We start from the raw sequence: 70,845 nt of genomic DNA, 5'->3' as shown, positions 1-70,845 counted from the left end.
TTGAACACAAAGACAAGGGGAACAATATTCAATTACTAATTTAAATATAATTTCATAAAATAAAAGTAGTAAATTAAAGTCTAGTTTGCAGGTCGTACTCAAGTTACGAGTCGCGACAATGTTTTGGGCTCAATGCCCAAGAGAGTTGGTTGAAAACTAACAAGTAAAAGACTTAAAATGGTGGTTTTGAAACAATATTGGAAAGGTCTAGGTAATACGGATTACTATCAGGATTAACAAATCTACTTAGTTATCAATTGCATTCATATTAGTGTAATTGTGGTTTCTAGCATTAGTATTGAGTCAAGAGGTTTCACATTTAGCTTATCACCAATTAACTACATGTCTTAACCTAACTGGACTTCATGTTTAATTTATCGTCACAAGTTGATCAAGATATTGATTTGACTAGTCAAGCCATTCTTAATTACCGACGCTTCGTGTTTAACTTATAGTGACCGGTACCAATAATGGCTTGATAAACCTAATTATTAACGTAGACTTCACTTTTAGTTTTTCATCATAAACCATAAATCATTGTACTTGTGGTCCGATTTGGTTTAGAACTTGGATAGAACTAACGTCAAATCCTAAGAGTACTTCTTGCTATTAAATTTGGTATGAAGTACTAATATATCTCATTTCAACTAAAATCAGATAGTCTCATGCACACAAACATACATTCACAAGAATAAATAAGACAAGCACAAAAACATTTAATCTTGCTATGGACCTGGTTCACATATATATACATAGAGAGGTAGGCTAATAAACAATTGATTGTTCCTAGCCTCCCGTGCAACCAAGTCATTTTCCGATTTTTAAAGTCCAAATGATCGATCCAAACCGTTAGATGTGATCTCCATATTAAAATGTGCTAGGAGACCAAATTTTACATTTTTTTGAATTTTTTTACTATTTATTAAGCCACTTTGAAAATCGCTAATCCAACGATGGCTTAACCAAACAGTAAAATCAGAAGTTACCGTTGGATCAGCGATTTTCAAAGTGACTTGATAAATAGTAAAAAAATTCCAAAAAATGTAAAATTTGGTCTTCTAGCACATTTTAATATGGAGATCACATCTAACGGTTTGGATCGATCATTTGGACTTTAAAAATTAAAAAAAGACTTAGTTGCACGGGAGGCTAAGAACAATCGATTGTTTATTAGCCTACCTCTATATATATATATATATATATATATATATAGGTTGTGGCTAATTTGCTGCCGGCAGCATTTCTGCCGGCGGTGCTGCCACTGTTTTTTCTATTTTTTGATGTTCAAACGACAAATCTAAACCGTTAGATGTTTAATCTATATTATAATCTACTTGGAGACCAAATTTTACATTTTTTGGAATTTTTTTACTATATATTAAGCTGGTTTGAAAACCGCTGATTTCAGTAAATTTCTGCAGCATTGAAATCAGCGATTTTCAAACCAGCTTAATATATAGTAAAAAAATTCCAAAAAATGTAAAATTTGGTCTCCAAGTAGATTATAATATAGATTAAACATCTAACGGTTTGGATTTGTTGTTTGGAGATCACACGGCTAAATATAGTCCCGGCAGCACCTCTGCCGAAATGCTGCCAGCAGCAATTTAGACAGACCCATATATATATATATATATGTTAAAGACAAACAATGAAATGACAATGTGTTAAAGCATGTTTATTTGATTACTCGTACATGTGATTATGTTTGTACACGTGATAAGACTAGCAGTTAGATCTTGCTATGGACTTGGTTCACAGCTCCAAAAAACAGAGATGCATGTCTACTCAGAAGAACCAAGCCAGAGAATCAACTCTTCCTTGGCTAATTTAAATCTCTCCTCGTCTGGCCTTGAATCATCCGACCTCGAGACCTGTATTCAACAAATATTATGGCATTAGCTCCTTACACTGTTACACACCATCAGTTCTTCATTTATTTGTTTATTTTTCAATTAATCCACCTCTATTATGCCTAGCACTTTTTTTTAGGGTAAGGTGGCAACGTGCAATCTTACAGATTTTCATTGATAAAAAATTATTTACAAGGCCTAGCACTTCATTTATTTTGACCCGGTACCGGTATGGTGAAATCACAGTAACATGAGACTTGTGTTCAGGATAACGAGTTGCCAGATGGTGATACAATGTGGTGATGAACTCAGCCTCCTATTCATTAATCCAGGATCTGTTCCCTGATGGTTGCAACTCACCTTCTACTAAGTCAAGAAAACAAAATGGCCCAAAGCATCGGTAAGCGTGCCAGGGGCGTTTACGGTTTACTGATTCATCATCTTGTAAGAATCCACCATAGAATTCCTTGGATGGGAATAGACTTATCTGTATAGGAAAGGTCAAAGCACTCCGTTATCAACATGGATATACAATTGGTTGTGAGGCAATATTCTAAGCAAAAATCCTATAAACAAGCTTGTTAAAATAGAAGATAGTGAGACCAGGCCTGCAACAATTGCCTGACAAGTTTAGAAATCTTACCCTCAACTGACCCACTTGTCCATCAGGCCAGCCATACATGGATTGGATATATTGGGTTCAATAACCTGCCCCTAATTTCATACGTAACTGATAAACTTAAATCTCACCTCAGGGTGCATGCGGTACTGAACGTTTAGCATCTGCACTGGAAAGCCTGCCTCTTGAAATCATTTAAATATACTCTTTCCATACCTAAAGCAAACAATTTTCCATCTGATAAGTAAATAGTAGTAATAGAAAAGCAACCCACTGATGTATGATGAGAATATGTGAATTAAACTAACCCGAGTTTCTCAACTGACTGGAGAAATGACAGTCGCTGGTAACTGGACAGGATCACCAACCTATCAGATAAACAAATTATTCGAAAGGTGTTAGATCAAGCATTGTAGAAGTAATTAATAAAGTATTACCTATCCTTCCTTCCTAGGAATGGTCCATCTTTTATTTAAGATCACTTAACAACCAATACTTATCTCAGACGTACTAGAAAAACTTGTCGGCAGCCGTGGGTTAACGGAACAAAAATTGCAGCCTCGACCTGTTTTCCAAAATATATGCACAAATGTTAGTTTAATAAAATTATGTTAGTTTTGCTTTTGAATAAATACAAAAGGTACACTTGCAGCTTGCGCGGCTTCATCAATTATAATAACATCAAAAGGACGACCCATCCTGCTAAAAGCTGACAAGCCACTGAAACTCAGAGTTGAAAATACCTGTGCATTTTTTTAAAACTTTGAGACTAGATTCTTGATATTTGCATTTAAAACTCTTGAAATTATTAGAATTCTTGAAAACGATGAACATACAATGGAAACCTCAACCAGAATAGAGGCACAAATTCTATCACGGTCAGATTTTTTGATTAAAAAGGCCAAAGCCCATCTTCCTTGAAGAAAATAGTTAACTTACAACCTTCTCCATGAGTTCATGAACCTAGTTCCACAACATTAGTCCCTTACAAAACACAAAAGATAGCAACACAGTTTCAGGATAATCACAACCAGTATAGAGAACTAAACAGACAGCAGCTGTTTAGTAACTATGCTAGGTTGTGAAACAAAAGAACTCAAAACAAGGATATATCTAAGCCACACCAAGGGGCTGAGGAAGGAATTTTTAACTACAAAATTTGGATGAGAAGAACTGAGGGGTCTTGAACTTGAAGTTGTCCAAGGAAAAAAATCATCACATTTAGCCTTTTGAGGGTAACTTGGAATGAACATAACAGACCAAGTTTTCAAGGGGATTCATGCAAAAGTGTAAGAGCAATTGCTTCCCTTATAATCTCTTTGTTGCATTTTTTGACAAAGAAATTAGGAGACACAGAGAAACTCATAGAATTGATGATTGATGCACATCAAAGAACCACTGATACATAAGTCAGGGAGGTGCATGGGAGTTACAGAAATAGGGGTCTCTTAGTCGCGAGAGAGCTTTGACAAGGAAATTAGGAGACACAGAGAAACTCATAGAATTGATGATTGATGCACATCAAAGAACCACTGATACATAAGTCAGGGAGGTGCATGGGAGTTACAGAAACAGGGGTCTCTTAGTCGCGAGAGAGCTTGAGAGATTATAACATAATAATTGGTGTACAAAAGTGAGCTTGCATGATTTGTAGTTTGTATTATATAGCAGTCACTGTAGCTCTGGATTTGGTACTAGACTAAAATTCATTCCTATATTTGGAGTTTTGTTTGGGTGGCTCAGACTACTGTCGGGGCCACCATTTTGGGGGTTTCTTAGTTGGCCGATGACGGTTCCTGAAACCAGCTTATGTTTTTTAATTTTTAATTATATTTATCTTAGTAAAAAGTTGGTGTCTAGTTTAAAGGGACAGGCAGCAATAGTTGCTCTTTTCAATAATAGAAAATAGCCTCCCCATTTACTTCAACTCTGCTTCACCTAAACCATTTAATTATGCTTTTATTTATTTTTTATTTTATTTTTTTGGAGGAAATAGAAAAGTCATTACAAACAACATATGGCACTTACAAAAGGGTTCCTTTGTTGATCCTGCGCCATGCATATTCATGCCAACCATTTCGAAGAGCATCAATATACTCCATCAGTATGGTTGTACTATTTCTAACCTACAATAAATAAATCCCTTAGCCTTATCTTTAAATTCTAATATGTCATATTTTTTGAAAACCAAAGGAGTTCCTCTAAAACTAGAAAATAGAACATAAACCTTTGGAAAATTGTCTTTTGTGCAACTAAAACCCAAAATATCTAACAAAGACAACCCAAACAAAACGCAACCAAGAACTGGCAACTTTTTTTCTTATTTGAAAACTGTTTAACTGACATTCAACCCTCCGAAAATTATCATTACATTAGGTATTTAAATGATAAGGTGAGCGAAACATGGAAAAGGTAATGCTCTTATTTTTTACAATAAGGAAAGACATATTTCCTACCTGTTCCCATGTGGCAACAGCTTCACAGAGATTAAAATCAAATGATAAGCGCTCTACGTCTCCTGTTTTTGCAACCCTCTGTAATTTGAAAGAAGAGATAGTTGAATAGAAGTAGTTTAAATATACAAAAACAGTAAAGTACAATAAATAAATTCAAGTGTTGACCCCCAAATATTAAATCTTAAAGTGTACTCCAATAAAATAAAAATAGTAGTTAAAATATAAGAGAACAGTAGAGTACAATAAATAAATGCAAGTATTGACCACCAAATAAAATCTTAAAGTCTACTCCAATAAAATAAAAGGAGGGATTCATGTGCATCTTTCCCTTCCAAATCATGAATGTGCTCTGGACCCCTTACGTCCAGAGTAACCCTTATCTTCTACAATGGTTTTTGTATATCAGAATAAATGATCAAAGGATCTTGAGGTACTTTCGAAGAAACTCGGTATAGAATAGAGTACTCCCATGTTATAGGAGAACATGAGGCATTTCTTCTTTTTCAGGGTATACGACATTTAAGGGGTCATTTGCAAAAAAAAAAAAGACTGCACAATAAGCAATATTAGATCTATATATTCAAACTCACCCACGAAGAGAGTGTCACTAGGATACTTCAATGTTACTCGGCAAAAATCCTTCGCTGTCACAGCTTCTAACCCCAGTCCATTATGATTCTGCATTTTTTTTTTGGCAGATTAAAAGTCAAACTATAAGAAGTTGCCACTAGCAATGTTAAACTTTTAATAAAAATGAATATCAAAAGAAACAGTTAAATATGATTTATATCATTTTCTCTAAGCAAGCATACACAAATCACAACATTTTGATTTTGTTTTGATTGGCATCAAATGCTTGCAAAAATGCAACGTAGTGGATAGTTTCTGGATGTTGAATTTCCAAGTTATTGATACATTTCAAAACAAAGTTGAAAAGTGATAATTTTCTATACACTTGTAGAGAAAGTAATATAGATCACACCTGATTATTTTATTTTGTTGTTTGAGTTTTAAAAGTATAACTTGGAGACATGGAAAATAGAGTCATTTGAACCCTCCACTTTAACATTAACAACACCAAAAGATATTTACTATTTTGGTAGCTAAGATCAGCAACTAAATCTGTTTTGTCATGTCTGGTACCAACATATTCCAGCTGGTACTGGTACAGAAATTTTTTGCTCCACATATGACCACACCATATATAAAAGTGATACAAGTGCAAAAGGATAACTAAGGTTGAAAAGACACAAGAATCATTTTCAGAAAACGTGTACAAACGTACATACTAAAGAGGATTTAAATAAAGACTCAACAAATAAAATTGGAAGAAAACTCACCACACACTTACTAAAACCAATTTGTAACGCCGCCAAGGCTCCTTTATCCGTTCTTGAAAGCTCATATAAATCATCTAAAGGAAATAGGATATGATCAGAAAAATGATAGTTCTCAATAACATAAAAAATATGTATTAGAATAAGATAAGGTTTACGGTAAAGGGTTAAAACTAATGGAAGGTACACATTGGAAGGTGACTGATGAACTGCACTGTCAGCTACAAATGACCCTAAATTCTTTTACTACATCGCAATTAGGCTTGAATTGTACAAAATTTAAACGAGACCCACCATTTACCCTAAAATCATACAATTAAACACCAAAACAGCGCAACATGAAAGAAAAGTTTGAAAGAAGCTAACACTACAATAATAAGCGAGATGCACTGCAAGTGTGAGCAACTAGCACCAGAATAATGATGCCCTGGTAGAAGACCTTACTACACCAAAGTCGTCTCAAACACAAACCAATACCTCCCTCATTCCAAAATGCCCCTCCCCATTTTAATCAAGCAAATATGATATTCAGTTGATGGATTTTGTCAGGTCAACCAGATGGGTCTGCAGTGTCAATTTTGGTTGGTTTTGGACAGCATAGTCAAAGTTTATATTTTTAGAATCATGATTTTGCACAACAAATATGATAGTTCAAAATAACATAATATGCATGCTGAAATTGTCAATTGCATATTTTGCCATAATAAAGTATGTATGTTTGTAATCAATCTCTACGAATTTCAATTCAGATTGAATGGTTTTGGAACTGAAATCAAATTAAATTTTTATCTGATGTCTATCAAACTCCTATTCGGCTATTCCCAACCAAAATGTGCCATATAATTAGTCGAGGAAATATAACAATTAATTATGAAGCAACTAAATATACTAGTCAAAATAGCCAAGTTAAATTTAGCTCTCTAAAACTAGAAAGAAACCAAATCTAAGACATTCTCACATGATTATGCATATTCCCTTTCATTGAAACCCAATAGAGATAACCACAGAACAAACTTCCTAAGAAGACCCTCTCTAATCTGAAAATTGCAAGATTACACACTCTACGCATAATTCTAACACATCCAAAAATGAAGACAAAATTATGAATATAACTCTAATTAAGAAACCAGTCTAAGATACATATCGCCTTTTCCTTCAGAGTTCAGTACAAAAAAAAATGTCAATTTCCTTAAGAAGTCCCGTTAAATATTTGCGGCACTCTGGCCATACTGTTAGCATATTTAAAGATTCTATCGCCGCGCCAGTCTTCATTTAGAGTTACCAGACCTTTCTCTTCAACCCGTCCCGTCTCAGCTTCCCAACTAAGCAACCTCTTAGTGTTATCTTTGTCCTTCAGTGGCACCACGATGTAAACAAACCGCCCATCAAACCCTACCGGGCGTATGAAGCTAGATCCATCCACCATGCCGGTCCAACGCGCTGCATGTAGCCTATCCCAGCGGGACCCTCCAGTTAGTCTCCACACCATGATCTTGCCACTCCAAACACAAAAAAACATGATTTCACCAGCATAGACTCCTATATCACGCAAAAAATCTAGCATAGTTACTTCTACCGATGGCAATGTGAGGGACCCAGCTAAATCCTTCTTTGCATCATACCACAGAAGGAACTTTCCAAAAAGCCAATATATCACCCCCTTTGCGCACACTGCTTTAATTGGTTCAAAAATCGTGCGAATATTTACCTTCTGTCTCGAACGGGTCCATTTGCCGGTCTCTGAATGAAAGACATCAAATTGGTACAGGATACCATCTCTATGGTGGTTCGCTAGAGGGTCAACAATGGTGTACCGATCAGGCAACTCGCAAGGATCATAAGCAAGACCCATTTCACAGGAAAAAATTTCCTCCCGGGCAACGTATGGTACAAATACCATCTCTTTGATAGCAGGATTACACACACAGAGGGATTTCGTGCCACTAAATTCACCATAAAGTAGAAGGAGACCATTTGTTGAGGTGACTAGCTTGATCTTAATCGGAGAGGTTGGGTTGAGGAAATTGAGGGACGGATCAGGGACACCTATCAATGCCGGGTCGGGAAAGAATGCTAGGCCGCTATGTGTCATGTACACAAAGCCGCAGCAGCTTGATGAAGTGTCCGCTGAGCGAGATTGATCGGCGGCAAATTTGGCATCAACGCTGATTAGTTCATACATATTCTTTGAAATACATTTAAATCTGTTGAGGCATTTGAAAGAAAGACGAGGTAGGATGATATGGTGAAGTAGGTGCTCAGGAAGATCTTTATCTTTGTTAGGGGTGTTCATCGGTAACTCAACCAAACAAACCGAAGAAAACGCTTAGTTGAATCCAAGAGATTTAGAATTGAGGTTGGTTTAGTTGCCAAGGCGAAATCAGCGCTTCAGAGAGAGCGCCCCTGCGCCTCCTCTTGAGGTAAAGATCAAAGATAAATGAGTATTAATAAAAACAGGAGAAGGGAGAAGAGAAGATAAATAGGAAGAAGAAATTGTTAAATGGATAGAACCTGAGAAATGTCGATCGATAGAGAGGAAGTAAAGACAAGGCGTCGGCTAAACTGAGAAGCGTAAAACCCTAGTCCGATTAAAGCCCTGGAGCAAGTTCAACCCCTTCGCTTGAGGTTGAAGGTATTAAGAAATGAACCGAACCAAAGCTGGTTCAAGCGAGTTTAATAAAGACTGGTTCGGTCAGTTCGTTTAATCGGTTCTTAATTTTTTTAAACCGAACCGAATCAAAGTATGAATTTGATTTTAAGAAATAAACCGAACTGTATTAAGTATAAATTCGGTTTTAAGTATGAATCAGTTCTTAAATAAATAAATAAAAAGGATGATATGGTTCGTTTATATATTATGCGCTCGAATTAATATATTTGCAGCAAAAAACAAGGACTAATTATTTTTGTTAATATATCACACTAAAATTAGATAGGTTAAAATCTACTTCTAGACGATCTAAGCGTCTTTTGTTATTATTCATATTTGTAGTAAAATTTAGGGGTGCTATTTTGAGAGCTCGAAATAAATTTTTTTAATAGCAATATTGCTCCTAATTAAGATTCTTTATATATATGTGTGTGTGTGTGTGTGTGTGTGTGTGGATACTAATGCATTGCTAGTCAAGAAATTTAAAAATATTGTAATATTTTCTATAAAAGATATTCTTCTTTTCATTTTAAGTTTATTCGTTATCTTTATAACAAGGAACTTTAAATCCATTTGTCCTATTTAAATCTTTATGTAAGATGAATATTTCATTTGATATGTTTTAAAAAAGATAAAATTCAATTAAATTTCTATACGTATAATTAAAATTTTAAAATCATAGGGGTGGCTTAGCCACTTTTAACTTAGCCTTAGATCTGCCCTGAGTTGAGATCGAGCATGCAATTCAGATGTGTATTGTACTCATCAGGTACAGTATAGGGTGAGCATAGGTACAATAAGAGTCAGCAAGTATAGTGCCTCGTACAGTTGTATGTACATTATTCATATTTACATATAACATGATCTCTCTAATTTTTGAAGGCTAATTTTGATTTTGAAATGGTTACCAGACTAATTTTGATTGTTGAAATGATTCCTTCAGTCTTCTGGGCCAATCTTTATTCTTATATTATGCACGTAGTTGTCATAATCTGTTAACAGCTAAGATTGAAATATTAATTTTTGAATTGAATATCAACTCTCCAATCACATAATATGTCTTGTTTTTATTAAATACATCTATTTTATATGTAGAAGTCTAAATTTAGTTAAAAACATATTCGCCAATCGCCACACAAACTACTACATGATATATCACATTAAAATTGAATAAATCCCTAGGGATCTCTTTTCTTATTTCTCCTTACAGCTTATCTTCAATTCTTGCAATTAAATTATTTTCTTATTTTTTCATTTCCTCCATTTCATTTATGCTCTTTCTCTAAAGTTTCGACAATGAAAATGGAAACAATCGTATCTTTTCGGATTTTGTTTAAGGTTATTGTAACTTTGTGAATAGATGAATAACAATTCTTGTGCTGATGGAAATAATCATATAGAGAAATGAAGAATATCGTGTAGAGAAATGATATACAAAGAATTTTTCATTGTTAAAATAATTTTCATCAAGAATATATATGTAGAATTTTTTTTATTTGAATTATTTAATTGTATCTTTTTCAATTTTATTTACATATCATTTCTCCTCTAAATCGTTTAATGACTTGTCTTGCTTATGGAGAAAATTAGATATTAAATCGCAATAATACTTAAAAAAAATTATGTTATATTTGATCTCTTTTTTTCAAGGTTCTAAATAGCGATTATAGCGGCATAGCGGGGAGACCAAAAAAAAAAGCTATTGCGAATAGCGTAGCTATAGCGGAAGCTATCACATATAGCGATTTTCCCTTTTCAAACTTTATATTCTATATTTCTACTAATTATCAACATAATCAATATTAGAGAATGGATGTAACAACTAAATGACAACTAATCTAAGTCTATACTTTTTATCAATTACGCAAATAAGAAGGAAAAAAAATCTAAAAAGTAACATTATTTAATAGTTTATACTTCATGGTATTACATATTATAATAGACAAAGAGCAATTAATTTTATAAGGTAAATGAAGTCAATATACATATTTAAACATTTTATAATTATAATAATAATCAAAATCAGCTTTCAATTGAAACGAACGATAATAATTTTACAAATGAATACTATAAAAAGAGTAATCAAAATGAAGAATTAGTATTTGAATATTTCTCGATATAGAATGATACAATAAATCACAAATAAAAATAGAAGCATATAGTTTGGTTTAGTATACTTATCGTAGAAAACCATGTAGCATTAGAAATAAGAATAGAAGTACAGAAGTCCATATAAATTGCAAAAAAAAATCATGTAGCATAGCGGTAGCTATAGCGGGTCTCATATAGCGGTAATAGCGGTCAGCTATTATAGCTATAGCGGTCGTAGCTGAGTTAGCGCAATTTTATCTCATAGCTTAGCGTTTATGGTCTGGAAAAGCTATAGCGTAGCTATAGCGCGGCTATAGCTAGCTATTTAGAAGCCTGCTTTTTTTTCATTTGTCGTTGTTTCTTTTATTGTTATTTATTATTTGAATTTTTTATTTATTTGTCTTTTATTTTCATTTAAATATATTTTTTATTTTGTGTGAATGTCAAATAAAAAAATATTTTCAAATTTTATTCAATCTTGTAATATGTCCCTTTTGCAACGCACGGGCAAGATACTAGTAGTTACTTGTGCATTTAGTCTTTGATACTATGTATTTATTGTCAAATTTTGCAAAAATAAATGCTGATTTTGCTGGACCATGAATTTAATGACCTTGTCAAATGATTTCATCATATCTTTTTTTCTTTATTTTTACTAAGCTATCCTGGTGTTAAAATGGTAAAAAAAAAATCCTTTTTTTTAATGACCCAAATGCATCCTATCTTTCAAATCTTTTTTCTCCGTTTTCAAAGTCCAAATAGTCAATCCGAACCGTTAGATGCGATCTATATATTAAGATGTGCTTGGAGACCAAATTTTACATTTTTTGGAATTTTTTTACTATTTATTAAGCCACTTTGAAAATCGCTGATTTTACATTTTCTGGACCATTGGATCAGCAATTTTTCAAAGTGGCTTAATAAATAGTAAACAAATTCCAAAAAATATAAAATTTGGTCTCCAAGCACATCTTAATATATAAATCACATCTAACGGTTCGGATTGACTATTTGGACTTTGAAAACAAAGAAAAAAGATAGGATGGATTTGGGTGCACAAAAATTTGGGTGCATTTGAACCCTCCTCCTTAGGCAATTAGTGTGCCTTCTGGTACGCAGTTAAATCCATACCAGGAAGATTTGTGTATATAATTGCTTGGAATTTTGTCCTAATTAAAACTAATGTGTCATCCATTGTCGCAAGATTTTAGAAAGCAAGCAATTTAAATCCAACATGTCAATTACATGATACTGTTTATCATATTTGATCGTTTCAAAATTGGTTGTTATTTTTTTTAAGTCAGTTGGCGACTAGGCGATTACCAACCAATAATTTTCATTAAATAGAATAAATGATAAAAGGTTTTACAAGCAAATACAAAACAAAAAAAGTTCTCAAATTTTTCTCCCTACTTCCCACGCGAAAAGTATCCTCTAGAATACTGTATTCACTCTATACAGCCTTAGATGAGTGAGTATCTCCATTTCTCCATTCTATTATTAAGCACGTTGGGTGTTCGATCCGCCAACGGCTACGATTGAAAGATGAAACTTCGGATTTGATCTCAGCCCTCCAATTACATAATTTGTCTTCTTTTAATTAAATGTATCTATTTTATGTATAAAAATCTAAATTTAGTTAAAATCATACTCATCACATGTGCTGCTACACGATATGTTACAATTAAAATTGAACAAATTCTGAAATTTAGCTATATATTTATTCATTTCCTTATTTCTTTGTTTCTATATTTCCCCTCTTCAATTGAGAAGACTCCACCTTTTATTTTCTTATTTCTTTGTTTCCTTACTTTTTTTTCGTTTCTACATGGATCATAATGGAAATCAATTTTTTTTATTTCCTTATTTTTCTTTCTTTGTTTCTATACATATTGGTGTGGGCAATTTAAAATATATTTTCAATATATAATATATCAATGTGTGTGTGTGAATTCTAAATTAGAAACAAAGAAGAAGACGACAAAATTGGAACGTGTGTGTAAGTATATATTTCTCTTATAATATATGTGTATATATATATCCTATACATACACATGATAACACTTTTTATTTATGGTTTTTATATCATATTATATGTCGATATTGAATTGTTGTATGATATTTGATATTAGATTCGAATTGAGCTATTATTTGATATTATTGGTACTTAAAAATAAAGAATAATCACATCATCAAATTGTTATTAGAGATCACGATTAAAGTTGATTAAAAATACAAAATCATATAAATTTTCTATTAACATGTATCTTAATTTTTAGATAATTATTATTTTCATTGATATATTTGTTTCTTATAATATATCTCGTTGCAACGCACGGGTATGATACTAGTATGGTACTATGCATATTACAATTTGGTTCGTAATACGGATGAATATTTTTATTTTTAAAATCTTATTGGTCGATCCGAACCGTTCAACATAATTTTCATATGAATATGTACTTGCAAATTAAATTTGGTCTGCGAGTACATATTCATATGGAGATCATGTTGAACAGTTCGGATTGATCGTTAAAATTTTGAAAATAAAAATATTGATCCGTATTATGAACCAACTCGTGATATGTATAGTACAATAGACCCACCATTTACCCTCAAATTATACAATTAAACACCAAAACAGCGCAACATGAAAGAAAAGTTTGAAAGAAGGCTAAGAAGCTAACACTACAATAATAAGCGAGATGCACTGCAAGTGTGAGCAACTAGCACCAGAATAATGATGCCCTGGTAGAAGCCCCTACTACACCAAAGTCGTCTCAAACATAACCAATACCTCCCTCATTCCAAAATTCCCAAAATGCCCCTCCCCATTTTAATCAAGCAAATATGATTTTCAGTTGATGGCTTTTGTCAGGTCAACCAGATGGGTCTGCATTGTCAATTTTGGTTGGTTTTGGACAGCATAGTCAAAGTTTATATTTTTAGAATCATGATTTTGCACAACAAATATGATAGTTCAAAATAACATCATATTCATGCTGAAATTGTCAATTGTATATTTTGCCATAATAAAGTATGTATGTTTGTAATCAATCTCTACGGATTTCAATTCAGATTGAATGGTTTTGGACCTGAAATCAAATCAAATTTATATCTGATGTCTATCAAACACCTATTCCCAACCAAAATGTGCCATATAATTAGTCGAGGAAATATAACAATTAATTTATGAAGCAACTAAATATACTAGTCAAAATAGCCAAGTTAAATTGAGCTCTCTAAAACTAGAAAGAAACCAAATCTAAGACATTCTCACATGATTATGCATATTCCCTTTCATTGAAACCCAATAGAGATAACCACATAACAAACTTCCTAAGAAGACCCTCTCTAATCTGAAAATAGAGATAACCACATAACAAACTTCCTAAGAAGACCCTCTCTAATCTGAAAATTGCAAGATTACACACTCTATGCATAATTCTAACACATCCAAAAATGAAGAAACAATTATGAATATAACTCTAATTAACAAACCAGTCTAAGATACATATCGCCTTTTCCTGAAGAGCACAGTACAAAACAAAAATGTTGATTTCCTTAAGAAGTCCCGTGCAATATTTGTGGCACTCTGGCCATGATGTTAGCATATTTAAAGATTCTATCGCCGCGCCAGTCTTCATTTAGAGTTACCAGACCTTTCTCTTCAACCCGTCCCGTCTTAGCTTCCCAACTAAGCAACCTCTTAGTGTTATCTTTATCCTTCAGTGGCACCACGATGTAAACAAACCGCCCATCAAACCCTACCGGGCGTATGAAGCTAGATCCATCCACCATGCCAGTCCAACGCGCTGCATGTAGCCTATCCCAGCGGGACCCTCCAGTTAGTCTCCACACCATGATCTTGCCACTCCAAACACACAAAAACATGATTTCACCGGCATAGACTCCTACATAACGCACAAAATCTAGCATACTTACTTCTACAGCTGGCAATGCGAGGGACCCAGCTAAATCCTTCTTTGCATCATACCACAGAAGGAACTTTCCACAAAGCCAATATATCACCCCCTTCGCGCACACTGCTTTAATTGGTTCAAAAATCGTGCGAATATTTACCTTCTGGCTCGAACGGGTCCATTTGCCAGTCTCTGAAAGAAAAACATCAAATTGGTACAGGATATCATTTGTATGGTGGTTCGCTAGAGGGTCAACAATGGTGAACCGATGAGGCAACTCGCAAGGATCATAAACAAGACCCATTTCACAGGAGAATTTTTCCTCCCGGTCAACGTATGGTACAAATACCATCTCTTTGATAGCAGGATTACACACACAGAGGGATTTTGTGCCACTAAATTCACCATGAAGTAGAAGGAGGCCATTTGTTGAGGTGACCAGCTTGATCTTAGTCGGAGAGGTTGAGTTGAGGAAATTGAGGGACGGATCAGGGACACCTATCAATGCCGGGTCGGGAAAGAATGCTAGGCCGCTATGTGTCATGTACACAAAGCCACAGCCGCTTGATGAAGTGTCCGCTGAGCCTGAGCGAGATTGATCGGCGGCAAATTTGGTATCAGCGCTGATTAGTTCGTACATATTCTTTGAAATACATTTAAATCTGTTGAGGCATTTGAAAGAAAGACGAGGTAGGATGATATGGTGAAGTAGGTGCTCAGGAAGATCTTTATCTTTGTTAGGGGTGTTCATCGGTAACTCAAACAAACCGAAGAGAACGCTTAGTTGAATCCAAGAGATTTAGAATTGAGGTTGGTTTAGTTGCCAAGGCGAAATCAGCGCTTCAGAGAGAGCGCCCCTGCGCCTCCTCTTGAGGTAAAGATCAAAGATAAATGAGTATTAATAAAAACAGGAGAAGGGAGAAGAGAAGATAAATAGGAAGAAGAAATTGTTAAATGGATTGAACCTGAGAAATGTCGATCGTCGGAGAGGAAGTAAAGACAAGGCGTCGGCTAAACTGAGAAGCGTAAAACCCTAGTCCGATTAAAGCCCTGGAGCAAGTTCAACCCCTTCGGCCTTCGCTTGAGGTTGAAGGTATTAAGAAATGAACCGAACCAAAGCTGGTTCAAGCGAGTTTAATAAAGACTGGTTCGGTCAGTTCGTTTAATCGGTTCTTAAATTTTTTAAACCGAACCGAATCAAAGTATGAATTTGATTTTATGAAATAAACTGAACTGTATTAAGTATAAATTCGCTTTTAAGTATGAATCGGTTCTTAAATAAAAGGGGGAATTTCATGTACATCCCTTAAAAGTTTCAATATTATGTATTTATCCCTCTAAAATTTATAATTACATATTTATCCTTACAAATTATAGAAACTCACATATTTGTCCAATCCATTATATTTAACATTAATTTTCTATGTATTCCCATTTTACCCTTCTTTTATGTTCCCTTCTAAGACCAATGTTAGAAAACAATATTAAATCGTACCAGTACCAATACATAGCCGTACCAGTACCTTCTTTGCCTAACTAATTTATTCCTCAACAGGATTTTGTAGCCTGACTAAAGTATCTTTTATAGTTTCAGTTAATTAGTTAAGCTAATATATAATTTGTTCAGTTCAGCTTTTATGGCTCTGTGATTTACATAGCCGTACCAGTTAAAATTTTTGAGCAAAAGCATCCAAATCTTCTTTTGCTTTACTTTATTTTCTTTTTCTTTTTCTTTTCTATCCCAGTGAGCAAGAAGAAATAATATATTTTCTTCCTGCCAATCTTTTATAAATCCCCTTTATGGCACTGATGCCCTGCTATCTCATATTTTTCCAAAAGATTTCTTAGTTCCTATATCTTCACGTACATAAAAATTAAACTGCTCTGTAACTAATTATAAATAAAATTAATTAACTTTTTTTAAAGTATTTTCTCAGTATTTCACTGTCTTATGCTTTCCTCGTACCAGTACTGAACCGTACCGTACCAGTACCAATACTGAACCGTACCGTACCAGTACTGAATCGTACCGTACCAGTACTGCACCGTACCGTACCAGTACCAATACTGAACCGTACCGTACCAGTACTGCACCGTACCGTACCAGTACCAATCACTACAATATGTTTTCATTTTGTTGTATTAAACACCTTGGTTGCATAAAGAAAAAATAACAGTATATTCCAAAAATATAACATTATGAAACTTTTAGTGGCCATTAGTATAATAATTAAATTATGACACCATAATCATAATCAGCATTAGACAAAAACAAAAACTTTGTTTTTTTCCAAAAGAATCATTGCAATATTATATTGCACCAACAAGTTTTTAATAGTTGGTACAGTAAGTTCCAAAAAATACACTATTGCAGTATCTAATAAGATTATAAACATAGAAAATGCAAGCAACCATAATCAAAACAAAATATTAGACCACATCACAACTATTAGACAGTCAAATGCATGGCATCACACGGCATCGACTTCTTACTCCTATGTGCTTGTGAATTCTTTCCTCGTACCTTGATTTGAAAAAATATTATTGTCAGCAATTAAAAATCTATAAGGGCATTCATAAATATTGAGATTGAATTTCTAAAAAATTAACCAAATGAGAACATAAATAAGTTTGATAACCTTTTACCAGTCGTAGGTTGAGATACATTTTTAGAGGTACCAGATTCAGATATTTGAGATGTAGTCATGAGAGGTGCCGGGTTCTTGCAAGTCTTTTGATGATGTCCGTACATGCCACAACGCTGACACTTGTGTTTTCTCGTCGGTTCATCGGATGAAACATATCTGTTCTTTTTAGGTCGTCCAGGCGGACGTTTGATGATAGTGTTAGTTTGTAATAATCTAGAAGTCAATAATACGATAGTTTATCATAAAGCTTTGTTCATGAATTGAATGTTTATTTATATAGCATTTTGTTGCCTTGAGTATTATTGAATTTATGGATCATTTCGAGTTCATGACTGAAATTGTGAAACTCCATAATATAGATGATATATACTCTTAAAAGGTCACTGACCAAGGTAATTAGCAGGAACACTAATTACCGCGATAAGGTTAGTATGTGGATTAAAAGATGGTTAAGTTTTACAAACCACCTGACACGAGATGTCATTTTAATCACATAGATACATGTTTTAGAAACATGGTATTTGACAGACCCCGAATGAAACATTAAATAGAATTGTGTTCGTGTCATTTATGTTTTCATTCAGTGTCACGTTCTACAGTATGAGGTATTTATCGTTCCCACTGAGAAATATGTATGTGTGATTGTTATCCACCGCTGTCCGTAAAAAGCAGTCATAACGGTAGCTTTTCCATATGTATAGCTTAGCTGAGGAAGTGATAGTTTACCAAGAATACTATTTGTCCCTCGTATCTCTATACGAGCTATAGCATCACTGGGCCCCTTGATAGAGTTAGATTATCTGCTAGCGGTATAATTACAAGAGTAATTATATTTGATAATCTGCTCAAGATCAAGAAAAGATTCAGTTAGCAAGGATGACACACATCTATCTTGAAACTAATCTGATAGCTATGAGACAGAAGAACAGACACAAGTAAATTGTTTACTGGATCGTGATATTGTACAGTACAGCATCATCTGTGTAATTGGATGGTCATGATGTGTTGCCAGATGCCACCCATGACTAACAGAAGTTAAAACAGTTTTAACTCTGTTTACCAACATAACACAGATCCTATTGGGTCACACCATATAGGAGCTACTCGGAGAATCTTACTGATTAATTATAAATTGATTATAATTAATATTAAGATGGTTATAATTAATTATACGTGTTATAATTAAATTATAAATGTTATGTAAAAATAACAAGCAAAAACATTGGTTAATTTATAAACGTGTATGACACGTTGTATAAAAGTTAACCGGTTAATTTATAAATGTGTAGGACACATTGTATAAATTATCGAAACAACAAATAACCGCAAGAAAAATATATATAATTATTCAGAATAATTATACGAATATTATTTGTGTTCGGGCCGAGGGCATTCGAGTCTTTTCAGATTCGTCCTTATCCGCATGACACGTCATCGATCCTATCCAGATGACACGTCATCGATACCGAAACAAATAACCGAAAGAAAAATATATATAATTGTTCAGAATAATTATACGAATATTATTTGTGTTCGGGCCGAGGGCATTCGGGTCTTTTCAGATTCGTGCTTATCCGCATGACACGTCATTGATCCTATCCAGATGACATGTCATCAATCCTATCCACAAGGGCAAAATGGTCATTTCACACCTATGCCACCTTACATGTGTAGAAGCATGGAGAAGAATGTGGAAGGGTGTGGAAGGGGTATTTTGGTCATTTCACATATAAAAGGATGAGGTGTCAATGGCATATCTTGTAAATAGGCCGAACTTGGAGGGCATTTTGGTCTTTTGCAACCGAATCTAAACACTATAAATAGGGGTGGAGGGGTAGAGAGAAAAATATATATTCACATATATACATATGCACATTCACATGTATCTTTTCGTGCAGAAACGAATCGGTATTTTCTCTCTTTCTCGGTTTCTCTCCTAAATAGTGTTTCGGTTGAGAAAATAAAGTTATACGTACTTGACGTATAATCTTGCGGGTTGTTGTGGAGTATATTTACGGGATCGATGAATAGTGTTTTACCGAATTTAGCGGTATGTCAGTTTTGCATATTGATGAAACTGAGCAACCGAAAATTCGTGTTTACGGGTTTTCGTCTTTTCCCCGTGAATAGTGTTTTTGCAGAATTCCGCGGTTTACGGTATTTCTGGCAGAAGAAATAAACCGCTCTCCGGTTAGTCCTGGTGGATAACCGATAGAGGTATCACACGTGTGATACTCCGAGTCGATTCCTTCCCTGGTGAGGCTCTACTCGCTCGGTCTGCATTCCAACTGTGATTTGGAAACAAGGTATAAATATGTTATATTAATCTATTTAATTTGTAAGTAGATTAAAGTTTTAGAAATCAATCATGGAGTAGATCTGTAAAAGGATTAAATTGGGTTTTGATGCCAAAGGAATACTGAAGGTGGACCGCCTTGGAAAGTTTCCTGACATACCCCGTTTAATCCTGAGCTTAAGTTGGCCGTAGAAATTTTTGTTCTACGGTCATTCCGCAACTTAAGCCTAAACGGGTTTCCGGTTAGCACACCGCGCAAAACCCAACAGATAGGTGGATATATCTTCTCCTCTGTTGCTACATGCACCTATTGATCCTTTCCCGGCATTGGAGCAATGTCCATGGCATAGGCGGCTTTGCATTTTTCGATTGTCCGTGGCTGCTGCTAGTACACCATTGAACTTTCCTTTGAGATGACAAGCATCAAGGCCAAGGTAAGGCCGACAACCCAACAGAAATCCCTTGGAGCAAGCTGCTAGTGAAATAAAAAATCGTTGAAAATGCTTCTTGCCATCTTTTGTCTCAAATTCAATGTCCACAACACTTTCCGGATTTTTTCGTTGTAGTTCTTCTTTGAAATCATCCATCTTTATAAAAGAGTCAACCCATTTACCATACATATCGGTATAAGCTTGTTCTTTTCCTCTAAAAACTTTCATATAAGGCACGTCAACATTGTATTTCCTCATTAGCCACTTTTTAAGCACGGCAGCAGAGACATCTCCATCAGATTTTAACTTATCAACTACAACATCAGCAACCCATCCTTGAGTGGCACACTTATTACTGCATTTGTTGCTTTGTGTACACGAATGTTTAGGTATAAATCTTCTAACCTATGCAAATGAAAAAAAAAATCAAGAATTTGGAAAATAATATTAATCACCAAAAAAAATGTCAAAATATATCATTTTTGAACCCTTGATACAAAAAATACTTACTTCAAAAGTAACACCATCTTGTAGGACAGAAGCATGAATCCGCCATTCACAATCTCTACTTACACATCTTGCTGTGAATCGTGTCAAGTCACTTTTCTCAATGAAGTACTCAAACTCATTCATCAATGCATGATGATTTAGAGACCTTCTAAAATGAACTGCATTTAGAAACTTCGAGTTTACTTCTATAATTGAACTTTTCTTGCTATATTCATAAGTTTCATCTTCATAAATAGGCAACTCAATTTCACTATCAGTACTGTAACGACTTTGATAGCTTTCTTCAGTGGGGCAATAGTCTGAATCATCCTCTCCATGTGGTTCATTAAAAACTTCATCTTCCTCGCTGTACCAAAATTAGAAGTTAAACATTTCAGTGGTAAATACATAATGCATGATTTATATAGTAATTAGTTATCTCAAAATGCATATATACCTTTGTTGTAACACATTTGTATTAATATTTTTCTCAGTCGTCACATAGATGGTTACTTCTTTCTCCTTCTCATACATGTTAAGCATCACCATAAAGTTGTCATCGGAATCAAGTTCAATGAAAGATTGTTGTTTGGCATTCTTGTCAACAAAGAGTATGGAGAAAACTAGATCACCCCTTAATGGATAATGCTTCATCACCTCTTCAATTAGTTCATTCAAGTTGTACGAGCAACTATCCACATAGATGTTTTTTTGAGAGCCAAAACAATATTTTCTCCTGCAAGAGTTCTTGATTATTCGGAAGAAACCTCCATATTTCAATCTTAATTTGTACTTGGATGAATGCCTGAAAATAACAAAAGACAATGTTGAACTAGCAAAATAAATTATTTGCTGGAAATTTAATTTTTAGATGCTGTCCATTGTTCTGACAACCTGATTTCATAATTTTATTGTGACCAATTAACTTGGCCAAATTAGAAGTTCTTTATATGGAAATGACAAACAATACTTGAACTTTATGTCTAATTAATTTCAGAATTTTCATGGTTCAGGAACTATTATGAACCAGTGATTTTCTAACTGACAAATTCTAGGCTGATAGCAGTTTTTTTTTCTGAACCAGCCCCATTTTCAGGATATGGACTTCAAACACTCACCAAAAATCACAGAAAATTCCAAATCAAGAATTTTTTTTTAGTGTGTTCACATGAGTGTTCTCTATATGGAAGTACAACAGTTTTGTCAATTTCAATCTAGAACCAATGTTTTTTATTTTTTTTCATTTAGAGGCTGTTTTTGGGATGCACAGTACTCATAGGTTTTTTTTTTTTTATTAAAAGCCCGTAGGTTGTCTTCATTTATTCAGGAAAAGGCAGTATATAAAGTAAAATATCTAAAATCTAGTACTGTAAAAAAATTAAACTAAACCTAGGACAAAACATAGAAATAAACTAAACAATGCCCTATCAGCTTAAATGTAGAAATTAACCTAATTAAATTATCTCTAAACAACATGAAAATAAAAACCAGTAAAAAGCCTTCTCCTAGAAACTTGAAATTCTATGCTGCTATTTGTTGCGCCTATGTACCAGTTCCTATCAGAAATTTGCCTGGGTCTAGTTGGTACCATTCTTGCCTCCAATTAGTGTTTACCAGAACCACTACTCATGGGCCAATACCACTGGTACGGACTGGTACCATACCAGTAAAATTAGAATTAACTGGTATTATCGGTACCTCTAGTACCGACTCAAAATTGATCAGAACTTACTCATGTACTCTCCAAAGTGCTTAATCAAGAATTCTCAAATAAATTTCTAAGTCAAACAAAATTAACACAAAATCTAAGTTTCAAAACTTACTCGGTAGTGGGTGACTCAGCCATGTTCTCACATCTAGTCTCGATAGTGGGCGACTCAACCATGTTCTCCCATCTAGGTTTCGAGTAATCTTTGGCAGTCAAGTCTAGAGAGAGGGGCGATTCAACATCCGATGCCATATTGAATAGGGGAGAGATGAAGAGGGAAGAATTAACGCAGGGGTGAGAGAAATCAAGAGGGGAGGTGATAAGAAAAGAGGCGGGAAGAGAAATCAGAGAGAACAGGCGGGAGAATGTTAGCGTGTTTGGAGAGGAGGCGGGAGGTTTTGGCGCTGCCAAACTCAACAGATTAAAGAGAGAGAGGAAGAAGGGTACAATGGTCATTACAATATTAATTAATATTGTAAAATCTATTTTAATGTTTAAAAAATATTATTTAATTATATTTGGACATATTTGATATATAATAGAGTTAGATGGGACAAATATGTGAGTTTCTATAATTTTTAAGGATAAATATGTAATTATAGATTTTAGAGGGATAAATACGTAATATTGAAACTTTTGAGGGATATACATGAAATTCCCCCTAAATAAAAAGAAGGATGATATGGTTCATTTCTATATTTTGCGCTCGAATTAATATATCTGCAGCAAAAAACAAGGACTAATTATTTTTGTTAATATATCACACTAGAATTAGATAGGTTAAAATCTACTTCTAGACGATCTAAGCGTCTTTTGTTATTATTACATATTTGTAGTAAAATTTAGGGGTGCTATTTAAAGAATTATTTTTTAATAGAAATATTGCTCCCAATAAAGATTCTTTATATATATATATATGGAGAGTAATGCATTGCTAGTCAAGAAATTCAAAAATATTGTAATATTTTCTACAAAAGATATTCTTCTTTTCATTTTAAGTTTATTCTTTATCTTTATAATAAGGAACTTTTAAGGCCATTTGTCTCAAGGTAAATCTTTATGTAAGTTGAATATTCTATTTGTTATGTTTTACTCGTTTTAGAATTTTTCATTCACTTTCCAATGCATGCAAGTTTTCTTGATATTATTACATTTGTGATCTTTTATATTTAACGGCCCAAGTTATAAGTTTTGACTTAAAACTCTAATCTAATTATTCTTGGGGAAGACTTCCAATACCTCATTTTTTTGTGAGGAGGGATCCAATTACACTCTTTTTTTGTGACACCGGATTACACCTTATATTTACAAAGTTCAAAAAGTCGATCCAGACCGTTCAACTTGATGGATATGTTAAAATGTGCTTGCAGATCAAATTTTACATTTTTCTGAATTTTTTTACTATTTACTAAGATGGATACAAAATTCAACGGTCCGAATATAGCGATTTTGTTAAATACTTAATAAATAGTAAAAAAATTCCAAAAAATGTAAAATTAGGTCTGCAAGCACATTTGAACATATCCATTATGTTGAATGGTTTGGATCAATTGTTTGGAATTTGAAAACTTTGAAAATGGAGAGTGTAATTCGGTGTCATCAAAAAGGGGTGTAATTGGATCCCTCCTCATTTTTCATACCTCATATTTTATATCTTCGTTTTCAAAGTCCAAACTATTGATCTGAACCACTCAATATGATATTTATACTAAAATATGCCTAGGGATGAAATTTTATATTTTTTGGAATTTTTTTACTATCTCTTAAGATATAGGTACAAAATCATTGTTTTTGCACCGTTCAAAAAACAATGATTTTCTATCCATCTTAAAAAATAGTAAAAAAAAATTCAAAAATTATAAAATTTCATCCCCGACCATATTTTAGTATGGATATCATGTTGAACAATTCGGATCGACAATTTAGACTTTGAATATGAAGAAAATAAAGTTGTAAAATATGAGCTATAATGATATATAAAAAAAATGAGGCATTCAACCCTCCTCTTATTCTTGTATTGATTTGAAATATGCAATTTGCATTAGTTAGTGCTTTCATTGTTTTTGTGCATGTTAAAATTAATTATAATTTGAAGTTTACATACAATTTCTAACAACATTCGTAATATTTTGTAATAATATTCGCTCATTTTGTTTTTTTGTTTTTTGTTTTTTTTTATATGTTGTGTGGTAATTTTATAAAGAACTCGATATCTGACAAACACTTCAGTTAAATGACCAATGAAATAAATTTAGAAAATAACTTTGTATATTATAATAAATTATTTACATATTAAAAATGCTGGGATTAGATGCGAAAACGTTATAGGAGATTTAGTGGGCATACACCGATACTTCATCAAATGGAGAAATATGAAAATCACACAAGAAACTAACACAACAAGTAATCAAGTATAAGAAAATAAAATAGAGATGCAAGATTTTACGTGAAAACTTTTTCAGGAGAAAATCACAGAAGCACAACACAAGATCACTAAATCAATGAGTCTTCACAGTACAAGAAGATAATCAAGTCTTTAACACTCACTCTAACACTCTCTTACCATTTCATATACTAATTTATGAAATTTTCAAATATATTTTTTAAATGGATTGAATCAAGAGAACAAAATTCTAGAGTAGAGATGGCTTGGAGAAGAGGCGTTGGAAGACTTACGGCTCTGGAGAGGTCACGCTGCTCAGACTCGATGTCGCTCTCTGTCTTCGCTTTGTGTGCTCCAGTAATTATATGAGAGAGGAAGGGGAGGGGACGAGTTGGGAAGGAAGGGAAAGTTTTTAATGTAGTTACTTGCTCCATTGTTGTACACATAATAGGGGTGTAAACGAAGCGAATTCGTAGCGGATAATGCTGATATCAAATCCACATTCGTCTTTTAATGAACGGGTACGAATACAGATAGTAAACGGATATCAAAATTCAAAACTAAATCTACCCTAAATGAATACGGATACGAAATGGATAATCTGCCTTTAATTGCAATCGGACCCCTCAATTGGGTCTATTACAGATATCTATTTTTTTTTTTTCTAAAAGTTTCTCTAAAGGGTGTGTTTGGGTGCCAAGAAATAGCAGAGTTAGTTGGGTTAGCGACTATTCCACGTTTGGATGAAAACATAGCTATTCTCAACACTTGAGTTAGCTCGGGTTAGCTGTTTTTCCGCTAACCTATTGAAATGTTGAGTTAGCGGCTATTTTGAATTCGGGTTAACCGTACCCTAAACCCTAAACCATAAAGAATCAGCTATATTTTTTATGATGTATGGAGCTGGAAAGGTGAAAAATATGATTGATAAGTAGTGTATTAATTATATTTTTTTTTCTTCTACCCTTTTTTCGAGCTTTTATTCAAGACTAAGGATTAGAAGATAAGAATTTAGTTCAGATTTGAGTAGATGATTTGTATTCTACTATAATTAGGAATGTTGTTGCATTAGAACCTAAGCGGGCTCGACAGAAGCAAAAGGTAGCGGCTTTGGTGGAAAATGGGTTGAAGTATTTGGAAAACTAGATTGTTGGATTTTGTATAATCATTTTTATATTGTTTTAGTCAAGTTGATTATATATAGATAAATTACTTCTGTCCTGACTGTTGATGCTTGCTACTGTAATTAGTGATGGTTAAACACCTACTTTCTATTAGAATCAATCTAAACTCGTTCTAACATATAGCGAAGTAATTAAGATTATTTCACAAATAATTTTATTTCGGTCAGTTGCATTAATCGAAAACACCAATCAAAACACTGCATATCTGCGGGATACCATGAAGAGTAAGCTAGAAAAAAGTTGGAAATTATGATAAACTAAGAAGACCTGGCCTAAAATCACTAGTGTCGGTGCTCTAATCAAGCCACTGTTAGTGGTTAGCTTGAAACCTTGAGTTTACATCAGACAGAAATGCTCGTTTTTGGTTTTCTCCATTTTCCATCGTGCAATTTATTTTTGGCGTCTTTAGTTTTCAAGTTATGAAATAGTGTGATGCAAAAAATAGATCTGAACTGCAGTGCCTATTGACTAGTTTTTAATCCCGTCGAAAAGAAGGGAAAGTATAGAAAACTAATTGGCTTGTACTTCTCTATTATCAACACCGATAGCACGTGTATAAACACTGAACAGACAAGAATCAACTTTTTAAATTGCAAACAAAATTATAAAAAAAATATATATTAACTAAGCACTTTAACGGAGCAGATTCGGAGCGGATAATGCTAATACTATATCCGTATCCGTTTTTCAATGAGCGGATACGAATACGGATACAGATAGTAAACAGATATTAAAATTTAAAATCAAATCCGCTTTAACAGATACGGATACGGAGCGGATAATCTACAAAGATTCGAATATGTATACGAAACAAATAATTATCAGATAATTGAGTCATATGAAATTTGGAACAAAAAGTTGGAGACGAATTTGAAATGAAAGTTATTACTGTGTCCCAATAAATTGTTTGCAATTAAATAAAAATAGCGCACATGATTTTGTAAATAGTAGGTTCATTATGTTATAATTATGACTAATTAAATTAGAGTAAAACTAGGGTGTGCTTAAGCTCACCAATCTAAAACTCATCAAATCGATTTCAAATGACGAATCCGAACCGTTGAAATCCGCCTACCTTACGTGTGATGCATCTACATGTGAAATTTTTAAACATTCGAATTAATTTAGTATAAAGTTAAGCGGTCAAAAAACATTCAAAAAATGAATACACTAAAATTAATTTATTAACCTTCTAATTTTGCCTGCTTGACTTTATACTAAATTAATTCAAATGTTTAAAAATTTCACATGTAGATGCATCACACGTAAGGTAGGTGGGTTTCAACGGTTCGGATTCGTCATTTGAAATCGATTTGATGAATTTTAGAGTTAAGCTCACCAAAACTTTGATGAGTTTAAGAGCACCCTAGTTCTACTCATTAAATTATGTCATAAATTATATCAATATATACTGGACATTTGAACAAGAAAAGAATAAAATATAGCTTAAGCGGTAGAATGGTTCACAGAGTATCCCCTTCCCTCCCTTCCCTCTCTTATAAGATTTGTGGAGCACACTTACGTATCAGAAAAAATACGAAAATTCCTCTATCGCACACTCTCCCTCGGACTCATCTGGAGAAGCCAGGGTTTAGGAGATCCTCTTTTAAGCTGACGCATCTCTTCTAGGTAAGTTCCTCAAATCTGTTATGGAAGGTTTTGGATCGGATTACCTCGCATCTCCTCCAGATCTAAGTCGGTTGATGCTTATCTGGAGGAGATGCGCCAGCTTAAAGAGGATCTCAGCTTCGATCTCGGCTCCATGGTCGAACAAGATGAGTTTGTCAAATCTATTATGGAAGGTTTTGGATCGGATTACCTCTGCGTCGAGGATGCGTCGAGGATGAGGTGTTTTTTCATGACGCAACTCCTTTTGAGAATCAAAAATCCGCAAATATGTTCTTCGCCGCCAGTCTGTTCTCCAAGGTTAGGCTGTGGCTTTGGCCATTTGTGCACAAAATTGAAGTACTATTTCTACTGAGTTATAGCTTGTATATACTGCAAAATGGCCAGTTTATTAATTCTCTATGACTTGATTCACAATTAGTGTACAATTAGAGTACATTCTGCATAAAATGATGTTGCATCATAATAGAATTGATTTATTGAGACATAATTGTACACTTGTGCACAGTGGGGCTCAATTATGGTTTAATTAGGTTTAATAGATGCTACTCGCACATTAGCAAAGCTGGGTTGAGCACTACACATGTAAAAAATGACCATTTTTTTTTACAAATGTAAAGAGCATACCTCCCAGTCTGATTTGTTGGTCCCCAAATAGTTTGAAAAGGCCTTCTGATGCCAAGAACAATTTAGGGGTTCTCAATTGGAAATTTGAAGTAAAATAACAATATTAGAATAAAGTCAGAAGTACAGTAATAATATAATGCAATATGCACAGAAGCACAAAAACAAAATTGTTTCCTTAGTTTGGTGTAAGGTAAAGGGATATGACTAATGACTCTCTATTTAACTTAATCTTGTAATTCCCTGTGATATGATGGAATTGCCTCGACAAGCTCTATATCATACTGTCTAATGCTTTGCTTTGAGTAGCTCTTGTTTAGCTGGTAGATGTTTTCGACTATGTAGAACTGCTGTAGCTTGGTTTATTAAGGATGGTTTTGTAAACAATGGTTCTGGTACCATCTGTATGGTACCAAGCTCGATCTGTTGTTAATTTAATAGAAATAGGCAGACTCCTCCCCCCCCCCCCCCTCCAGTCTCCCAATTACCAACCCAAAACCCCATGGAGATTAGAAGTTTAGAAGTACCTTTGATTCTGCAAATCCGTTCCAAGCATAAATGGGTAACAAAATAGACTCAAAGACTGGAATATTTAGACTGTAATAAGCTTGTGAAAGCCCATATTATATACTTCATCCAGTTAATGTACAAGCCCATTTCAATCTGTTTTCTGACATCTTTAATCAAATTGAGTCTACTACCTTCTTCGTTTCAATTATAAAAACTTTTCCTCTTATTTTCTTTCTTGGTTTACACATGTCATGCCCAATCGATCACAGTAAGATCGAACGGTCGGGTCTCGCTTAACATACATACTTCACTGCGGAGGATGTCAGTCCTGGTGCAGCCACGTGGCGTGATTTCCATTTTTTCTACTTTTTCTTTACAACAATTTGAAGACTGGAAACTACTCAAAAGAAATAACGCTCGCTAATTAGTTCAAAGCTAAGAGGTGTTCATCCCACTACCTCAAAATAACAAAAAAGGAAAAATCTCTCTTTCGCTTCTCATCCTATTCCCGTCTAACCCTAGTGAAGAATTGACATCTCTCCTTTAATGGAAAATGAAGGAGTGTACAAGTGGCAGTGATAGGCAGCGGTAATTGGGGCAGCGCACGTTGCCGCCAAGATAATTGAATTGCATCTAACACTATCAAGCAAAATATTTTTCATGGTAATTGTATTTCATCCTTACTGTTTTACCAGAAAAATTATTATCTATTTATTATCAGTTCATCATCATACCACAATTTAGTGGCATTTGGTAATTGTCAGAGAATTTTTCATGGTGGGATTAAGTGCGTCGTGATTGATGACTGAAATGCAATAGTTTGCTCTTGACACTTAAATCTGTATATTCCATCTTTAATCCCTTTTACCACCAAATAGGCTTATTGTGCCAAGTTGAAATTCGATGTTGTGAAAATTTGCCGTTCAAAACAAAATAGTGATGCATCACTGTTTGTCATTGATTGTTGTCATAACTGGTTAATCTATTATCACAATTGCATAAGAATCTAAAAATAAAATTGTAAGGACTAATCAATTTTCTCTATTTTCTTTTTGTTGAATTTGATTTATTTGAAGATGAAGTGAGGATGTGGGTTTATGAAGAAACTTTTCCGACCGGTGAAAAACTTTCTGAAACCTTCAATGGAAACCTTGTAATTATTTCTATCTAGAGCTCCTGATTATCTTCGTATAATCTTTGTCTGAGATATAATGACCCTGCATATTGCATCTTTTTTTTTTGTTTAATAGGAGAACTGCAAGTATTTGCCAGGAATAAATCTTGGATCCAATGTGATAGCAGATCCAGACTTAGAGAATACATGTGATCTTTATTTATAATTTAAACTTGCACAATTGTGATCCTTTTAATCTGAATAAGTCAACCTGTTTTTAAGTGAAAAAAGAAGGCTCATGCATGATCTCTAAGTTAATTACAGATTGTTCTCGGTATTAACTGTTGTGTTCTTATGGGTGCCAATATTGCAAATGAGGCAAGCATATAATTATTACGTCATACCCTCCATTGTTCTTTTTCATGAGTGTTTTTGCCAAGAACAATTTTCAAAATTTGATACTCACAAACAAGAAATATCAACTTCCTTTACGAATATTTGCACATCAACATTACAATAATCTGGTTTCCTCATTAAATATATGCCCTTGGTATATCAATCTCCTCATGAAAGTTGCCCTCCATATCCTATCGGAATTTTTTTTATATATCTGCTTCAGAAAAAATGTTTTATATATGGTTGACGGTGCATTTGTGAGAACAATCAGGTTTGAAGGATATAAATGTAGGTACTATAGAAATCTAGGGGTAAAAAAATATTTTCTTTCTTAATTTGTTAAAAGTAATTTAGCCTGCATTTACTTTCTTTCTTACTATTTCTTTCTTCACAAAATGCAGAGGAAAAAATGAGCGAAGCAACAATAAGACATACAGAAGACAAGGAAGTTACAAATAGATGAGCTCAGCTGTTCACAACCCCCTTATTTCCTTAGTTTCCATTGTTAGTTCTCTATTTTCCTTTGCAATTGAAAAAAAAAAAGCAATCTAGAAAAGAAGATAAATGAAAAGGATTCAACCTAATAATCCTATTTGTGATAGAGATTAATTATTTCTCTCTGTGTGCGCACGCGTGTGTGCACGTAGAGGACAGCATAGGAGTCGAACTATGTGGAACCTTAAAAAATGTGGTGGCCATAGCAGCAGGTATTATGAAGACACTAATCAATTTTCCTGAGTTGCAAAATTTCAGTTGACTTTAGATTTTAGAATAATAATTACCATAATTGGCCTCTACCCCCTAAAGGGATAAAAGGGTATTGAAACCGGTGTATTTTCACCAATTCATCTATATTTTTTGGTTTTTGATTACTTTTTTATTAGTTTACTTGGGATACATCAATAAATTCTGGTCAATATGACACGACAGATTAATATATTGATTACATGATTGAAGAGCAAGAACGTAGCCTCGCTTATACATGATTCAAGCATACAGATACAACAGTGGTGCACTCGATCGACTCTAGATTTGGTGCTCATGAGAGACCGTTTAGACTAATAATATACTTTCTACGGCTGTTCTGTGTTATGCTAGCTATTTTGTGTAGTATATAGTAACATTGTAAATGTTATCCCCAAGGAGGAGATGTTGTACAAACTTTTAATTTCTTTAAAAGAATCGTTAATGGACAACTCTAGCCAGGGTATCACATATTAGTCTGACGTTTTACTTTATTTGTGTGCTGCTACAGGTCTTATTGATGGTTTAATTGGAGATGGGAAACAATACAAAGGTACACATTTCAGTATAGGAGTTTTCTTTTGAAAACCTTTGCTGAAGCTGCGAAGTTGTGAGGGGGAATCGAACTCTTAACCTTTGGGTATAACAACTCTACGACTTTTTCCCAACCAATTGTGCTACCTCCCCTTTCTCAGTGTATGAGGTTTTCTAATTGCATTATTTGCACTTATATTTTGAGCAAAAAGGTAAAGAATTTCATGTTTGGTTTGCTGTATAGATCTTTCAATGAGCTCCTCGTATGTAACAGGTTAAACGGACGGTACAGATCCCTGCTTTTTTAATAAGAACATGTTAAAATATCATTTACCAAATATATTTTTTTTATTAAAATGATATTTTAATAAAAAAAAAATTTGGAAAATGATATTTTTGAACTATTAAAGTCAATTATATAAAAAAATTCTATAGAGAATGGAAATTAATTTAACAGTACAATAACATTTTACACTAAATTATATAGAAAATTATATATAATTTCAAAAAAAAAAAAATGAGGTCAATTGACACAGAAGAATGTTTGTCTTATATTTTGTTCCGTCGTTGAATATGAGCTTACAAATAGTCTTGAGTAATTTTTTTTTTGTTAATAAAATTAAAATTAAAATTGTTAGTTATTTAAAGGTCGAGAATTTAATTCTTCTTCACGATTTTACAGTCTCTATAAATTTTTAAAAAAAAAAAATATTAGAATTGATACGAGTCCGTGTAGGACAAAGTAATTGTCAATCAATTTGATCGATGATAAGGTTTTTTTTGTCCTATGCAAGCAAACAACGCGTCTCATTTTCGATGAGAAAAGTTGCGCAATAGAGTAGGGGTGTTCATTGGGGCCGGTTTGTTTGGTTTTTAACCGAACCAAAATTTTTTGGTTCAAACGGTTCGGTTTATTTGGTTCGGTTCGGTTTAAATTTTTTTACTGTTCGGTTTTTTCTGTTTGGTTCGGTTTGTGATATTAGAAAACCGTAGAAACCGAACCGGCTGAATATCATAACCCTAGTTTAGATTTGACCCGTCCGTCCCCCTCTAATCCTCTTCTCTCCGCTTGAAAGATCCAAACTTCTCCAAAATCCAAATCAAGTCTTCATTGTTCGTGCAATCCCTCCGCTTGAAAATGTAATATTGGTTTAGGGAACTATAAAGATATAGTGGTTGTTAAATATTAGATGAGGAGGGTTCAAATGCCTCCATTTTATGTGCTTCATCATGCCTCCATTTTTAAAAATTTAAATAACTCAAAATTTAAAACTCAAACGTCAAAATAAAACCGTTAGATGTAATATATGTTATTTTCTCTATGTGCCCATAAAAAATTATCACATTTTGATTTTGCTTTTATATGAATCAATAAGTTAAAAAATCAACGTGTAGAAATTATCCACATTTGTATACATTTTTACAAGTTCAAGATGACAATCAAAACAAAGTTGAAATGCCATAATTTTTTACATGTGCATAAATAAAATGATATAGTTCATATCCAACGGTTTTATTTTGAATTTCAAAATATAAATTTTGAGTTATTTAAGTTTTTAAAAATGGAGGCATGTTGGAGGCACAAAAAATGGAGGCATTTGAACCCTCCTCATATTAGATATACTTATTGGTTTGTTCGGTTTAACCGAACAAACCGAAATTTACTTTGGTTCGGTTTTAATCGGTTTATAAGTTTAAATCGGTCGGTTCGGTTCTATTTTTGAAAACCGAATAAAACTTTGGTTTATCTATTTTATTTCGGTTTGAGCCGAACCGAACCGATGAACACCCCTACAATAGAGTATCGACTAGACAAAAGATACGGTAAGTCAAAAAGAGAAATCGTCACACATGATTCAAACAAGCAATGTTTTAAAATGCGGCCGCATATGTGTATGCAGTCGGCAGTCGTGCTCATAATGCTCATGCGGTTTTTTCATGCGGCCGCATATGCGGTCCGAATATGCGGTCATGTGGATTAAAAATGCGGCCATGCGGTCCGAATATGCGGCCATGCGGTCTAAATATGCGGCCATGCGAACTGAAATATGCGGCCACGCAGTTTTGATAATTTGATTGTATTTTAATTAAAATTTATATTAAAAAAATCAAAAAATTATTGTTGGTTATGTTATTATGTGAAAATAAATTCAAATATATGAATATAAATATATATATATATGTGTGTGTGTGTGTATATATGAGGAGGGATCAAGTTACAACAAGCATTTTCTACATTTTTAAAGTCCAAATCGTCGATCCAAACCGTTAGATGTAATCTCTACAATAAAATGTGCTTGGAGACCAAATTTTACATTTTTTGAAATTTTTTTATTATTTATTAAGATGAGTACAAAATTCAATGGTATGAATTTGACTAGTTTTTGTACCCGTCTTAATAAATAGTAAACAAATTCCAAAAAATGTAAAATTTGGTCTCCAAGCACATTTTATTGTAGAAATCACATCTAACGGTTTGGATCGACGATTTGGACTTTGAAAATGTAGAAAATACTTGTTGTAACTTGTTGTAACTTGACCCCTCCTCTATATATATACGTGAATTTTTATTTTAAAATCCGCATATATAAATTCGCATGAAAATCCGCATACTGCATATGCGGTATGCAGTGGCCTTCCGCATGCATGAACAAAACCGCATTTTAAAACACTGCAAACAAGAGATGTTGGGAATTTGGGATCATTTATTATCAAGACTATATCCAGACTTAACTTTCAGATATTCTCTTTCTCTCTCCTTCCTACCAGAAATACAAGTTTTATAAATTATTTACTAATTCGTGAATAATTTGTTTTTTCAGCGATGGTGAATCCAACGCGAATTATTCGGTTGATTTAATTTTGACCGAATTATTAGTGAATAATTCGCAAATTTTTTAATTTTTTTTCCGAGTTATACGAATTATTCTCTTATTTTTTTCCGAATTTTTCCTAGGACATTTTATTTTATTCCTATTTTTGCTCTGATCTAGATAATTCTGAATTATTTCCGAATTGTATCTGAATTATTGCTGAATCACAAATTTTTGACCATGCCAAAACGAACCTGAACACTATACTTCCCACGTGAAGAGTATCCTCTAGAATACTGTATTCACTCTATACAACCTTAGATGTACGAGATATCTTTGAAATTTGTACCAGGTTAAACGGACGGTACAGATCCCTGCTTTTTTTAAATAAGAACATGTTAAAATATCATTTACCAAATATTTTTTAAATTCAAAATGACTATTGCAGTGTATTAAAAGATATGCGTGCATACTTCAGTTACTCTGTAGTAGGAAAGTTTGAATGAATTTTAGTTGAGTTGTAGTTTCAAAAAAGCTCAATAAATACTTGTAGTCGTTCAATCTATATGAATATATCAATATATAATGCAGTTATATGCATCACTAGCTATTATTCTATAATTATATCTCAAGTTACTTTTTATAAATAATAAAATAGCAGTCTATAATAAAGAGCTAGATACCACATTCTATTTATTATGATTTCATTTTTTGCAGACATTAATCATGGAACCAAATTTTTTATTCATAACCTAAAAAAGTTTGAAAATTCGAGTATAACCTCGGATTTCTAAAATATCTGATTGTGCCCCTATCGCTTGCATTACCGGTGGTAGAAGTCATTTTACATTTCTTTTAACGTCTTTGGTTTTTTTTTTATATATATATTTTACATTTTAGGGTTTTGTTTTGTTATATTTTTTACAATTTAGGCTTTTGTGATGTAAAACACAATACTAATTACTAAGTGAAGATTCAAATGAACCAATATATAAAATAAACACAATAAACATGTAATCAAACAACAATAACATCACATGTCGCAAAATATTAACAATACAACATAATAATACTACAATCTAACATAAAAAAAATATTACATGCACTGAAATGGCGTAAATATCTGCATATGCCGTCGGTCCCTGGAAGGCAAAGCGGTATCAACGGCATCCTCCTCCTCTATGACATCTGAGTCAGTTGTTAGCATATAATTTTAAAAATATAAAAAAAAATTATAACAAAACATAACTCTAAAATGTAAATATACATATAACAAAACTCAAAATGTAAAAAATAAAAAATAAAATAAAGAACAAAAAAGAAGCCCTTCTACCGCTGGCAAGGGACACCATCCGAGATTTCGGAAATCCGAGGCTGTTATCTGGATCTTTTAATTTTTTTAGGTTAGAATAAAATCTTCGGATTATAGAATTATAGATGCGGCACTTGGAAGCAGTGGCGTAGCCAGGAATTGAGCCAGGGGTGGGCAGAATAATTCAACAATAAATACAAAATTTTTAACAAATTCAACGATTTATACAATAATCTGATAAGTCCAACAATTTACCAAGAAATATGAAAATTTCAAAAAAAATTCAACAATTCAACAATTCATCTATTGATCTAATAACTCCAATAATCCAACAATAAGTACGAAATTTTCAAGCCAATTACATTGAAGTGAGCAATCCTTTACGATTCTTCATCTTCTGAAATGTTTGCATAATTTTCTCCTCTGCTTAACTCTGAATCGCCTCCGTAAACCCTTTGCTTTGAATCGCCGCTGCACTCTACTTCTTTCTTTTCAATCGGCGAAGGTTGAACAGGCCGCGCCTATGCTTCTTTCTATAATTCCACAATTTCTATTGACAGGTCACAGGGACCTAAATATCTCACCAGTCACCTCTGCTACTTTTTTTGAACGGGCCACGCCAAGGAATTGATTGGGCTTCTTGCATTTTCTTGCATTTAAAGGTTGGAATTAATTGGGCCACGCCAAGAGTTATGGGCTGCAGAGGCCAGAGGGAGGCAACGAATTAAACAGAGGTAGGCAAAGGCTGAAAATACTATACCCGGTCCAAAAAAAATCAATTTCCAGGGGTAGGCAACTGCCCACCCCTGGAAACAGCTGGCTCCGCCTCTGCTTGGAAGCTAAGTATTTACGTTGGAAGAAAACAGAGCTTTAGGATCTTTTACTGAAATCAAATGTTTGTCAGGGTTACATCTGAAACTGTTCTGTCCAGAATAACGTGGTTTGTACAGCTCACCAACGCCAGGTGCAGCCCAAAAAGCAAACATGACGAATCTTGGACTCGGTACTTTTTTTTTAGTGATTATTCTCTATGGTACTGGACTGCGTAGAATATTCCCATCCGCTTTAAGATGCGTACCAAATTAAAACAGATGAATTAGATCTCATTCTACACGATCCGGTACCGCATTGTATCAGATTTCCTTTTTTTTTATCCTAGTTACAAGTTACCCCTTTAAATTTTCCCTTTTTTCTCATTTCTCCTAATTTCGGCCCATGTGCATGCGCGCAACTATTCTCTACCGTAGGCTCGATCTTCATATATAGGGAATACCTTGAGAAAATCTCAGGAGGTTTCTACCAACTTGTTTCACAGTTTCAGTATTTAACAAACCGAAGCGATCTCTGCTGCTTCTCAATCTCCGTAGTTTTGATTGCTTTTTCTCCTTTTGTTTTCTCAGATCGGCTTAGAAATTTAAGTTTCAAACTAAGATAGAACTTGCTTCGATTTGTGCCGATTATAAGAATTATCCAAGATCTTTGTTCGCTACCCTTGTTCCAATAGATCTCCATTTCGAGGTCTAGAAATTTCTTCCAAAATCGCACAAATAGAACAAAATTTCTGAAATCGGAACCCTAATATTTTTAGATCGGTTCTAAAATCCTAACCCTAAGAATGGCGAGGGACAGACTGCGCTCCGGCGCAACAACTGTCGCTGGCGACGCATCCGATGGTGACTCCTCTGGTTCTCTCGAAGAGATCTCAGCCGATGACTTCAAGCGATCAAGTGTCTGGATGGGATACCACCCTACAGTCTCAAGGAACTACGGTCAATCCCTTTACAGTTTCGCGTGGGCTCAGGCGGTGCAAAACAAACCACTGGGTCTTAATCCTACATCAACTCCAAAACAAGAGGAAGAAGAACATGAGTTTGCAATGCTTGATGAAGAAGTTTCTGATGAAAGAGAAGAAGGGGAATTAGAGGAAGGCGAAATTGAATTAGGGTTAGGGTTTGATGAATCGGTGAAGGTGAAAAAGGAAGAATTAGGAGCTGTTGAGATGATTGATATTGATTTAGATGCACCAGATAGAGAATCAAAGGATTCCGAGGAGAGAGAATCAAAAGAATCTGATGAAATTGAAGATTTTGATCGAAGAGTTGGGTCAATACTAGAAGAGATTGAGAATGTAACAATTGAGGAGGCTGAGAAGTAATTTTAGTGTGAATTTTATTCAATTTTAATAAACAGGACGTATACAAGTCTAAACCTGTTTAAAAGGAAATGCTGCAAAATACTATCTCAAATTATATCAGAAATTATAAATTTACAACTGTGGTAAATTTGAACATGTTCCTGGGCATCTAAACGAAAAAGTTTTGTCATTTTCAGACGAATCTGATCAATCTCAACACTTGTATAGTATCATATTGAGGCAATGGTGGCATTTCCTTTTTCAAATGGGTTTTTTCAAAAGAATTCTGAAAGTAATCTTGTCAATTACAACATAGCTGACTTATACTTCATATTGGTCTGATTGTAGATCATTTGAAGGCACTTGTTCTAGGCTAAAAACATCTTTCGAGAGTTTGAAACAGTTGCATTCTGTAATGGGGGCTATACCTGTCCTTGAAGCAGTCATTCAACAAGCTCTTGTTGGAATTAAGACAATTATATCTGTAAGTTGATATCTTTTCTCTGTTAGTTTGTTATGGTATGCTTGACTATTTTGCAACACAACTCCTAATTCTTTGTTCTGTTGTTCTGAAACAGGTGCTTGAAGTGGATAGTTTTCCTAAGAGGGATCAGAATAAGCAATTTCTCTTGAGGTATAATTCATCTGACCTGTCTACCCTTGTTAACATCTTCTCGTCTGACTTATTTGATTTACATTGTGATTAACTGTGATTTCTTCAATCTTAGGATGCTGATTCATATAAAGAACCAGTATGCTTCCATGTTATCACCTGAACAGCTAGATGAGGTGATTGTCAAAATTCAAAACCCTTTTTTTGAAGAAAATTGGAAGGAAAAATCTCATATATTTTTAATGTTGTTTTCTTCTTTTGATAGTTGGAGGCAGACGTCAAGTCCTTGGCGTTCATGAAAGATATTAATGCAAAAGAGCAGCAGACTGGTACTGGACCCAGTACAAATGTCACAATTGTTACCAATACCAGTAACCGAAAGCCTATCTTGCCCAAATTAAACTTATCAGGGGTGTTCAGAAACCGACCTGTTAGCCCGTTATTGGATCTGCATGCAGATTATGATGAAAATAGCCTTCCCTCTCCCACCAGGGACAATGCAGCACCTCTTCCTGTACCTAAACCAGTTGGTTTTGTATCAACCTCAGTTGCCCTTGCCCACCCTGTAATCCGTAATGACCCCAATAGTGTTAGTGTTGCTGAAGGGGATGGCACCAAATTGCAGCCATATATAAAAGATGCATTCAAGGCTGTATCAACATACCAGCAGCGATATGGGAAGAGCACTGTATTTGTTACTGATGACCTGCCGAGTCCGACACCTTCTGATGAAGAAATACACAAGAAAGATGTTGCTTTCGGAATTGGTGAGGCCTCCAGTTCTCCTATCTCTGTAACTTCTGAATCCATCGTTGCTTCGCTTCTGGTGCCACAGCTAGCCCCAGTGAAACAAACTGGTGTGAAATCTGCACCTAGGAATAGAGATCCAAGACTTAGATTGATAAGCCCAGAAACCCGTGGCAGTTCATCTGAGCCCAATCCTAACCCTGATACCCAGAAGAAGAAAGCAGTGGAAGGATCTTTAATAGATGAGTATAGGGTAAAGAGGCAGAGAAATGGGCTTGGTAAAGGAGGTTGGTTAGAAGAAACTAATGACAGACCTCTGCAACCCAGCACTATGAATTTTAACCAACAATCTACTAGTGCAGGTCCCACGGTTTCAACACCGACCACTCGAAAGGACGTGGCTGTGAATCCAACTATGCTTGTGAAACTACTACAACAAAAACTGGCTTCTGAGGGTCAACCCAAAACAAGCACAAGCAATCCACCTCCTAGATTAACTCCTGGTCCTGCACCTGACCCTGCACCTGTCATACCAGCAAATGGACCTGCTACAAAGCCAGCAGAACCAGTTCCAAGTTCCAATATTTCAGCAGCAAGGGTAATTCAACCACCGGCACAACCTGCTGCACCGGTTCGCATGAAGCCACGGGACCCACGTAGGATCCTGCATAATAGCACTGCTACTAATACTAGTAGTTCGGCTCCGGATTTGGTAAGATCAAATGGACCCCCCTTTATTGATAGAGCAACCATCAGAGAGCAAGCAGAACCAGCAGGTACCAGCAACACATCAGGATTGAAAGGTGCGCCTGACATGGCACCTGGCGGATCGGGTAGCTGGGGAAATGTGGAGTATTTGCTGGATGGGTACAATGATGAGCAGAAGGCTGCAATACAGAGAGAAAGAGCAAGAAGGATTGCAGAGCAGAATAAAATGTTTGCTGCCAAGAAGTTATGCCTTGTGCTTGATTTGGATCATACTCTCCTCAACTCTGCTAAAGTATATATATATATATTTAAATTTGTGGCTCTGCTTTTACTTTATTTCTTCTCTTCTAACAATCTTTGTGGTTTTCACCATCACGGGGTTTTTTCAGATGTGAAAAGGCTCTGAATTAGTGTTCTGTTACCTATAGTTTGTGCAGTACTAGGAATGTCATATTACATAGTTTAGGGTTGGTATAACATCAAACACAATTTTTTATAATATTGTTGTGTTTGCTAGTGCAAAATTGCAAATTGAAGATACCTTCCAAATTTAGAAGGGCTTTTAGATTACTTCAGAATGTTCTTGTAAATTTAACTTATAAATTTTACAATTAACTTATTTATAAATTTCCACTATGATAGTTTGTGGAGATAGACCCGGTCCATGAGGAGATACTACGTCAGAAGGAGGAACAGGAGAGGGACAAGCAGCAACGGCATCTATTCCGATTCCCGCACATGAGCATGTGGACTAAGCTCCGGCCTGGCATTTGGAACTTTCTAGAGAAGGTTCACACTGATAATAAAGATACATGCTTTCCATTTGACATTACTAGAATTCATTTGGATCTTTTTAGTTGAGTGATCTCTGTCTGTTTTTAATAGGCAAGCAAGCTGTTTGAGATGCATCTGTATACAATGGGAAATAAGTTGTATGCGACTGAGATGGCGAAGTTGCTGGACCCAAGTGGGGGTCTGTTTTCAGGGCGAGTCATTTCGAGAGGAGACGATGGCGACTCGTTAGATGGGGATGACAGGGTGCCAAAGAGCAAGGACTTGGAAGGTGTCCTGGGTATGGAGTCAGCAGTGGTTATTATTGATGACTCTATCCGTGTTTGGCCTCACAACAAGCACAACCTTATCGTTGTTGAGAGGTAGATTCGTCATCTGTTATATTGTCTGTATTGTATGAAATTTCACAGCATATCTGTCTCATGAACTTAGACTTCTCTTTTTTACTTGCCTTTTTTTTTTTAGATATATTTATTTCCCCTGCAGTAGAAGGCAATTTGGCCTTCCTGGGCCATCTTTGCTCGAGGTTGATGTGGATGAGCGATTTGAAGATGGCACGCTTGCTTCCTCCTTGGCTGTGAGAAAAATTGTCTTTGCTGAGCAAATAATGAACATTATTTCCCTGCCTACATGTCTCATAATGTTTGTTTCTTGAAATGGGCAGGTTATAGAAAAGATACATGCTAATTTCTTCGAGCACCGACCTTTGAATGATGCAGATGTGAGGAATATATTAGCAGCAGAGCAGAAGAAGATACTTGCTGGGTGCAAGGTAGTGTTTAGCAGAATATTCCCTGTGGGAGAGCAAAATCCCCACATGCACCCCCTTTGGCAGATGGCTGAGCAGTTTGGAGCCATTTGCACCAACCAGCTTGATGACAGCGTTACGCATGTTGTGGCTCACTCACACGGCACTGATAAGGTATATAATTATATTTACCCCTTGCAAATGCGAAATGATGCTTTTCTAATGATGATGTGCACAATTCATGTTTCTTAATGCTCACTGTTGTGGTTATTTTTAGGTGAACTGGGCGGTATCTAAGGGAAAATTTGTTGTTCATCCCAGTTGGTAAGACCACCTTTGCTTATTGTTATATTACACGTCTTTTGAATTTAGGTTAAATGTACTTTAAAAAGGTCATCAAAATGTTACTGCGTGGTACAGGTTGGAGGCTTCGACGCTTTTGTACAGGCGTGCAAAGGAGGTCGACTTTCTCGTCTTGAAATCATAACTGCCATATCCCAACCTTGCTGAACCCATTTTTGTCCCCATTTTAATCCAAATACCTGACATGACCCATTATGATAATTGCATAACAACACGTAAGCATAAAGGCTTGATAAAGGCAAGGTTGTGCAATAGATTTTCAAAAGGTTGCTATCCTTTGGGCATAAAAGGTCACTTGGTTAAAGAAAATAACTGAAAAGAATTCACAGGCCAGTGATAACAAAAGCAAAATTCAGGCTTAGAAAGTTTTGGGGAAACCCAAAACTTTAGGAAATATGTTTTAAAATGTGATGTTATATAAGGTCTAATTTGTAAAAAAAGTGTAAGCCTTGCATGGTCAGAAAATATAAAGCTGGGCAAGGAAGGTTAAGCCTGTAGTGGTCCCCGTGGAATTTGATCGTCTTTCCTTCGTCAAAACTAAGCTCTCCATTTTGGGTTGAAAGGTCACTTATTGGTTATTGGTTGAAAAGTTGCTTAATAGGCGAAGAAATGTGGGCCCCTGTGTTATTCGTGCGAGTGTACCGTTTTGTTTTGTGCTATATTTGATCAATTATATTTCAGAGAGCCAAATTGGTTGAAGAACCGAGATATTGGAATCAGACTACTTGGGCACAAAGTGATGTTTGCTTTGAGCATATAAAACAATAGGACCAAGTTGGAACTATGTGCGGCCATTATTAACTAAACACATATATTATTATTGAAAATTTAAATTGTTCCTAAGTATAATACAATTATGATAACAGTGACTATGAACAAGCAATTATATTCAGAAACTTTGGTTAGTTGAATAATAATTTATAAATAAGTATTATTAAAATGGGATAACCTGAAAAGTTATCAAAAATACCGTAGTTTTACTATTCCAGTTCGGACCTTTTAAATCAATGCCACATGAAAGAAGATACTAAGGTTGGCCACATCAAGTTGCGTCAAAGTTGTTTCATAACTGTATTTTTGCTTTAGATTATCTACCAACCAATTACTACTTGTTACTTCCAACGAATAATTGAAAGTTCGACTAGTTGGTGTATAGTGTAACAATCGTTGTTCAAATTAAGGTTAAGACAGGTTTAATTGAAAGTTTGACTATGTCTCTATGAGAGAAAATTCTTAGTCTACAATTAATTGAAAACAACAGGTTCCTTTTGAAAACAAGAGAATTGCAGTTGATATCTACCATTCTTTTACCAAAATTATAAATGTTATCAACCACTATGATGGATTTTAGTAACATCAAATTTTGTTTGTGGATAAGGGGCGAAATTTCTCTCCTCTCAAGATTTGTAAGCATAAAGGAAGTGAGTCAAGTGCGTATTTTATGGTGTGGATCTTTTCACTGTCCTTATCATGGACGTCCTAGCTGTTCCATAAGAAAAACAAAATGTCTTATTAAAAGTATCTGTAAATGGGAGGTGCTTGTAGACCGTGAAATAAACGCTTTGGATTTATATTTTTAAATTTCAAACAGTCGATTTAAACCGTTCAATATTCAATATGTATTAAAGTGTGCTTGGAGACCATTTTACATTTTTTTTGAAACTTTTTAATATTTATTTAGTTTTAAAATCATTGTTTCCAATGATAAAAAAAAATACTATTGACTAAAATTAATGATTTTAAAACTGGTTTAATAAATAGTAAAAAGAATTTTTAAAAAATATAAAATTTGGTCTCCAAACACATTTTAACATAGAGATCATATTTAACGGTTTGAATCGATCGTTTGAATTTTTTTTTTTTTTTTTAAATTAATTGGCTGCACCACATCGAAACACCAGTTGGTAGCAACTGGATCTTAAACATAAAATATCTCTAACCGGATCTTAAGCATACAACTTCTGTACGAAAGTAGTAGTTGATATTTAGACCAATTGGTAATTCTCCACTTTTATTTTATTATCTTTAAACAAACTACATTCTGAATCTAGAATGTAGCTACAATCATTACAACCGCAATTGAAAGATCAACGGAGAGAAAACAGTTTCTGGAATTCGAACAAACAAAACTCTTACGTAAAGCTGACTAAACTAAACAGAAGAACTATATAAATATTCTAACCTTATAATTAATCACATACTCAAACATGTTGATGCCGATCCAAAGTTTTGATTAAAAGTTTATTAAGAAGGGATTAAATAACCACATATTGCTTCAAAGTAGTTTTACTGTTGACCCATAATTTTGTGACCATTAAACAATTTTCAGGTATATTTTTTTGTTATTATTACTATATTTTGACCCTATCCTTTGAATATTCTACCTCTGCTTCTATAATGGTCCCTAGAATCTCACTATTTAATTCAGATCATTCATTCGATTTAAAATGAACAATTCATATAGCATGCATGCTAATTTGTGAATCAATAGGGTATCTAACAAAACAGGAGGGAACAAATAAATCAACTTTTTTAAATAGATACATTAACAAAATACATTTCAAATTAAGTGATTTTTCAAGGACACTAATATGGTAAAAAAATTGAGATAATAAATAGCAAATCTTACACGGTGCACACACAAACAGACACCCCACACACACTAAACTACACTTACAACACCTTGAGTAAAAAAGAAAAAAAAATAAGAAAATTATTGCAAAAATAAAATCCCAACAACCTCACACAAGTAATTAAAGAAGCCTAAGATGTGAGGTATCATTCGTTCGCTTGATCTGCCACCCATTTCTTAATGAGTGCTCTAAAACTGTAACTGATGAATCATCAATACAAATCCTTTGTGAAGCCACAGGGCTGCAGTCCAACAATGCTGTAATAAGACATTTTATTAGGGTCGAATGCGTAAAAATGCCGATCGACCCACTCAAATTTACAACATTATTCTCTGTTCGGGCTTCCCTTGGAGAGAAATCATCCTCAAAATCATTACTATCTCCTACAAACTGAAGCCGGCTCTTGCCAGATTTCTTTCTTTGCAGACTTGGTCTATTTAGCAAATGTGTGCCGGGACAGGATGCTTCCTTTGGGTCTTGGTAAGCCAAATTCACAGAATTATGACGAGAGAAGGGTAACACTTTTGGGTCGGATTGATCAAGAGAGAGCTTCTCAGGTAGTCTCAATACAACCCGATTAAAAAATTCAACAATGCGAAAGCTGACCTGACGAAGGGACTCTCCAGATGGAGGGGCGAAGTCGGGATTTGTTCTTTCAATCAGTTGGTTCATTTCAGTGGTGTAGATTTCAAATCTGGGCAGGCCTTCCCATTGGCCGAAACTCATTTCTGTTAGCGATTCTGACATCTGTATCTGGTGTTCAGGGAAGTCAAGTTCCTGTAAAAAAATTGTTAGCTATTTTCTCAAAAGAGAAGGCTTTTTATTTTATTTCTTTAGTTCCTACACTAGTTCAAAGATAGAATTTAAGCCATACTTGTATGGACCTTGCCCTCAAAGAAGCAACGATTTGGGGTGCTTTGGTTCTTTTCTTTGGAATCATTCGGCAGTAAATTGGAGCAGAAGAAATGATTAAGGTCTGAAATAGTCTAAATTAAACCTCAATTGAAGCATTTAGGCCCAAATAAAAAAGCAATGGACAACAACAGAAACTAAATGCTGAGGCACGCCAATTGAACCTTCCAGCTAAACCTAAGTTTGTTTCACTTAAAGTGTATAGAAATTACTTTGTACAATTACCAGTTCAAATCAAAATTGCCCTAAAGGGATGAACTTTGCTACTAACAATGACCGACTTGATGAAACTCGAACTGAGAGAACCAAACTGTTACACAACTCTACAATTGCAACAAAAATGAAAAATGCAATTGATCATGAAGAATTACCCTTGCAACCAACAAAGCAGTTGCCCGTGCCCGGTCCAGAGGAGAGGTATACACTGACTCAAATCGGACCCCACGTGATTTGAGAAACACGGCAAGAGCCCTGGCTTGCCTCTCACCTCTCGCCGTTAGCGACGCTTCCAGAGATCTCCCGGCAACCAGATCTGGCCGGAGCGCTGCTTCGCTCTCTCCATGGCTTATTAACACAATTTCTATCGAATTTTGGTTGGTAATTGTTGAATTATGAGAATTAGTAGAGGAGTTTAAAAGGGGAGGAGGGGAGATAATATGGCACGGGTCCCACACACGGATACTGGGTACACGTGGCGTTCCCGCATTGGAGGGTTGAGGGGAGAGAGGCGACGCTGCGGCTCGGCAGAGAAGGATTTCTGGTTCCTGTTCGAGAAGCTTCGAATGGGGGATTGAGGCGGGGAGGGTTATAGACATGGTGGACACGTGGCGTGAGGGTGGGTTGTCAACGTCGGCGTCGGGGTCAGGGTCGGAGTGGGATGAGATACTGGACCCCATATGTCAGTGGGAGAAAATGGTAAAGGACGGTGTGCGGAGGAGTCGGGTGCCGGATGTGGTGGTTTCAGTGAGATCTAAAGAGTGAGGGAAAACGGGCAAACGGCGGAATCTAAATCGAGAAAATTGTCTCCAGTTATGGAGATTGGAGATGATGGTTGCCTCATCAGCGATCAAAATCACAGGTAAAGATTCGACTTCAGTTTTTAATTAACTGGAGATAATCTATTTATCAGGTGTCCAATTTCTCTGTTTTCATTCTCTGGCCGTTGTTATTCTACGGGTCACTGAAACAAGGTCCCACGGACCTTCTCCGACAAGGACTGGGTCCCCCACATTAGTGACTCGTAACAGATATTATAGCAGTGAACTCGTAACAGAGAATTTAAATTTAATTTCACTGGAGCCTGGAGGTCCACAGGTTGGGCCGGACTCCAATAGAATCATCAAAAAGTACAATATAATGCTGATAAGATTGAATTTATGCACTTGGAGTTGGAATGAGATCCGGTGCTTTTCTTTCCATGCTATTTTCGTGCTCTTCTCTCTATCTTTTTCCTCTTACTTTGAGGCCCACGTGATTCACTTTCTCTCTCTTTTCTTCTTTGAAGAGAGATATAGAAAGAAAATGGAGAGCAGCCGACTGTATTTCTACTAAGAAAAGCAGGGGATGGATTTCCCTTGGAGTCTTGGACAAATAAAATAGCTCGCTTAAATGAATTATTAGTGAGATAAATCTAGTCTGTGTTTTTAGAGGACGGATAATTTTTTCCATTGTATTTTAAATGTGATAAATATTGAGGTCACTACATTTTATCTTTTGTCATGAATTAGTTACTCAAAGTTTGATTCATCTCTCTATAACTACTGAATTTTTAATTTGTTCCAATCAAATCACTTAATAACTTTTGCGTTAGTATTTTGGATGTAATGAGCATTTTTCGTCAAATTTTTTGATGAAATGAGCATATTACATTATATTTTGGACGGAATAAGAATATTCTGTTAATATTTTGAATGAAAAAATTATAAGATAATTTGATTAGAACAAATTAAAATTTCAATGATTATGAAGGAACAAATTAACTTGATGACAAAGGACAAATTTTGTTGACCACCAGCGACAATTTACTCATTCTACCCTTTTTTCCGCCTCTTAGGATGTGCTCCAGAAACGAAGGGGAAACCCTCATTAAAGGGAAGGAAGGGGAGAGGACGAGGGGGGAGGCTACCCTCGGAACAGTAGTTTCTACACCCCGATTTGGAGGTGACAAAATTCGGAGAAAATCAAGACTACGCGGTACCGCTCTCCCCTCCGAACAGTAGTTCTTCACCTCCGCTCCCTCTCCGATTTTTCTCTTCTGAAGCAAGGGAAATCTTCGGACAGAAACGGACTGGGGTGAGCGTCTCCCTTCCACAGTGATTTTCCCCTCCCTTTCTTCCGTCTGCCTTCGTCTGGAGCACGACCTTAGAAGAGATTTACGGCTTTAGTTTTCCCTCATTCCTTAAGTGAAATTCTCATTTCATCTCTTCCTCTCAGTGCCGCTCTCACTTGAACGGGTAAGTCGAGTATTTCTTTGAATCACTACTAAGTTTTTTTTTTTTAAAGTATTTCTTTGAACTCTGATGCATTTCGTTGTTTGCCATCAATATATCGTTCTTTGGTTTGATTCTTTATTTACTTTGATTCTTACTTTAGAGAAAATGTAAAAGTAAAAACTGTGATGCATTTCGTACTTTGATTTCTAAAAGGCAAAAGAGAACAATCAAATGAAAATGTGAAAACTATCAAATTTATTTGAAGTTAGAAATTGAGATTCTACGAACAAGCAACTGGAAGGAAAAATAACACAAACATCACAACGCTTGGCCAGCAACATAATGAGCGTCTGGCTCATGGAGAGGCAGAAACTTCAGCTACTGGTACAGGTACCGGCTCTAGTTCCAGTTCTGGTACGGGGTCAGGAGGCATGGAGGTTGGCATTGTGTTGGATGATGGTACTGGTACCAAACTACATGCTTGATTATACTTTGATAATGTTTTATTATATATTTTGTATGTATTTTTCAGGGGTATAATTACTTTACTGGTAGAAGATGTTAAATTCCATTTTTATTTTTTTCCTCTTCTTTTCACATGTTTCTATTTATGAACAAATTGGCAAGTAGTTTTATTTGTGAACTAATTTTCATATGATTGAGTTTGCAAAATTATAGTACATTGGTTTGTACCAAATTGGACTGGTATGCATATATCAAGAAATTAGTAAAAGTTTGGAGGATGTGAAGAACAGCTTGCTACTGGTTTATTTTTTAAAATTTTGTTGGTATCATTTTTAAAAGTTTGGAGGATGTGAAAGTTCTGATCATAAAAAAATAAAGTGAAATTCAATGAGAATAAGATCATATGCAGTTTTTACTGGTCCGAACGCATGTAAATAAAAATAGAAAGCTTTGTACCAGTTTTGAGTGGTACGATTTTATTTTGTGCCAATGCAAAGAAGGCATCATGTTATTCATGCTACAAGAGGATTTGCAAATTTAGACAACAATGCTACAGGAGGCATCATTCTACAAGATCATTCGATGATCATGCTTGATTTTATTCAAAAATTGATCCAAAAAATATTCAATTTGACCCGAAAAATATTTACCTTATACATGCTGTGTAATTAGAAACTTTTTTTAAGAGGTAAGGGCAAACTAGTCATATTTACATAAAATAGAAGTTAAAACAACAAATTATCTGTTAACCTTCTTTCCCTCTACACCCTTCACAGTCTAAAGTACTATTTGGATGGAGAGTAGAGGAAGGAAGGGAAGGTGAAGAATAGAAGGGAATGGAATGGAATAGAAAGGAAGATTAACATATTTAATCTCTTCGTGTTTGGATGATTAATGAGAGAAAATAAATTTAACTTTCCTTTCCGTCTCATTTCTTGTTTGGTTGATTAAAATTTAGAAGGTTAATGAGAAATTTGATGGCTATTGTAGGTTTGTGATAAAAAACTTGTATGAGTATTATATTGGTAAGATATAGACTTGGACATTTGTATTATTTTTTCTAAAAATGTTTGTAACAAAATTTTTTTTCATCCATTACAATTCAAATTGGAAGGAAAACCGATTCTATTAATTACAATGATACAAGATTAAACCTTTCACCTCTTGTACCCTTCACCTCCGATATAATTTTGTCAACCAAACACGATTCGACGGAAAGTTTTCTTTTCTTTCCATTCCCTCCATTCCCTTACTCTCCATCCAAACAAGGTGTGAGGGTATAACTTTTTTTATGATTATCTGGCCAAAAAAAATTTATATCCTAAACTAAATAGTTATAAATTTAATTATAAACAATTTATACAGATAAATAATTGGAACAAAAATGTAAGAATAAATTTTTCGTGTTTCTATTACCAGTCAAAAAGCGGAGATAAGTAATGAATGCAAAAACTATGAGGGGGTTGAATATAAATTGAAATTTCAAGTGGGCATATTTGCAAACTAAGTACAATGGCAATAAAAGAAACCTTGCAAAATACCTAAACACATGCATAAAGGATAAAACCTTCTCTGATCTCACATCTCTGCTTCCACCCAAATAAACACCTTAAGCTTGCATCTAAACTTCACAACCTAACCTATATTTTTGCCTCATATCATCTCCAACAGTTCAATTTAATCCAACGTAGCGATCGAAATGGACAGGAGACGGCTCGGTGGCTTGTACTCAGCCCCGACATCGCCGGCACATCCCTTATTTTCTTCGGGATCCGAAAAGAAATCGACAAGTAGAATAAAATCCATGACAAATGCTTTGCTTGCGCAGAAAATGACCAAAACAGTGCAAGATCACGACGAATACGGGTACGGGTACGACTACGGAGACGAGTATGGATACGGTGCTGCGGGTCGTAGAGGTGGATTTGGTGCAGAGAGGGTTGCCAGACAATATCCATTATCTCCAAAGGTAATGAACTAATATAGCACCATTTTATTATTTTGTTATTTGTTCTTTGAGTTCCTTGCATTTATGCTCAGTACAGTTCATCTGAGTTTTTTTTTTTTTTTTTTTTTTTTATGCATTAGAATTTGTGTGAGATACATAATAGGTAAAGGAAATGCATATTTTGTCAGACATAGTAAGTACTAAATATTACAATTTTTTTCCATTTTCAATGTGATTTTCAAAATCTCGCCACATAAATATCCTAAATAAAATCAAATAGCCACTACTTACTCATTAGCATAGTCACAAAATTCGTCGTTTGTTTGGCGATGCCGAACTGAACGCTGAATTATTTGATTGACCGAACTTTCATCGAACTAAACCTGAATAATTCACGAATTTTTACGAATTTTTCCCAAATTTTTCAAATTATTCGCAAATTTTTTCCATAATATTTTTTTTTGGATTATTTTTTTACTATCTTGTAGAACTGATATACCTGGTCTGAATAATTCCGAATTATTCCTAAATTATACCCGTATTATTCCCGAATCACGAATTTTTGACCTCGTCAAACCGAACTCAAATAATTCATTTGTCACTATGCTCATTAGCAGAGTTATTTACTTTGAGGAAGTATTTATCCATAACTTGGATTTACATACGCTAAAGTATGCATGCATGATGCATTAATTTTAGTATAATGAAGGTTCTAGGAATGAAACTCGGAAGTTTTGAGTTGTAAGGTGTTAATTAAAAGTCAAACCGTATCGGACACGCGGCTTAGAAAAATAGAAAGGTCAAAACTAATTAACCTGTTGAGATTTGAGGAACGTGAAATTAGCGAGATTGTTGCCGTGTCTTTTTGCGAATCTAGATGCTGTCGGCTCGGGAGTCAAAAAGCATTAATTAGTCTTGTTTTCTAATTTCTATACATCAGTTTACACCTGGATCTGATTCAGATCACCCACAACTCATCTCCAACGAAAAATAGCAGAATCCAAATGTGAATTCAAATTTATTTTATGTTTTCAGATTTGCTAGGTTTAGATCTTCAGATCTTTCATCATAGTTTCTTAATTATAAAACACTTGCATGTGATCATAAACATTATATGGAATTTAAATTTCAATTATAATAAGTCGTAATATAAAATAACTTAAATTTATACAACTAATTATTCTCACGTACGATGTTAGTGTGGCATATAGAAGGAAAATTATAAAACTATGCCAAACAATTATCCTTAATGCAAAATTCATAACCGGAATAGAAATACATTTTTCTCTATTTTCATATATTTATATAATTTATATTAAAATTCGGCTCTGGTTCTTGTTTATTGGAACTCTATTGACCAGAAAGTATATTTTTAATATCAGCTTGTTGATCCCATAAAATATTTAGTAGATTTTCAATATTTATATATGGACTCATTCATGTAAGACCAGATAGAAACATGTAATTTTCGAAATAGTGGTGAAATTGTAGTATTTTTTTGTACATTCTCGAATATTATCTCCAACGGATAAATTAATTGCCAATTTCATTGGATTTGTTTTTTACTTTTTTATAATCAAATAATTACAAAACAAATAGAAAAGTTCATGAACTTCAATATTTCATGAATTTTATGGTACAGGTCTTTTTATATTCGTGATAAAATGCTAAATTCTAAATAATTCAGAAAGATATTGACAAATATTTAGTATAGATATTATTTAAAAAAAAAGCTTCTTACTAAATTAAACGACCTGTATAAATAGAGTGCAATCTAGGAAAAAAAATATGACATGAATCGAAGAGCAAAAAAATCTAACCCGAAACGGTATGATATATATTTTGTATTCCACATTTGTGCGAACAGATTGAAAACAATACTAATTATAACCGCTCTTGAATCTAAACTGTTCACATAAATTTCAACATAAATTATATTTGATATGAATCTGAGGGAGAGTAGGCCGTATGCCAAAGTAATTGGGTTTGGGCTCGTCCTGTCTCGGAAAGACATATCCAGCGTCAGAAATTTCAATTTGGATTCAATTCGCAAATAGCTCGAGTCAACTCGAGTCGACTCGTGACTCGTAGATAGTACATAGTTTATCAAATTAAAAATTACCAAAACAAAGTCTAACAAAATAAATAATACATAATTTATCAAAATAATATACAATTTAAAACTTTATATAATGAAACAGTGACAAATACATAATTAAATAGTACATAGTCTAACAAAATGTTACATAATTTACGAAATCAATAAGTGAACCGAGTTGATTCCAAACCGAACTGGAGGCAACTTAGATTCAACTCGTGAGACAGCTGAGTCAATGAACTCGAGTTGTCAACGAGTTAAATCCGAATTGATTCTGAACGAGTTATGAGTCATGGGTTTTTTTGTGCACCTCTAGTGGTGACACTCGCATAAATAGCGGTGACGATAAGCCGATTTCGAATTGGATCCGGTTGGACTTTGTCGAGTGCTTTGTCAGGCGAGATCCAATTGGTCCTTGCCGGACCGAGTTGTTACCGGATCATGAGCTCTACTTTCTTTGCTATCGGGTTTGCCCTTAATAAGAGTCCGAATTCCGGATTGTTCTTAGCCCAGAATCCGTTTTGTGAGGATCTTAATTTTCTTAAACACATGGCCTCATCAGTATTATTTTGTTTTGTTGTTTGTATATTAAAATTCTTATTAGTAAGTATTTAATTTAAGAAACATAGGCATGAAATGGAGAGTTGTTGGAACTCTCAACTTATTTCCTTTCATATTTTAATTAAACCCAGCTGTCAACCGGAGAAATGTTGAGATAAATAAATAAATAAATTTATATCCAAATAGGTCGATCGTCAATGCACGCGAGTTTGATGACTTTGTCAATTTAAGTGAAACACTGAAAGTGAAACCTACTCATGATTTAGGCGCGAGTTGGTCTCCTGATTCAACTAATCTAAACTCACCATGCATGATACGTCAAGTTGGGCCCACCAAAAATGATATTATGACGGGTCAAAAGAAATTCTTATCCTCTCCATTTATTACATAATGGAGACGTCCCTTTCAGTCCTCAACTGCTTGGAGACGAATGATTCTAAACGAGGAAACAAACCGTTGTCCTATTCAAAGTAATTATGACTGGATCTGGTCTATATCTTCAGCTCAGTAAACAAGGGAATTAATCTTATTCATATTATACATGCTATACAAAATAATTTAATTAGGATTGTTTCAAATATGCTTTTTAAAACTTGTGAATTTTAGTGTAACATAAAACCATGAAAAGTGATTGCCGGATTTTCTGAAAACAGAATAACGTTACTTATTATTACAAACATTATTTTTGTAATTAAATGTTTATAAGATACATTTATTATATTTAGAATTTTATATAAAAATGTTTATAAGATACATTTATTATATTTAGAATTTTATATAAAAATGTTGATAAAACTATTTGGATTTCACGCAACACATCAGTCATATATTTTCTTTTATTGTATCTCTATTAATTGTGTCGGTGTGAAGTCAAAATAACTTTGTCCGGAACTTTGAATAAATTTTACTATCATTCTTGTCAAATTTAGAAACTTCCAGTTGGTGTATCATTTCTAGATTTCGATTTTCAACATTTCTAAAGAGAGTAAGATTAAAAAAAAAAAAAAAATCAAATGAGAGGAGTACATATAGGCGTTGCGTAGGACAGGTGCAGGCAAATTTTTTTGAAGATCGCGCTCTGCTCATAGATTTTCCCTCGCTTAGTCCTCCAGGATCTCAACCCAACGCCGATTAGAAAAATAAGAATTTCATACATTCATACGCAACACTCTCTCTCTCTCTCTCTCTCTCTCTAAAATGGAAGTAAACGGGAACACAGTGAAGAGAGCACAGAGAGATGCCGCAAGGCTGGCAAACGTCCGGCTTGCCCAGGCCATGATGCAACGTGCCTCTGCCAGTGGGTCCCACAAAGATGACTACCATGATGCTGGTTATGATGATGAATTAGATGAGGTTTATGAGTATGAGTATGACCGTGGGCCCCCCGTTGCCCCTCTCGGCCAATTCAATAACCGTAGAGTGGGGCCCACTAATGTCAACTCATCATCAGAGAATTCTAATGGACGGCAGCGTTCGCCTTCTCCGGTGGTACTTCTTTTTAAATTGGATTGCTTTTTCTTAAATACTCCCCTCTCAATAGATAATTTGAAGAATCATAGATCTAAAACCGACGATGATGAATTGATGATGGATTTTGACTTTTCTTACAAAGAATTGCCTGTTCAATTTGGGGAAGAAGCATCTAAAATGAAATAGATGCCTGAATTAATGGGAGCCCTTATTTTAAAAAGAAAGAAAAAATATATTTTGAAACTTGAGTCATCCCAATTTAATTTAATTATAATTATATGATAAAAAAAAATTCAATCTTTCTCTGTTGTAAAATAAAAGTTGTGCCAGGCATCCAAATTAACTAAATTTCTCTGTTGTGGTATCCATCATTGGCATGTTCTCCTGCCAGTTGAGACTGTTACTGAACAAACTTACCAGTACAGCATTATTTGCATTTAATTACAATATTTTTCTGCTTTTTACATTCTGTAATAAATTCAGTAGATTTGATCTATATATATATAGACAAAACAATAAATCAAATTATGGTGTCAATGTTGTAGTTAGGTCGCAGTGCTGTGGAAAATACTGCGGTGTCAAACTCTGCTGCTTCGAGAAAGTCGCCTTTACCGGCCTACACAGCACCACTCAAGCCTTCGACAGTGCGTGCACCATCTCCTCTCCCGACTTTAGATATCCCTTCCCAGAAACCTGCAAACCATCAAAGGTAAAATATAAATTATCTGCAGTGTCTCAATTCTTTGGGTTATGCACCAATATACAATTTTTTGGACGGTCTATATTGATTTCATTGGAAGTTTAGAGAAGTTAAATATTTTAATTTAGATTTGTTACCAAATAAGTCAAATTGAATAATTAATTTTTACACATTGTCCTTAGTTTATGGAACGGTTGAAATAAATTTTGAATGTTTTCCTATTGAAACGTGATTACTGGAGAAAAAAAATCTAATTCTTCTTATATGTCCAGACAAAGAGCTTACCATGTATTTTAATTTAATGATTTGAAATGCTTGGTTTTGGTACTGTGATGGTACGGACATGTGGTGCATACCAATTGGCAACAGCTAGTTATCACAACACAAGATATGACAATTCACAGAGAAATTATCACACTTTTTGTATCTTTGTTGTGATTTGTGAGCACTTTTGTTACAAATACTAATTTCAGAGTAAATGCAAAGCTGGCAGAAACCAGAGACTTAGGCAAGACAGATGCATTAATGGATCAGGTACTCTTTGTATGATGCATGTTTCATTATACTTAAATATTCAATCAGATTTTGTTTATCTAATCAATCAAATTCAGCTGTATTGTATATTCATGTGCTAAGTTTATACGTGTGTAGGTAGATCTTTTGCAAGAAGAGAATGATACACTCCATGACAAGGTAAAGTCTAATTAAGCACATGTGGGGTAAATACTTTATCAGAGAAGTTTTCGTTTCATACAGCGCACGGACTATAGAATGAAAACAGTCCTATATGGGCTTCGTATGCTGTATGAAGGCAAAACCGCTTTGTATTTACCAGAAGTTTGTTAATTTGCCATGCAGTTGCTATTGGCCGAGAAAAAGTATCAAGAAGCAGATGCAAGATCCAGGATTCTTGAGAAACAGGTCATTATATGTGCATTTGAATAACATAGTAAAGAATTTAAAGTTACCAACACTTAGACGAGTTTCTTTATAATTTTGAAAATGAATATACCGAAATAATTTTTGTGAACTCCTCATAGGTTGCATCTTTAGGAGATGGGCTGTCTATGGAGGCACGTCTATTGAAAAGGTAAGCTAATGAAATTTCTTTTACTTTTTTAAGTTTTCTATTTTCTTGCCTATTGACCCTGTGTTGCTAATTAATGCAGGAAAGAGGAACTTATACTTAAAAGAGAGGTAATTTTGTTTTGATACTAATTTATTGATTTTCCTATTTTAAAATCAATATAATTTTTCTTTCTGACGTTATGATCTTATATGAAAACTAACAGAAAGAGATGAAAGAGACGATGATTCGTAATAAAGAGGATAAAGGCGAGGAAATGGCAAAACTTAAGAAGAAATTGGAAGTAAAATATCTTTTGTTTGTTTTTTTTTTGTTAATTTCACACATCATCTATTCAGTTATGTTAATCATTCCTTACATTTAATTACAAAACTCAACATAGGATGGTAGAGACAAAATCGAGTCAACCATGAAAAAACTGAGAGAAGCAGAGTCCGATGCGAAAGCAGTACGCACCATGACACATAGAATGGTCCTAACTGAAGAAGAATTGGTGAGTTTAAGTAATTTGAATTCAATTTTCTTCAAAAAAAAAAAGTAATTTGAATTCAATTGGCCTGAAAAAACCAACAAGTACAATCTGATGTTCGTTTTTTTGGTAGGAAGAGGCAGTAATGAAGAGGTGTTGGCTTGCCAGATACTGGGGCTTATCTGTCAAATATGGTTAATATTTTTGTCATTAAGTTAATATTTATTATATTTTGTGGTAATGAACTTTATACATTCTAGTAATATGTAGGGATATATCCAGAAATCGCTCCCGCAAAGCACGAGCATTGGTCTTCCTTTGCTCCTCTTCCTTTCGAATATGTTATATCAGCTGGCCAGAGAGCCAAAGAAGAAGCTTCTAGCACAGGTGTGCTACCATCTTTCGTCCAAATTAGTTCTAGATCGAGATATTTATTTAATTATATTTTTTGTTAATACAATTCAGAAGAAGGGGATACTGAGAAAAGGACCAAGCCGGCTCGAGAGATAAATGATATTGTTGGAGAAGGCAACATAGAAAGCATGCTCTCTGCGGAAAAAGGATTAAAAGAACTAGCTCTTCTAAAGGTTTTTCTTTCCTTCAAAATTTTATCTTGATGTTTTTTTTCGTATACCGTGTTTTGCCCCTGGTTGCATGAGTTATTTTTCAACACTGTTCATTTATATAATCATAATAATAACAAGCTTGCCATTGTAATTTGAAGGTTGAGAATGCAGTTGTACTTGCATTAGGTCAACATAGGCGTTCTAACATGCTTAGACCATCTGTCGCCGGTATGTTTCCTCTTTATAATTAGGTTTAGTTAAATTAAAACTAGTAAAATTATTCATATGCAATGACTACATTGTGCTTGTTACTGCAGATTTCCAATCCCCTAGTGATTCCAAGTACATGGAAGCATTCGGTAATTAAGTTCATCCCCTTGTCTATTATTTCATTTCCAAATCTTCAATGTGGAATTTAAATTTTTTCAAATATATGAGGTCTATAGACCATACTGACATGCTTCCAATATATTCAGATTTAACTGGTGATGAAGCTGACGATGTCATGTTTAAGCAGGTCCCTTCAAATAAGCCTAATTGCACAATAATTTTGCATATATTCACATATCTTTTTTATATATATAAAACTTGTGCAAATAATTTTTTTGCCTCAATTGTTTCCTGGTAACAGGCGTGGCTTGCATATTTCTGGAAAAGGGCCACAATGCACAATGTAGAACAAGATATAGCTGAAGAAAGGTTACAGTTTTGGATTGACCGCCTCGACAAACAACCAAACTCCCAAGATGCCATTGATGGTAGCTCTCTAATTCCCCGAAATTAATTTTGATAGATGTGCTTAAGCTTTTTATTAGTTATGCATGAAGCCCTTATGAATTTTCATACACAGCTAAATTTTCACATATTGTTCTTGTTTGTTAGTGGAGATGGGTTTTGAAGAACTTCAAAAGTTGGGGATAGAAGACCAGCTCTGGGAAGCATCCCGGCGTGAAATCGACAATTCAGTTCAAAAAACTTCAACAAATACAGCAGTAGAACAAACATCATAGTGTATTATATCATTCACCCGAACCCGACACTTTGTTGCTTTCTATTTTTTTAAGGTTAGTGGCTTTATTGTTTTCTATATTTCATTCCTTTTTTTTGAGAAACATGTTTTTCTTCAGTTTGATCGTCAGTTTGGCATTTTTGTTTTCTTAGGACAACAAATGTTCTTTCTATATAATTTCTTTGCTAGAAAGCTTGTAAATATAATAATTTTGTATTTATTAATTAACAACATTGTCATTATATTTTAGTGCATGGTTTGCTGTTGTTTTTGCTGAGCATTTTGCTCTCTTCCTGTAAATGCATAAATTACATCTTCAAGGCTTCCGTAACTAAAAAGAAGGCCCAAATCATAGAAACACTTTCTAGGCCCAAATCTCATCAATTAGGGCAATAGGCCCACATTCAAAAAAGTGGGACCCACCAAATGAAAAGTTTTACAAGTAAAAGATATGCTGCCCCTGAGTTGCCGTGTCAGCAGGACAGAAGTCACGCACGCCGTGTCCCAACTTTTCCTAAAAATTTACAATCCAGAGCACAGGCAACAAGCCTCCTCAGTCCCAAATCATTACCACTGACATAATAATTGCAAGTGCCAAAAGGTAAACAAAGAATAAAAAGGGACAACAACTTCGAGTGAGCACTCATGTCATTTTTTTTTTAAATTTCTAACCACTTGGGTTAATTATGGTTTCAATTGTCTACATGTTGGTAATTATGGTAGTAAATGGTCCTAGAAGGTTAGAACTAGTGTTGTAAAAAACATCCGTTTAGGCCGATTAAACTACCAATTTGTTGTTGGCGGTGATCAAACTGTTACAATTTTTTTTGACTAATCAGACGATAGACGATTATTCCCGATTAATTGCTTAACAGTACTCTATCCGTTCGACAACCGCATACCGTTATTTACAGCATTGGCTATAACTAGTTAATACATTTAAAAAAATGGCTAAAAGCTTCTTGTGTTGTTTAGCGGAAATAAAATAAATAAAGTAATTTAATTTAATTATATAAGAATGGGAGCATCAAACTTGTTGGGCCTCGATTTTTCTTTGAAAAATAAATTAAAATGATGCATTGCTTGCTACTCGTAATTTTCTAGACACGGCAAGCCAGAAATTTTTATTTATACCATATTAAACAAAAAAAACTATAATTTGTGGAGATTTCCAAAAACACTGCGCAGGTGATTTGGTGGCTCCATTCTTAGATTATTATAGATTGGTTTGGAGGCCTCCCAAAAATTCAAAAATGCATTATACTATTAAAGATATTTATGTTTTTGAAGGACCTCCAAACCAATCTGCGCCCTCGCAAAAATGGGGCCGCCAAATCATTATGCGGCCTGAGTGTTTTTGAAAATCCCCATATTTTTTGAGGTGTTTGGATTTATTTTTATTTTTAATATGGTATAAATAAAAATTAGGCAGTGCAAGGTTGTTAATCATTACAAATATATTTTAAGAAAAACAAGTACATTTATGTGAAAAGATATATGTTGTTAGAAGTGCAAAAATTACAGTATAATAATATTGGAAGTACGTATACCAAAATAAATTCTTTTATTTGATGTTGAGGCCCCAGCACCAGCGGCCATATTATATTTGAACCGTTCAATTAAAATCAAACGGTTCAAATCAATTAAAATTTATCTCAAACAAAAATCAGATCTAAACGATCTAATATTGAATTCAAATTAAATAGCGGTAACTTTCTGATTATTACTGCCCTTAATTTTTCATATTTTATCCTTTTTTTGATTCATTTTAGTTTTTTTCTTATAATTTCTCTTGATCCTCGTTCCTTCAAGTCAAATTATAACAAAAAAAACGAAAATAATGATAATTTGAAAGGCACTAGCAACCCATAGTGACAAATGAATTATTCGGATTCGGTTCGGCAAGATCAAAAGTTTGTGATTCGGGAATAATTCGGGAATGATTCGGAATTATCCGGATTAGAGATTTCAGTCCTGCGAGAGAGCAAAAAAAAAATTGTTATGGGAAAAAATCACAAATAATTCGTAAAACTCGGAAAAAGTTTGTAAAATTAGCGAATTATTCGGATTTAATTCGGTCAAAGTACAGTCAACCGAATAATTCGACTTTCAGTTCGACATCACCAAAAAAATAAATTATTTGAATTTAATTCGCGAATCTTGTGACTTTGCTTGCAACCATTGTTTTTACGAGGGGAATCTCAACATAGAACTTCACAAAATTTTGTAATTTGAGGGATTTGTTAAATAGTCCAATATTATCATTATGCAATGATATCATTGGTTTCATCATATGATTCATGATTATGCTTCAAATCATCACATTATTTTCAAGAAAAAAAGGTTTGAGGTAGCGTTTTGTTGGTAAGGGTGCCATTCTGAAGTCTGAACAGAGCATTCCTGAAAATAAATAAATGCATCAAATTTAATTCCCAGTGGCGCATGCGTAAACAAACTTTTTTGTATGAGATATTTTTACATTTTTGTCCTGGAATTTTCTAAAATTTTCTTATCAGCCCTTGTTACATAAATTATGTATTCTTCTATCATTTTTATCCTATCAATTAAATTAATTTGGACTCGAGTTCAAAATTGAATAATTTTTTGTAAATATAAAGTAGTTAGATGTTAAATTTTTATTTTCTAATAAAAAATTGACTGGTTGAATTGTTAATAGTATTTTGTAACAGAATGATAATATAATCTTTATAAAACAACGAGCCGTTTATTCTACATCGAAGGGTCGAACCGAAAACGATGGCTTGTCGTACAATACCATGAACTTTTTAGCCGCATTTTTTCGAGGAAAGTGAAGCGTGCAAAATTATTTGCTAGAATTTTTATTAACAAGAATCTAAATAATTAGTTTTGTTTAAATTCTGAACAGAACAACTATATTTGCTTAATTGCTTCATTAATCAAATATGGGCATGACCAATGTTTTTTCTAAAAAAATTAAATTTTTTTTATCCCAAATATAGAAGATTTTTGCTACATCATCCAATTATTTGCTGTATTGCTCTTTTGTATTAAATCCGTCTAAATACATACTTTTGCTACATCATCGAATTATTTTTTTACTCCCACATAGAAGATTTTTTTATCCCAGAAAAAAAAATCCCGGTCAAAGCCGTAGCATTTTTTTAAAATAAAATCAATTTTAAATATTTCAACATAACAAATACTATTGATTTTTTTTATAAAAAATAGTCTCATTGATTCACAGGATCGGTGGAGGCACAAACATGTTTGCTCCATTGATCCGCAAGATTGGTGGAGCTATTTGCTATTGATTTCTATAGTCATATCGTATAGATGTGTTATGCTCCACTGATCCAACAAATTAGTGGAGCAAACGTCTTTGTGCCTCCACCGATTCTGCGGATCGGTAAAATTATTTTTTGTAAAATCTAAATTAATGATACTTGTAAGCTTGTTTTGTTAAAAATATTAATTTTGATTTTAAAAAAAAAAAATCAAAACCGTAGAAAGGAATCTCAAATGATATCATGCAGCGAATGGAGAACTTTAATTTGAAACACCTTCATTGCAAAAAGATAGAAAAAAAACTCCAAAATTCAAGCCAAGCGAGATTTAGTCAAACAATAATAATTGGTTGACAAAATTAGTATGATATTTACTTTATGAATGAATCTTCTCGTCAAAGAAATTTCATCTTACACTTGTCATGCAGCATGAACAACTTACAGTATTAATGATTTATTATTTTAAAAAGTGCGCATTGTTTGTTAGGGAAATGTGTGCCATGTATAAGAAATAAAAAAAAAAAGAACGAATTACTAGTAATTCTAGTGGCACGTAAAATACAATCAAAATGTTAGCATTTAGAGGTTCATGCTGAATAACGACATGATATTATCCAATTGACGAACCAGCTCTTGATGACAGTGACAAAATCACAAAATTAGAAAATTAAGGTAGAGAGTTAGATAAATAGATATTAATTAGGAGTGGCATTGAGCTGGTTCGTCACAAGCTGGGTTTAGCTTGAACTCGTTACGAACTAGCTCGTTCTAGTCACGAGCTGGCTCGCAGGGTCTGACTGAATCTTGTTTTAAGAAAAAAAAAATTACAATTTTTTTGAACAGAATAGAACCGAACTAGACAGTATAAAATGCACACAAGTTCATATAAATTTACAAATTAATGCTTAGCCGAGCTAGCTCGTTAGCTGATGAGCAAGCTAGGCTCCAGCTTGAACTCGTTAATTCTTGACCAAGCTAGTAGCAAGCCGGCTCGTTAACCGTTCGGTCCAATAATAAATGAGCGGTTAGTGATCGAGTCACAACCTACGAACATTTTTTTTACTTTTTTTTAAATCCTAGTAAAACTGCAAATGTGACCTGGAGCAAGCAATTACGGTAGAAAAACATTTAAAAATAAATGTAGCCTGGATCGAACTGGGTAGAAAAGTTACAGACCTTTTGAATTGCTGAAAAGGGGGAAAAGGGGTTATGGGGAACGGAAAGTTTTATCTATTTGTAAAGTAAAAACAGAGGGGGCAAACCGCAAAAAAAGGAAAGAATGTAACCGAAAGGATAAAAAGGGTTTGTTGTTGCTCGCATGGTCCAAACGAAAGAGAAAAAAAGCACAAATGAGTCCCTCCATTTACATGATAACATCCACGCCTAGCTGCTGCTTTTTTTCCTTGACCACCTTGTTAAGGAAATTTTTTATCTATAGTAATTATTAAATCCAAAATTATTAAATTTAAATGTATGAAAATAAAAAAAGTGTCTTATTTTTAACAAATATAAAAACATTTGACTCATTGAGTTCGATCCAAAATATATGAATCTGACTCAATTGTCCAGAATCAAATATTATGTTTTTTTTAGATCACTTGTGGACTAGAGCTTGATTCTCCTCTGATTGGATAGTCTGGATCCAAACTAAAAAAAATATAGATCTGAATCATTGAGTCTGATTCATAATATTTGGATCAGTCACAATGAGTCAGATATTTTTATATTTGTTGGAAAAGATGCACTCTTTTTATTTTCGTACGTCTGATTTTAATAATTTTTACTGATAAAAAATTCCCCTTGTTAACGGTTTGAAAAAAAAAAATCTAATTCTGTAGAAGTATAGTGACATAAAATAATTTATTTTTTAAATGCATGTAATATACTAAAGTAGTAAAGTATCGATAATTTAAATATAATAATAAAGTTTGTAAATTTCGCAAATAATATCTATATAAAATTAAGTCTCGCTTTTACGGTCATAATTTATAACCTAATTGAAGTATCAACTCTATGTAAAGAGTTAGCTCGATTCATGAAATTAAAAAGTTATTTATGTGTTGTGTTATGGGATTATCAATATACAAAGTAAAAATGTCTCGGTAATTTATGTTTATTTTTATATATTTATAGTTGAAATTATTTTTGAATCGTTAAATGCAAAGATTTAAATAGCGTTTATCACGTCATAGCGAACTGGTTAAAAAAAACGCTATCCTCAAATAGCGCTGATAGCAACATAGCTTTTATGGTCTGAAAACACTATAGCGTGCTATTTAGAAACTTGGTTAAATGTGATATATATTATGAAATTTCATTGGACGCGAAATTTAATTTTTTTACTGTAAGTAAAAAAGTTTATGTACTGCTCAGTATAAGTTAGATTGAGGATACTTTTTTTTTTTTAGAAAAATAGTAAAAATATATAAAATTTGATCTCCAATAATATTTTAGCATGTAAATCGTGTTTAACGACCATAATTAGATGTTCAGAATTTTTATAGATCCTTATAGCACTACTTTTAGTATCATTATTTAGCAACATTAATTGTAATGCTAAAAGAGCTGAGGCTTGATTTTCACCCTCTTGGCATACACATGAAATCCCAACAGTGCTATAAGAGCTGAGGCTTGATTTTTATGATAATTAGACTATTTAATTAGTGCTAAGTTAAGTGCACAAATATTTAGTTAACTATCTCTCAAGTTTCTAGTTCATAAATTTGTAAAATTTAGGTCCTTAAGGCATTAAGTCATTTTGGTAATTTTGAATCACGATTTTTGTGAATCTAAAAATTTCTACATTAGTTTATGATGTGTGAATACATATTTTAAAATAAAATAGAGAGTTTAAATTATTTTATTAAGGTAAACAAAAATGACAAAACGGATACAGCGCTAGATTTTTTTTTCTCCAGTTTTCTATTTTTATTAAGATCCAAAATAGCATATCTGGGATTTGGCTGAATGAATTTGTGTGCCACCTATCATTAGAAAGATAATGAAGTCTAGTTTGTGAAAAAACTATATTTTTCAATACAAAAATATTACTGATTTTGTGTGAAATTAAAAATTACAGAGACAACTACAATATGTTTTCAGAATTGAAACCCGAGATTGAATTGTAATTTTCTCACAAAAATAATAAATATTTTTTTTCTGTTCTTTATATTTCCCGAAAGGTGCTTAAGTCTAGTTTTCATAAATACATGACTTGAACTTTAGTTTGAAACACACAATCTTGGGCATAGAAAATATTGACTGGTGCGCAGCAGTCCGAAACTGAAAACTTTATAATTTTTGGTCTCACCATCTTGAAATATTAACTTTTCATGAGCTATTTTGCAAAATCTGTAATATTAGATCTCATTCAAATTTAGGACTGATTAAAGACGAATTATTTATGAATTAATGGCATTAAAGGTTTTAATTAGCCATAATGGCAATTAATTGACAATAAATGACAATGAATGACATTTAATAAATAAATGTTTATTCAGTTGAAATCATTTTTTTATTTAAAATTATTTAAATGGATTGAGAACTTAAGAGATATAGACTTAACTAAATATTTCACCTCTTCTGGAGCACAGTTTAAGGGAGAGGTAGAAATCTTTTATTAAAGGGAAGGAACGGGAGCGAAGATGAATATGAGAGGAACTCTGTACAAAGTTCCGAAATTTTTAAATCTCCAAATCGGAGTGTAGGTTTCACTGTAGCGAGGAGAATCACGCTCGGGCTATTCCTTCCCCTTCCTCTTTGCGTTGTGTTTGTGGAGCACAATCTAAAGGAACCGAATAAGTGATCCGGATTTTCTTCTATGGAATCGAAAAAAGTTTCCATATTTCTCATTTTTAAAAATTATTTAGCACATTTCTAAAAATAAAAAATTCTGTGAATTCCCAAATCCCACTTGATTTTTTTTTTTTTTTTTTAGAAAAACCACCTTGATGTTGAATGTATGCCAGTTGTTGCATTGATTTTCAAGTCAAAAAAAAGTTGGTGCATTGATATTGGGACGTGCATGGTGGGGCCCTATACTGTATAATCAAAGATTCCACGCTATTAATTGTATGTTTGTTGGAACTCGGAAGGGTTATTTGTTTACAAATGTCATATCATATTCCGTCAAATTACTCGATGATCAAAACCACGATCAATTTTATAAACCATAAATAGAAAAACAATTTTTAGGGAACCAGCATTGTTTTTTTTTTTTGAAAAACCACAAAGACCGAGTGGAGCATTCGGTCTCCACTTTTTTTTTTCTCCAGACCGAATGCTCCACTCGGTCTCACCATTTTTTTTAATTTTTCACAGATTCGGCCACATAAGATCCGAATAATCCTTTTATGTATATGTATAGAGAGTGACTTGAAATTTTAAAATCCAAAAAGTCGATCCGAACCGTTCATCTTGTTTTCCATATTAATATGTGCTTGGAGACCAAATTTTACATTTTTCTGAATTTTTTTACTATTTATTAAGCCACTTTGAAAATTGTTGATCCAACGGTGGCTGCTAATTTTACTGTTTTGTTAAGCCACCGTTGGATCAACAATTTTCAAAGTGACTTAATAAATAGTAAAAAATTTCAGAAAAATGTAAAATTTGGTCTCCAAGCACATATTAATATGGAAAACAAGATGAACGGTTCGGATCGACTTTTTGGATTTTAAAATTTCAAGTCACTCTCTATACATATACATAAAACATATGCCACACCGTTTGCCGCACGGAAAAGTTGAAAAAAGTTGAAAAAATAGTGAGACCGAGTGGAGCATTCGGTTTGGAGAAAAAAAAAAGTGGAGACCGAATGCTCCACTCGGTCTTTGTGGTTTTTCAAAAAAAAAAAAAAATCATACTGGTTCCCTAAAAATTGTTTTTCTATTTATGGTTTATAAAAAAATTCCTCAAAACCACGCAAAGTAGAATTCAATTGAGTTGTAGAGTTTAAACGTTTAATCAAAGTCATTTCGAACTATTTTTTTTTTGTCATACAGATTTAAATAAGAAACAAACTCGACTTAGTAGATCTAGAAAATACTCAAAGCATTGGCACTGTTTACAAATATATGTTGCAACTATAAATTATATTTAAGTTTTACTGACGAGGGATTTATTTATAAAAATAGTAAGCACTGAGACACCACAAAGGAGATATGAAGTAGAACTTTAGGGAATGAGATCCGGTACTCTTCAATCTGCTGTTCTTCTTCTGCTATTCTCTCTATCTCTCTCCTCTTCCTCTCTCTCCCACGTGATTCCCCTTCTCTCTCTACTCTTCTTTGAAGAGACATATAGAGAGTAAAGAATAGCAGCTAGCTGCTTTTCTACTAAGAAAAGCAGCGGATATGGATCCGAACTTTAGACAGGGGCAGATCCACAGTTTTAGAGGAGCAGTTATTCTCTCTAAATTTTTGAGTTTAAGTGGAGATAGGAATGTTTCGATCGACTTTGCCTTCTTCTGAAATTTGTTTTGCTCATTTCTGAATGTTTGATTTCTAATTCGAGTTAAATTTAGGATTAAAATTAAAATATTTTTTTTGAATTATGATTGGTAATTAGAATTATAGGTTAGAGAATTATAAATTACAAGTCAAAGTATTGAAAATTATAAATTAAAGCATTGTTTTTATCAAGTATCTAATTAGTTAATGAGTTTTAAATCTAATTTGATATTTTTTTTTGCCCCCCTAACAAAAATCCCGGGTCCATTCTTGACAAGGATAAAATTTTCAAAATGAATATCATTTTATAATTATTTGAACAACAAACATATTTTTACAAAATAAGATCGCAGAAAAATATAAGAATTAAGTCTATGTTTTTTTATTATTATTATAAAAATGTGAAACTTATTGTGTTGTGACCCCGCCACCGGCTCTCAGTTTGAGAAGAAAACGCCGAATGATTTAAATCATTGGAGTTCTACGATCAATATCTAAAGTCACTTTAAAAGCAATATATTATTTTGTACGTTTAGATCTAAGAACAATATTTTTATATAATAAAATTTTGATTTGGAATTCTGCCCCCCCTTGCCTTAAAATTTCCTGATTACGGTTAAAAAAAAGATGGAATTTTTGACCATACTACATTCTGCATTCACCGTGTTACCGAAATTTTTATTAATACCATTTTTTTTTTTTAAAACATCAATGTCAGGGCTTTTAATTTAATTTCCAGATTCTTTTTTGAGGGGCCGCAATTTGAATTAGAGGTCCCCAAAAATCTAAATATTAGTATATTATAGTGCATTTTTTTTTTAGGGTCTCCAATTTAACTGCCGCCAACCCCTCCGAACCCAATTTCTGCCCACCCCTGATTCAAATTCTGACTATGCCACTGATCATATATTGAATTGGCGACCTTAGTATTTTAAGAATTCCACATAAAACATAGTTTATTTATTTATTTTTTAAATATGGTAAAAATAAAAATTCTGGACCGTGTTATCCTTATTCATGTACACCATACTTTGTAGGACATTTACTGTGTGTACAATAATTCAGAATTTTATTCATATTGGTCGTGTTTGGTTGTGGAGCAAGAGGTGGAGTAAATCCCTTATTTTACACTTAAGTTTTCGGATGAGAAGTAAAATAGGAGTAATTAGATGGAGTAAGAGTTGGATTAATCTGAAGCAAGTAATTACTTCACCTATCTAGGTTAGGGGGTGCAAACTGAGCGGATATTAGACAGATATGTATAAATACGGCTCAAATATTAGATTTTCATAATATAAATTAAACTATATGGTACATATCTATTATTCAGATATGAATAATTAAAATTCAAAACCATATCCGCAAGGATATTTGTATATCATTTTCGGATTATGGATTCGAATACGGATAGATATTATCCGATCAGTTTGCCCCCTTAATCTAGATAGATTAACTAATTACTACACATTAATTAACTCCGCCTTCAAAACCCATCACCATAGAAATATATTCATTTCCAACATCTTATTTCTCTAAATAGATTAATTAAAGTCAAAACTTCAACTACTAAATAAGGTATAACATATGAGAAATAATATGGAGTAAACAATTTAATTCTCAGTAACTTTGCTCAACCAAACATAACTACGTACCAATCAAGAAATTTATATTGTATGCAATAATTCAAATTTTGAGTTTCTGCATATCGAATCCGAACTGTTCAATCTATATTGACACAAAATACTAAAGAGACCATGTATATTATAGACAGAGACTGGATTAGATAGAATTCTTGATCGAACGGTTCATATTCCAAATCAAGATCTGCGGTAATAATAACGAAATAATCTGTGAATATTTCGCAAAAAATAAAAATCGTGTGCGGTAATTAAAAAGCTAGCTAACTAGGGTTAATATATTATTACCTGGCGCGCCACGCCAAATACTTGTGTCAATATGTGATCATAGTCTATGATCCATAGGGTTATTTTGCCTAAAGAATTGATAGAGACTTGATTTTAGCTTCTAAGCTTTGCTAGTGCATTAGGTAATTGAAACGATCCGAGATCCCAAATTCCCGGGCTTGTGTCCGCACAGTCCATGGTAAGTTAAGTGCCTCTTATAAGTGGTGTATAGCGAGTCCGGATTCTCTGACGCAATAAAAATGACATGTTAATTAAAACGATGATCGACAAAGAACATTTTTCTCCTAAAAAAATAAGAAGAAAATCACCAATGTACGTATATATTCTCCTGGCATCCAATAAAAAAAAAAAACTGCTGTTGCCAGTGTATGTAGCAGGAATTTAGATGATCCAGTGCAATACCTTATCGTGCAGAATGAGATCTCAAAGCAAATCCCGTGTAGTTAAAATAGATTCAAAATTGATTTTGACTCGTCAGGAATATTTTGTCTCCTGCTATTCTCGTGTAGCATGCAGGAGCAGCAAACATCCATATATATAGTCTGCACTCCATAGTCTAGTCTGAACCTGATCAGTAGATAGATCAGGAATTGGATCAGCGTGTTTGACCAAACAGTATCAATTGCGTATAAAACTAACGAGCAAATCAGTGTTGCAAAGTAAATGTGCTACATTCATTATCAATGACGAACTTTTTTTAATTCAAATTCCCATTCCCTGCCGACAAACAATTCCGATTTTTTTATTTATATCCAAAATTTTTTTTTAAAATAACCAAAGAGGGGCTGTATTTTCAAAACTACCCAAACCAGAAAAAAAAAAAAATTTCTGGTTTTTAGTCCCAAAACCGGAAAAAAAATTTCCGAAAATGAGATTTTTTTTATTTTTTTATAAACTCATTTACATATATAAATATACATTATATATAAATATACATGTATTATATTATATAAAGAGTGACTAAACAGCCATAACTTTGGCTAGGAAAGTCAGATTTGGGCGTATGACCACTTTTCAAAAAGGGGGGACGAGACGGATCCGAATATCGCCCGGAGTTCACCCCTAGGCATTTGAAGTATCAGAATTTCAAAAAAACATCGTTTAGTGCCTCAAAAATTCAGTTTAAGTTTTTGTTCAACGGTAAGCATACAGCAATCGGTATTTTGTTTATAAATGTCATTTGGGTTTTTTTTATCCAATTCCAGAAAAAAAATTTCCGGTAATTGGTGCTAAAACCAGAAAAAAAAAATTTGGTTTGGGTAGTTTTGAAAATACAGCTGACGTCTGGTTATTTTTAAATTTTTTTATATAAATAAAAAAATCAGAACAATTCGTGATAAAAATCGATGTGATATTAACCATTTGATTATTAAAAAAAAGTCATGTTTGGTTGTCGAGTAGAGTTAATCTGGATTAAATTTCTTACTCCGAGTTAAGTAGATTAAAATAATAATGTTTGGTTGGAGTTTTACTGGAGTTTGGTGGAGTAAACTTATGAAGAGAGAGAAAATTATAACATGGTATTACTCTAACCGCGGGACCCACAGGTGGAATAAGTTACTCAAACTAGAAAGGTGAAGTAACTTAATCCGGATTAACTCAAATGTTACACTATCTTACTTCTTCAAATTTACTTCTTGTTTGGCTCCTTAAAGAGGGTTTACTCCACCACTTACTTTACAACCAAACATGAAAAATGATATATTTGGTTTCAAAACAAGAATAGCTAGAATAACTAAATTAAGAATAGCTATTGTTTGTCTTATTAGAATAGCCATATCCCAAACTCTTAGGAATAGTATATTCTAATAAGACAAAAGGTTTGGATTAACTATTCTAATTATTCTAACCCAACCGAACACTGAATACGCTATCCCGAATAGTTTAACCCCAAAAATAGCTTATTCTTAATCCAACCAAACATACCCTTTAAACTATGTAAAACTTGATACCTTCGGAATCGTCCTCTGTGAAAGTAATGGAAATACTTTCAGAATTTAGATTTTTC

General features: G+C 33.9%; 6 protein-coding genes and 2 long non-coding RNA genes across 16 annotated transcripts; 3 read left to right on the top strand and 5 right to left on the bottom strand.

Annotated features, from left to right (window-relative positions):
* Positions 1-1,689: 1,689 nt before the first annotated feature.
* LOC144546736 (uncharacterized) lies at positions 1,690-3,143 on the bottom strand. Its single transcript, XR_013508875.1, has 5 exons — positions 2,984-3,143; positions 2,781-2,840; positions 2,604-2,688; positions 2,214-2,340; positions 1,690-1,874 (listed from the first exon to the last, which is right to left on the bottom strand). It is a non-coding gene; the product is annotated as an uncharacterized LOC144546736 (long non-coding RNA).
* A 3,964-nt stretch (positions 3,144-7,107) lies between these two features.
* On the bottom strand, positions 7,108-8,843 carry LOC144565647 (uncharacterized). Its single transcript, XM_078315467.1, has 2 exons — positions 8,777-8,843; positions 7,108-8,679 (listed from the first exon to the last, which is right to left on the bottom strand). The coding sequence occupies exon 2, from the start codon at positions 8,556-8,558 to the stop codon at positions 7,455-7,457; it is 1,104 nt and encodes a 367-aa protein (XP_078171593.1). The 5' UTR covers positions 8,559-8,679; positions 8,777-8,843; the 3' UTR covers positions 7,108-7,454.
* Positions 8,844-14,303: 5,460 nt separating this feature from the next.
* On the bottom strand, positions 14,304-15,965 carry LOC144565637 (uncharacterized). Of its 2 annotated transcripts, none has more exons than XR_013514923.1 (2): positions 14,408-15,901; positions 14,304-14,360 (listed from the first exon to the last, which is right to left on the bottom strand). XR_013514923.1 is itself a non-coding variant. In XM_078315455.1 (2 exons), exon 2 carries the CDS (start codon positions 15,678-15,680, stop codon positions 14,571-14,573), a length of 1,110 nt encoding a protein of 369 aa, XP_078171581.1. In that variant the 5' UTR covers positions 15,681-15,797; positions 15,895-15,965; the 3' UTR covers positions 14,389-14,570. The 2 variants fall into 2 exon arrangements, 1 of the variants encoding a protein (XP_078171581.1); XM_078315455.1 differs by lacking the exon at positions 14,304-14,360 and having other exon boundaries at positions 14,389-15,797; positions 15,895-15,965.
* A 4,135-nt stretch (positions 15,966-20,100) lies between these two features.
* On the bottom strand, positions 20,101-22,906 carry LOC144554295 (uncharacterized). The gene is made up of 4 exons (XM_078302654.1): positions 22,648-22,906; positions 21,251-21,679; positions 20,815-21,160; positions 20,101-20,709 (listed from the first exon to the last, which is right to left on the bottom strand). The coding sequence occupies exons 2-4, from the start codon at positions 21,445-21,447 to the stop codon at positions 20,101-20,103; spliced, it is 1,152 nt and encodes a 383-aa protein (XP_078158780.1). The 5' UTR covers positions 21,448-21,679; positions 22,648-22,906.
* Positions 22,907-27,611: 4,705 nt separating this feature from the next.
* On the top strand, positions 27,612-31,575 carry LOC144555758 (uncharacterized). 5 transcript variants are annotated; one of them, XR_013512104.1, is made up of 4 exons: positions 27,612-27,994; positions 29,098-29,491; positions 29,905-29,981; positions 30,079-31,575. It is a non-coding gene; the product is annotated as an uncharacterized LOC144555758 (long non-coding RNA). The 5 variants fall into 5 exon arrangements; XR_013512109.1 differs by lacking the exon at positions 27,612-27,994 and having other exon boundaries at positions 28,001-29,270; positions 29,388-29,491; XR_013512106.1 differs by lacking the exon at positions 27,612-27,994 and having other exon boundaries at positions 28,001-29,491; positions 30,079-30,151; positions 30,740-31,575.
* Positions 31,576-36,956: 5,381 nt separating this feature from the next.
* On the top strand, positions 36,957-42,565 carry CPL3 (C-terminal domain phosphatase-like 3). 2 transcript variants are annotated; one of them, XM_078304164.1, is made up of 11 exons: positions 36,957-37,892; positions 38,224-38,359; positions 38,454-38,509; positions 38,604-38,664; positions 38,754-40,235; positions 40,586-40,732; positions 40,829-41,097; positions 41,201-41,312; positions 41,400-41,657; positions 41,761-41,807; positions 41,904-42,565. In XM_078304164.1, the coding sequence occupies exons 1-11, from the start codon at positions 37,357-37,359 to the stop codon at positions 41,968-41,970; spliced, it is 3,171 nt and encodes a 1,056-aa protein (XP_078160290.1). In that variant the 5' UTR covers positions 36,957-37,356; the 3' UTR covers positions 41,971-42,565. The 2 variants fall into 2 exon arrangements, with proteins under 2 accessions (XP_078160290.1, XP_078160297.1); XM_078304171.1 differs by having other exon boundaries at positions 41,222-41,312; positions 41,904-42,155.
* Positions 42,566-44,439: 1,874 nt separating this feature from the next.
* On the bottom strand, positions 44,440-46,600 carry LOC144555730 (uncharacterized). Of its 2 annotated transcripts, XM_078304153.1 has the most exons (3): positions 45,763-46,600; positions 45,086-45,256; positions 44,440-44,736 (listed from the first exon to the last, which is right to left on the bottom strand). In XM_078304153.1, the coding sequence occupies exons 1-3, from the start codon at positions 46,285-46,287 to the stop codon at positions 44,668-44,670; spliced, it is 765 nt and encodes a 254-aa protein (XP_078160279.1). In that variant the 5' UTR covers positions 46,288-46,600; the 3' UTR covers positions 44,440-44,667. The 2 variants fall into 2 exon arrangements, with proteins under 2 accessions (XP_078160279.1, XP_078160271.1); XM_078304145.1 differs by having other exon boundaries at positions 44,440-45,256.
* A 3,254-nt stretch (positions 46,601-49,854) lies between these two features.
* Positions 49,855-58,460, top strand: LOC144555718 (coiled-coil domain-containing protein SCD2-like). Of its 2 annotated transcripts, none has more exons than XM_078304133.1 (17): positions 49,855-50,257; positions 54,911-55,074; positions 55,539-55,599; positions 55,717-55,758; positions 55,924-55,986; positions 56,106-56,155; positions 56,235-56,262; positions 56,358-56,435; positions 56,535-56,645; positions 56,755-56,815; positions 56,892-57,008; positions 57,087-57,208; positions 57,346-57,415; positions 57,505-57,546; positions 57,664-57,704; positions 57,819-57,945; positions 58,070-58,460. In XM_078304133.1, the coding sequence occupies exons 1-17, from the start codon at positions 49,988-49,990 to the stop codon at positions 58,195-58,197; spliced, it is 1,575 nt and encodes a 524-aa protein (XP_078160259.1). In that variant the 5' UTR covers positions 49,855-49,987; the 3' UTR covers positions 58,198-58,460. The 2 variants fall into 2 exon arrangements, with proteins under 2 accessions (XP_078160259.1, XP_078160252.1); XM_078304126.1 differs by lacking the exon at positions 49,855-50,257 and adding an exon at positions 54,032-54,383.
* The last annotated feature ends 12,385 nt before the right edge of the window (positions 58,461-70,845 follow it).

The sequence above is a fragment of the Carex rostrata genome, chromosome 1 (assembly GCF_964058835.1).
Source record: "Carex rostrata chromosome 1, lpCarRost1.2, whole genome shotgun sequence".
NCBI classification, from domain to species: domain Eukaryota; kingdom Viridiplantae; phylum Streptophyta; class Magnoliopsida; order Poales; family Cyperaceae; genus Carex; species Carex rostrata.
Note: the sequence above shows the minus strand (reverse complement) of the source record. Positions and strands in the feature narration are given on the sequence as shown.

Excerpts from the sequence above, each read along its gene's own strand:
- CPL3 (XM_078304164.1), top strand. The coding sequence starts at position 37,357 with ATGGCGAGGGACAGACTGCGCTCCGGCGCAACAACTGTCGCTGGCGAC. Across the intron at positions 38,665-38,753 it reads CACCTGAACAGCTAGATGAG|TTGGAGGCAGACGTCAAGTC; the intron begins GTGATTGTCAAA and ends TTCTTTTGATAG. Across the intron at positions 41,808-41,903 it reads TTTGTTGTTCATCCCAGTTG|GTTGGAGGCTTCGACGCTTT; the intron begins GTAAGACCACCT and ends TGCGTGGTACAG.
- LOC144565637 (XM_078315455.1), bottom strand. The coding sequence starts at position 15,680 with ATGAACACCCCTAACAAAGATAAAGATCTTCCTGAGCACCTACTTCAC.
- LOC144555730 (XM_078304145.1), bottom strand. The coding sequence starts at position 46,287 with ATGGGGTCCAGTATCTCATCCCACTCCGACCCTGACCCCGACGCCGAC. Across the intron at positions 45,257-45,762 it reads CTGCTTTGTTGGTTGCAAGG|GAACTTGACTTCCCTGAACA; the intron begins GTAATTCTTCAT and ends ATTTTTTTACAG.
- LOC144565647 (XM_078315467.1), bottom strand. The coding sequence starts at position 8,558 with ATGAACACCCCTAACAAAGATAAAGATCTTCCTGAGCACCTACTTCAC.
- LOC144554295 (XM_078302654.1), bottom strand. The coding sequence starts at position 21,447 with ATGAAGCATTATCCATTAAGGGGTGATCTAGTTTTCTCCATACTCTTT. Across the intron at positions 21,161-21,250 it reads ACAAATGTGTTACAACAAAG|CGAGGAAGATGAAGTTTTTA; the intron begins GTATATATGCAT and ends ATTTTGGTACAG. Across the intron at positions 20,710-20,814 it reads AAGATGGTGTTACTTTTGAA|GTTAGAAGATTTATACCTAA; the intron begins GTAAGTATTTTT and ends TCATTTGCATAG.
- LOC144555718 (XM_078304126.1), top strand. The coding sequence starts at position 54,093 with ATGGAAGTAAACGGGAACACAGTGAAGAGAGCACAGAGAGATGCCGCA. Across the intron at positions 55,075-55,538 it reads AAACCTGCAAACCATCAAAG|AGTAAATGCAAAGCTGGCAG; the intron begins GTAAAATATAAA and ends TACTAATTTCAG. Across the intron at positions 57,946-58,069 it reads CTCCCAAGATGCCATTGATG|TGGAGATGGGTTTTGAAGAA; the intron begins GTAGCTCTCTAA and ends CTTGTTTGTTAG.